Source organism: Coloeus monedula, assembly GCF_965178545.1.
Source record: "Coloeus monedula genome assembly, chromosome: 3".
NCBI classification, from domain to species: domain Eukaryota; kingdom Metazoa; phylum Chordata; class Aves; order Passeriformes; family Corvidae; genus Coloeus; species Coloeus monedula.
In genome coordinates, this window is record NC_138783.1 from 881,946 (window position 1) to 943,593 (window position 61,648).

Here is a 61,648-nt window from a genome sequence, read left to right on the forward strand (position 1 = left end):
GAGGATCCCACCTGGGGTGGGATCATTGCCTTGACCAGCTCCAGGAGAGCTGCTCCAGGTCTCTGCCTTGGCAGGACACTCATATTTTGCACGAACAGCGTGTGTGCAGCGAGTTATTTCCTCTTTTTTATGATTAGGCCCCCACTTCTTGCCTGGAGATCAAAGCCAAGGGCTCTTCCTCTCTGGCAGGCAGCGGCGCCGCCTGCGTAGGACGGGGCGAGCTGTGTGTCACCGGGCTGGGACCCTCGTAAACAGCACGGCAGAGCAGCGCGGTGGCGTCACTGCCCTATTTACTGTCCACATCCTGCTTTTGAACCAGGGCGGAAATTTGTATGGAAGGGGGCCATGGATGGCTCACATGTTATCCTTCTGTCAGGGCTGGGGAGTTTCTGAAGTGGAGTGGGGTTTTTTTGTCTCTGTGATACAGTCGTTTGCTGTCCTGTTGTACCTTCTCCTCTGGGTGCCTTAAACATTAGCAGAGCCTCTGCAGTCCTCACCGGTTCGTTGGGTTGCAGGGCCCGATTTTTTCTGGCAGGAGAGCCTCCCTTGGGGGACTTTAGGGCTAATGCAAGTCAGGACTTAATAGCAGGAATAGGAGGGGAGGACAGAGGTGGTGGCTGTGAAACAGGTGCCTGGCAAGACAGACTGTCACAGCTCACAGAGAGCTACAGGCAGAGGCAAAGGACAACATCTTGGCTCCAGTGAAGGCTGGGACAAAATTCCTGTTGAGTTTGGCAAGGCTGGGATGTCACAGAGAGGTGACAGAGCTGTGCTGGCGTCAGGGGCAGAGCTGAGAGTGGAGTGCCCAGCTCGGGCTGCCTCTGGCACCCCCAAGTACAGCACCCCCCTCCCCACACTGCCACAAGCCTTTCAGCAAAATCCCTTTTCTTTCGAAGGAAATTGTACCCGAGGGCCATTTGCATGTACCGATGGCATGAATTATTTGGAACAAGCGGGAGCTCAGGGTGTGGCCAGGAGCCACACAGGCTCAGGAGAAGCAGCCTGTCCCGAAGGAGCACCCCTGGCCATGTTTCTGGAATCATGGCTGCCTGCCTCCCTTCTCCCACAGGGGCTGGGAGGAGTGCAGAGATCATCTCCTCTGTGCCCCTTGCAGAGTTTGATCCTGGCTGGTCATCCCTGCTGATATCCAGCTGGGTCTTCAAGGCCTCGAGTGATGGAGAGGCCTCCTGGCTCGGTGCAAAAGGAGGTGGTGCTGGGAAGCCTTAAGCTCTGGTTTTATTTTAACTCAATCTGATGACACCAGGTTCCCACGTGATAGCTTGGAAGCATCAACAGCCTCCCTACAGAGAACACCAGCATCACTCAAGGCCTGCAAGCATCAGCCACCAGCCCTGCAGTTACCAGGAAGGACAAACATTTTATTCCAGAGTGCACCTTTCCCCAGGAGCGTGGGGAGGGAATGGCTCGGGCTGAGATGCCCAGCTCATTTGGGCAGGATCTCGGTGGATGTGTTCCACAGGCAGAACTGCTCTGCCCCCACCCCAGTCTGTCCATTGACTCCAAGAAGCACGTTCCCAAGGCTGTGCCAAAGGGGAAGAAAAACAAGGAAACGCACGTGTCAGGCCGTGCCACGGGCTGTGCCCCACGGGTGCATTAAGGAAGTACTTAAGGAAGCTCCTTGCTGGCCCAGGCAGATGGGTCAGAGCAAGTGATTCTGTGCTGATTGCACTTCTCTGGGCAGTCATTTTTTGGCCCATCTTGGAGCCAGCGTGGCAGGCTCCATGCTCCTCTGAGCTTCCTGTGCCACCAGGAGCTGACGCTTCCACTCGCAAGCTCAGATGGGTTGTTTGTCCCTCAGCAACACTGCTGAAGATGCCTTCATCTCCAGTTTGTCCCCAGCTGCTGGCCAGACCCCCTGCCAGGGGTCACCCTGCCCTCTGGACAGCCAGCACGACTTCACAGACCAGCCAAAATCACCCCTGCTGAGTTAAACACTCGTCACAGCACTGCTTTTAAGAAAGATCCCCTGGGAGAGCTCAGTTAGGGGAGGGATGGCAGTTCTTCAGGAACACCGGAGAAATGTCCAAGTGAGCTGCCCCAGCCCTGGGGCCAGCAGCAGAAGGACCTGGAGCTGCTGGAGAGTCCAGAGGAGGCCACAGAGCTGCTCCAGGGCTGGAGCCCCTCTGCTCTGGAGCCAGGCTGGGAGAGCTGGGGGTGCTCACCTGGAGAGGAGAAGGCTCCAGGCCAGAGCTCAGAGCCCCTTGCAGGGCCTAGAAAGGCTCCAAGTGACCCAAATGCCTTGGTACAAATGACATGTAGAGCCCAGCTTCAACCTGTGCCGGGATTACAAATCTGCAGAGCACTTGCACACAGCCTCTGATGAGGCAAGGGCAGAGGTTGGTCAGAGGGTGGTTCCGCAGCTCCGACAGCGAGGAGCCAGCCCTGCTTGTCGGTGTGTCCTTCAGAAACCTGGCTCTTTTGAAGTAACTGTGCTTTGTTGACTCTGCTTTTCACACCTCAGAGGAGCTGGCGCTGAAACTTCAGAGCTGGCACAACAGAGGAAGAAAGAGAACGAAGCAAGTCCACTTTAAAGGACCTTAAAATATTTTACCAAGGAGATCAGGAGCAACCTGGTCTAGTGGAAGGTGTCCCTGCCCATAGCAGGGGAGTGGAACAAGATGGTCTTTACGCCCCTTCCAACCCAAACCCATCTGTGATTCTAATAGCTTCTCCTTATGTCCAGTCTGAACCTCTCTTGTTTCAACTTCAGCCCTCATAGCTCCCTCAGAGTATAAAACATGTGTGTGAGACCAGATCCAGATCCCAAAGCATCTTAATACAGAGGAAAGAAATCCTCAGCTAGAGAATTCTTACCTCTCACACCCATTCGTACCCTTAAGCCAACCTGCAGTACCAACACACACTGTGCCCTGAGGGTGAAAAGTGTAATTTTACAGTTATCAGGCACATTAGCCCAGGCCAGGAAATCTTCCAGAAATCTCAAAGCAGAAAACTTAAGGAAGAAAAAACAAAAGATGAAAAGAGACCTAAAACAACAAAAAGATGAGTAATGTATTTAAGATTTGCACACTCCTTCCATAAACCAGACCAAAATGTCAAGCCAGGAATGTCACAGCACAAGAATAACTACAGTGAAATGAAGAAAAAGAGACAACAAGAGTGTGAGAGAAGGTGCCTGGGACACAGGAGGAAGAGGATGTGGATCATTTTGTTACCAGCAAAACAAAGCCAGTGCCAGCTGAGTAATGCCATTGTGAGCCCTAGAGAAACACTCCTGCACGGGGCCACCGTGAGTTTATTTTAACACTTATCACACGTGTTCAATTTCCTTCCCTGACCTTTGCCAGGTAAAAAACTGTTGTGTTCAAGTGAGGATCTGCATCCGCTTGGAGTTCTCACGGAGTGAGTGACTTTGCCCAGGGCAAGGGACACTCCTGATGGACGTGGCCACCCTGGGGTGGCATCACTGCTGCACTCCCCAGCCAGAGGTTCTTCCTTGGGGCTCTGTGCCTGCTGGAGCAAGAGCACAGTTGCTCCTGGGGTCATGCAACCCTGCTCAACCAAACCCCAGATATTTGCTGATAATTGAATCTTTTTCAGCTTGCTCAGCTCCTTCTGGCACCTGTTTTCAGAGATGCTGATGCTGACTGAGCAGGGGGATGAAGGGGAGTGGGACCATCTCTCCTCCTAAGGAACAAGTGAGAGGACAAGAGGAAACGGCCTCAAGTTGTGCCAGGGGAGGTTTAGGTAGGATATTAGGGAAAGTTCCTTCATGGAAAGGGCTCTCCGGGTGAGGCCCCCTCCCTGGAGGGATTTAAAGCCGTGTGGATGTGGTACTTGGGGACATGGGTTAGCGGTGGCCTTGGCAGCGCTGGAGGCAGATTGGACTGGACGCTCTTGGAGGGCTCTCCCCCCGCTGCGGTGGCGGCATTCCTCGCCCGCTCCATGGATGCTTTCCGCGGCGCTGTCAGGCACAGCCGTGTCCGTGTCCCGCCGCCGCTGGAGGCGCGCAGGGTCCGCCCGGGCGCTCTGCCCGCGCAGGCCGAGCAGCGACGCAGCTCCCGGGCCCTTCCAGCGGGCCGCGCCGGGGCTGCCGGGCGAGCGCGGTGTCCCGCTGTCACCTGCCGCCTCGGACAGGGAACTGCATGAGGAGGGACCCTTCCTTCGGAAACGTGCTGCCCGTGCCGCACACGGGGCCGGTGCGTTTGCAGACACTCGAGCTGCCGCTGCTGTTGGGCCGCTCCCAAGCTCTGCGGAGCCGCTGACCCTCTCATGACTGGAGCAGGTCTGTTTCGGAATTGCTGCTTCTTGCTGCCAGTTATCAGCTGTTACAGGTTGGTTTTCCCCAAGTCTAAGAAGCAGCATTCTATTCTATTCTATTCTATTCTATTCTATTCTATTCTATTCTATTCTATTTTTATCGAGTCCAACCGATGATGGAAGGAAGGGTGGAGAGGTGATGGGTAAGGATCAGGGGAAGGCCGACAGGACAGGTATTCAGGTGGGACCCAGGTACACACCCAACCAGGACGAAGAGGCAGATGAGAAGCCCCACCATGGCCAGTCCCTGTTCCCGTGGGGGCTTCAACACACCAGATTTCTGCTGGGAATACAATCCAGCGGGGAGGAGCGGCTCCGGGAGGTCCCTGGAGCGTGCGGAAGAGACGTGTTTGACAAAAGCACAGAATTAATTAGGTTGGAGAACAGCTCTGAGGCCATCGAGTCCAAGCTGTGGCCGATGCCCACGCTGTCCCCCCGCCCTGGGCACCGGCTGCCATGCCGGCCGCTCCCGCTGCCCGCGCCCGTTCCCCGTCCGCGCGCGTTCCCGCCGCCCCGTGTCCCCGCGCGGCCGCCGTCGGCGGCGGGGCCGTTGCCATGGCGGCGGCGCGCGCGCGGCGCTGGGGCGCGCGGGAAGCTCGGGCCCGGCCCGGCCATGGCGGACGAGCTGTACCTGGAGAACATCGACGAGTTCGTCACCGACCAGAACCGCGTCGTGAGTCCCGCGGCGCCCGTTCCCTTCTCTGCCCCTTCCTTCTCCTCCTTCCCCCCTTCCTTCTCTGTCCCCTCTTCCTCCTCCTTCCACCCCTTCCTCCTTTCCCACCCTTTTCCTTCCGCTGCCCCCTTTCCTTTCCTCCTCTTTCCTTCTCTTCTCTATTCTTCCCCTTTCTTTCTCTCTCGTTCCCTTTCCTTCTCCCCTCCTTCCTCCTTCATCTCCCATTTCCTCTTCCTCCTCTCCCCCTGTTCCTCCTCCTCTCTTCCCCCCTTCCTTAACTGTTTTGAAGGCAGTTCGGAAAGCTGATGGTTTTTTCTGCGTGGGTCTGTTCCTTTCAAATTTTATTTTAAAAAATTTATTTGGAAAGAAAATTAAATTAAATTAAAATAAAATAGGTTTTACCTAGCAAATGGTGCAGCAAAGGTGGTGCATCTTGTCTGACAAAGTGGTTGTGTGAACATGAGCTGTCTGTGGCTTTGTAGCTTGTTCCAAGAAAAATCTAGAAAAACAACAATTTAATTGTTGTGTTTTACACAGCCTGGGGCTTGGTTTAAAAGGGCAGAGCAGGAGGAGAAACAGGTGTCAGAGATGTACCTGGTCAAGATGATACAGCAAGGCAGGGCAGGGCTGTGATTCCAGCCCTAAGATCCTAATGTTTGGCACACTGGTGCAGCTGGAGATCCCCGTGTCCCCGGGACGGGGGGGGCAGAAGTTGCCCAGCACACCTTTTGGGACAGGTCTCAGGAATTCAGTGTACTCACTGACTCCCAGGTGTCCGTGTGCTCTCACTTTTGCCACGGGATTCTTGGAAGGGAGGAGGCTATCTAAAGAATTCAATTGACCAATGAGGCAGAGATGGGAGATTGATCGAATTGAGAGGCCAAGGTTTTGTTACTGAAGTGGTTTGTTGGGTTTTTCCTTGTTCCAGGTGACGTACAAATGGCTGAGCTACACGCTGGGAGTCCACGTCAACCAGGCCAAACAGTAGGTGTCACTGCATCCCCCAGAGTGCAGTCAATTCCTGTTAATTCCTTGTTAATTCCTGTTTCCATCATCGTGGTGAGCATATTGAAATGATTCCTCTGGAAGTACTTAAAAACCCTGCCTGTCTTCTCAGGCACAGTCAGTTGTGTTACTCCGTGTGCCTGACTGTCTGCCAGGCTTGCTGGGCAATGTGTGAAGGATGAGAAGTCAGCTGCAATTCCCCAAATTTGGCACTAATCTGTAGCCTAGTCTTATATTTTGAAGGATAGAAATGACTGTAACCTCGTCATAGATCAGTGGTGTGAGTGGGAGCTGGAAGCTTGAGGCTCAGCCCAGTCCTAGTCACGCTCTTCCCTCCTGTTCCTGATGGCCCCACGTGTGGATGTGGCTGGGATGGTACATATACACCTGATGATGTACCAGAAAGTCTCCAGTTCCTCTCAGGGGTTTCAGAAATGCCTTTCTGGAGGGGAGACCTTGGAACAAGCTGCCCAGAGGCTGTGGGACCCACTATCAAATGTATTTGCCCTTTGGTTTCTGTAATGGTTGGACTGGGTTCTCCACAGTGGCAGGGGAGGAAGGCTCTCAGGGAGATTAAATGAATCCTGGGGAAAATAACTGTGCTTGTGTGGCAAGTTTCCATGTCAGGCTGGCTTTGCTCTTTGTTTGACGTGGGCTCCATGGGAGGGTGGCCGCAGCTCTTTCCTTCGGTGGTTAACACTGGTTCCTTTTGTGCAGAATGCTCTATGATTATGTGGAGAGGAAACGGAAGGAGAACTCAGGAGCTCAGCTTCACGTCACCTACTTAGTAGCAGGAAACCTCCTCCAGAATGGACACGTTGTGAGTGTTTCACTTCTCAGAGTGAACCCTTTGTTGTGGTGCCTCTTCCGCCTTGCGTTGTGATCTTGGGGTCAAAAGCTGGCCTGGCTTTTTCCAGCAGGAGCCACAGTGTGCCAGGGCTTCTGGACAGGTACAAGATAAGGTTCAGTGCCTGTCCCAGCGTGCACACAATGGGCAGGAAAGATCAATTTGGGAACACAGGACAGAATAGTGCACCTAGTTTCTTAACTAATTAACTTAGACCCTGTTACCCCTCATCTCAATCCTCTCGCTGCTGTTGGGCAGCAAAGATTACAAAACCTCGTGGAAGGGCCCTTCTGAGATCAACCTATCCACGTCCCAGGATCTGCTGTGGCGTGGAAGTGTCTGACAAGTGTTTGGAGGGAGCCTGGAACTCGTGTAGCATGGAGTAATAACAAATAGAACAGCAAATGTACAGTTGAAGTGGTCTTGTTATTAAACAGGCTTTCTAATCCTGGTAAACAAAAGAAATATGAATTTATGAACAGTATTTTATATTTAAAGTGCTTCTGATTATTAAGCAGAGGAATTGCTGCTTAATGCATTTTGCTTGTCAGATTTTCAGGGATGTCAGCTAAAACTTCAGGCAGATACCCCAGAGGTTTTTAAAAGAAGATGAGAAAATTCAGTGTCTGTTCCCCTTTGCCCACAGTCAAATTTAAGAGCCAAACACTAAATGCCTTTGACATCCCACTAAGTGTTTTCAAATACACAGATATCTCTTACAATATGATCCAGTCTTCTTGTAGGAATAGTAAATCTCAGGGTGTCCTGGCTTTTAGTTGTAGATTGGAAAAGAACCCAACAGGGTTCTTTTTTTTTGTTCTCCTAAATAATAAATGGGTTCACATGCGTGGAATATTGTCTTTCAGTCTCCAAATCTGTCTGAAATGGAAGGTAATTATTTACTGCATTAGTTCTGTATGATGGAATATATGTATTTAAAGTGGCACAAGTAGTGTCACATTTACAGCCCAAGTTTAACAGGTTTTTCCCTGATTTCTTTGGAAATAACAAGTCTCTTGGCTCATTAGGACTGGCCAGGGGATTGTCAACCTGTACTATTATATTTGATGTATTTGAAACAACCAGGTGACTTCTGACGTAGGAACCCATAATTATTTTTTAACTCTTGTCTTAGCAGCTTGTGTATTTTTAATGTAAGATTACAGTATCACTGCTTGGCTTGGGTTGGGAAGGACTTCAAAGCTCATCTCCTTCCAATCCCCTGGCACGGGCAGGGAACCTTCCACTAGATCTACCAAGGGAAACTCTAGGAAGGTGACTTTTTGTGCCCTGTTATTTTGAGTTGGATGCTGGAACGTGAGTGCCTGCTCAGAAGGGATCGCTGCGGGTGCAGGGGTGTGGAGCCACGCCAGGGCTAGGGGTGACCCACGGGAGGCTTCAGGTCCCTGGGCTGGGTGGCCCGGGAGGTTTGGGTGGGAAGGGCTGGGAGAGCTGCAGGTCAGCCCTGGCTTGCTGGGAGCCCTGCACTGCTGCCTGCTGGCAGTAGGTGTAGCCGGAATGCTGTGGATCCAGCTGCACACTCCTGAAGGGAGAGGGGATGGAAATCCCTCTGCGGTACTCCTCCTTAAGCACTGCTCCGCTTTCCTTGCTGCTTTCTACAGTGAGGGGCCGAGCCTGCCAGTCTTTATTTACCCTCTCACTTGCCTATGTTTTCTTGCCACTTAATTCTTTTGCTGCCTAATCAAAGCAACTTTCTAATCCTGGTAAACAAAAGAAATATGAATTTATGAACAGTATTTTATATTTAAAGTGCTTCTGATTATTAAGCAGAGGAATTGCTGCTTAATGCATTTTGCTTGTCAGATTTTCAGGGATGTCAGCTAAAACTTCAGGCAGATACCCCAGAGGTTTTTAAAAGAAGATGAGAAAATTCAGTGTCTGTTCCCCTTTGCCCACAGTCAAATTTAAGAGCCAAACACTAAATGCCTTTGACATCCCACTAAGTGTTTTCAAATACACAGATATCTCTTACAATATGATCCAGTCTTCTTGTAGGAATAGTAAATCTCAGGGTGTCCTGGCTTTTAGTTGTAGATTGGAAAAGAACCCAACAGGGTTCTTTTTTTTAGTTCTCCTAAATAATAAATGGGTTCACATGCGTGGAATATTGTCTTTCAGTCTCCAAATCTGTCTGAAATGGAAGGTAATTATTTACTGCATTAGTTCTGTATAATGGGATGCATTTAATTAAAGCTGCACAGGCAGTGTCATGTTTATAGCCCAAATTTAACGAGATTTTCTCTGGTTTCAGACAGGCCTGTGGTATCTGTTGAACACAGAATTAGTGGTGGGGTTTTTAGTCTGTGTTTGGATCCTCCCAGTATTAACCACAGCCTGTTAAATGTCCTGGAGCAGGTAGAGAAGACTGGCCAGAGAGCACTTTTCCAGAAACACCCACTCCTGGCTTTTAAATTAATGCTTAATTTTTCATGGTGTTTTGCTTCCCTGGTGCCATGTCTGGGCTACAGATTGCTGTGCTCAAGTGCCCTGGCAGTCCAAGTGTGCAGGGTGCTGTGGGCTCCTGGGGCAGGTCTCCAGCAGCTGCCCGTCCCCTTTGCTTCTGCTGCACAGTTGTTAAGGCTTTGTTTCATCTGCATCTCGCCTCCCAGAGTCAGGAGTGGAGGACAGGGGCTTTCTTTAGGGGTATCTGTGCAACTGGAAAGCGGGATGGCAGAGCTTTAAAAGCTAGTGGCTGATGAGTGTTTAAAGGCATTGGCAGTGTTCTGTGCTATAATAATCATTAGACTTTCTTACTCAATAACTGAAAATAGCAGTCTTGCATACAACCTTGGATTCTAAGATTGCCGTGTGTTTATTTTTTCCAGTGCCACAAGGTTGCAGTAGTGAGGGAGGACAAACTCGAAGGTAAGCAGACCAGGAAAATCGTGTGGCTTTAACCTTTTTCTTTGAAAGAACTGCAAAATGAGCAACGCTCAGAACTTGCCTTTTGCAGTAAATGCCCAGCCAGGCTCTTGGGGTCAGGTGTGTACTTTTTGTACCAGCTGTTTCTCAGAATTTGGAGTATCTGAGCCAACAGCTTCAACCTTCAGGCTTGTGATTTGAGTCTGGTTTTTTTTTTTTTAAATTCTGAACGTTTTGTCAGTGATTCCTTTCCACCTCCCTGCCACTGACAGCAGGAAGACAACTATACCCCGGTAGTGTCTCAGAACAATTGTGAGCCTTCAGGCCCCCAGGAATGCTGAAACTGGTAATTCTGGTTGTTGGTTCACTGCAATTGCAGCCTTTGCCCTGAGTTCTGGGGGTGCTAAAACATTCTCATGGGACATTTACGTCACTTTTGTGAGTAAAAGGTGAAAAAAACCCCCATTGTAACATTGCTCCTTCACTGTCCATTGTCTCACCATCTTTCCAGCTCTAGTCCTGCTGATGAAATCTTACCCACAGCAATTGAAACACAACTTCAGGCTCTTCATCACTTTCAAATAACATCTTTGGCATTTAAGAACACACTGTGGCATTTGTGACCTTAAGGATCTGTGCTAATGACCTCACTTTGTTTGAAAGACTTTCGTTGTTTTCCTCTTGGAAATCTGAAGTGGATTTCTAGCTCAGGCTGTTTTCCTCGGGGCAGGAGATTGTCAGGCAGTGCAACTACTCTGTGTCGTGTTTGTTGAGTTATGTGTGCTGCGTAACACTCTGTTTTGCTGTGGAGGAAAGGCTTGCTTATGGTTTTTGTATTGGAAGGCAGGCCAAAGGTATGACTTATATTTGGAAGAGGCTGAGATTTGTGATGGGAGTAGGGCTGCATAGTCTAGGCCTGGCCCCAAAAAATGATTGCTGTGTGTATTTTTACGGTGCCTAGAAGCTCAGCCTCAGACCAGGACTCTGTGGAAAGAACAATATAAGCAATGAACAAAGAATTCCTGAAAACCAGCCCTTGTCTCAAGGGGGTTGCAGTCTAAGTAGCATAAAAGAGATACAGTTTTGATTCCAGCAGACTGGTGGGGGTGACACTGTGGTGCTGGACATGGTGCCAGTGACAGAGAGCAGTTCCAGTAGGGCAGAGCAGTGACCAGCTGCTTTCTGCCTTAGCTCTAGGTACTCACACAGATATTCTGGATCCCAAACACTGGGTATTTTGAAGGTAAACACAGAGAGATCACTCATAATTCAGTTGTGCAAGAACCAGGAGTGTGTAGTGGAAAACGTGACAGGCTTGTGGAGTCTGCTACCTTGAATTCTTCATTAGTGAGCGTTGGGGGAAGGTGCGGTTGGACCATCTCACATTCAAGTTTTGCTGTCGAGTAGTCTGTCAGTCTCTGCATCCTGAAGGGTGTGCTAACAGAGGGCTTTTTTTCCTTCTTTTTTCCCAGCAATGAAGTCTAAGCTGTCCACAATTGCCAGTGTGCACGTGTACAGCATTCAGAAGGCCCTGCTCAAGGACAGCTCCCCCCTCTACAACACTGACTATGACATCGTCAAAACAAACCTGCAGCACTGCAGCAAGTGAGTCCTGTCTCCCTTTTCCTCTGAAGCACTTCCAGACTTGTGTTGCACTTCAGTGCTTACTGGACAGGCCTGGATTTTTAGAAAGCTAGGAAAAGATATCCTCAAAGTGCTGCCAGAGCAGTGCCCAAAGAGCACATTGTGTGATGGTTTTGTAAACTGAGCTCACAGTTGGTTCACTTGGTCCTTACTCCAGCAGGGAGACTGTTCCAGTACCTTGCTTGTCTGATGGCTGGAAACATTTCTCTCTTTTCCAGGCCACACTTAATCATGACCATTTTAATCCAGTTCGCAGCCACACAGGAAGAGAAAATCGAAACAGGCTGATAAAACCATGAGTGATGTGTTCAGCAAAGCATTAACAGGAGTTTGCTTTCTGTTTTGTGAAACTGTGTTTTCATCTTCTGGGCTCATCCACCTCTCTGAAGATGTCTTGCAGGAGCTCCTTCTCCAGGAGCTCGGCTTTGATCCTTGTGGGTTCATTCCTGCTCAGAATACTCTGTGATCTCTGAGACTTAGGAGAAGCACACAAAACAGCCCAGGCAGCACAAGTGTCCTTTGTGGTGGAACTGGAGCAGAACTGGGAGGGGCTGCAGTCTTCGGGAGTCACTGTCTCCCTCGTGAGCAGCGCCTGGCAGCTGGAGGTTTTCATTTGTGTGCTGTTCCCACCATGACAGCTTCGGCTTGAAGTCACGGGGATGCACAGTGCCATGACCAATCTGGTTTAAAGGGGGATGCCTGAAGCTTGTGTCATAAGAGGAGTGTAGAATTTGAAAGGAAAAACGTAGTTGTATCCAAAGTGTTGACAAGAGAGTGGCAGAGAAAATAGAAGCTGTGTGTTTGGGGCACAAGTGTCACTGTCCTGGAAGGTGCTGGAAAACCCTGCCTCAGTGGAGCCACGTGCCCTGCATGTGGCTGCAGTTGCCTTCTTCCTCTCTGTCTGCTCTTGGGCACCCCAGCACGGTGATACTTGTGCCTTAGGGATACTTGTATCCTTTGGGATTTAAACATCCAGAAGGTCATCTAGATAATCCTGGTTCTGAAACAGCTCTCTGAAGCCTGTGTGTAAATTCAGCTTTGAAGCAGGATTTCCCAAGCAAACCAAGAAAAATTGCAGCTTCTTCGTTTGTGACCTGGCTGAAGTAAATACAAATTGATCACATTCCCTCTCTCTTGTCAGCTGCATGGATTTGCCTTTGACACTTGGGGAAAGATTCCTGTAGGACCTGCAAAAGCCAGAAGTTTAATTATGTGATGTTTGTAGCAAACAGAGCCTCCCTGTCAGTCCAGATATTTCACAGCTCTGGGACAAGGATCTTTGTTCTCTTGGGTGTTTCTACGGGACCTGCTTTGCTGTGAGGACAGGGGGGATGCTAGGATGTACTAATTGATAGCAGTTATCAGGGTGTAATGCCTGTTGCCATTGCCAGCTTTCCAAACAGAAGCAGCTCCTTGTTTGCAGAGCGTAGGCCAAGTATTGCCTGTTTTTCAGTGATTATTTAGTGAATTTTGGGTCAAGCCCATAAAGCTATAGTCACACAGCAGCATCAAGGCAAGCTGACTTGGAATGTGGGAAGTTTAGCTGAGCTCTGCTGCATGGTCAGTGTAACTATTGACAATATTATTTGTGACTTGGAGGGTTGGTGGTGTTTGGAGTAGGAGCACAAGCTGCCCTGAGAGCTGCACTAACCATGTTAAAAACAGATTGAAAGTATAAAGGAGAGTGGGATTATTTTTCTTCAATGTCTGTTTTCCTTCCTTTAAAGGTTTGAATGTCAAGAGGTTGCTGCTGCAGCCTGGGAATGCTGTGGAGATGGTGTTGTTTTGCTAGTACAGATCCTGATGGGAGTAGAAGTGGACTGTGCACGTGAGCAGCTAATGCTGAGGCATAGAAATGAACTGGCAGAAGGAGGCTGCTTTATTTCTTAGGCAAATAAAAATATGCTGTGTAATTCAGTGGGCTGGGAGGCGTGAGTCTGGGCTCTTTTGTGGCATTTCTGTGGGAAATCTGGAAAGCGTCGCCTGTGATTTGCACAGTGGGGAGCAGAGTTCAGCTATTTTTGGGAACTGCTATTCCTGACTGTCAGTGAATTGTGCTGTTACTGCAAGCACGTCATTTAGTTCTTATATCTCCATATCCCCAAACAATCACGTTTCAGACCATTATAAGCTGAGCTGCCTTCAGTCTCAGCGATTACATGGAAGTTACTTTGTATAGTTAAATCAGAGTGTTACGGATATCTTCTGAGCCATTTCAGTTGTTCAGTTTCAGCTGGGATTTATTTACCTGGCCAAGTGTGGCTACTTGTTGCAGCAGCTGTGGGCTTTGTCAGCATCGGAAAGCTGTAAATGTTTTAGACCCTCACACACCCGTACAACTTCTGCCACAGGCTTTGGAGAGCATAACCCGTTAGGACTAAAATGCAGCCTGCTCCCTGTCCAGCCTGGGTGTGGAGAAGGCCCTTTTCCCCCCAGGAAAGCTGCACAGCTCGTTTAACATGCAAATGCCGTGGCTCTTGCTGACAGGTTCAGCTGATCTTTTCATCAGAGGTCTCTTGCTCTGTGCCAGCCTTTCTTTCTTGTCCCATGCACAGATTAAATTGCTCCTTTTTCCATAACAGGAGAACGCAGGCCCGGAGCAGCAGCGGCGCTGCAGGAGGGGGGAAGGCGAGGTGAACACGGCCGAGTTGAAAGGCTAATGGGATTTTTCACTCCGTCACACAGGTTCAGTGCCATCCGCTGTGCCGCCGCCGTGCCCAGGACGCCGCCCGACGCTCCCCGAGCGCCGGCGTCCGCACAGAGTCCCCAGAGGCAAAGGGACCCCGATGCTGCCAGCGCGGTCAACGGCCACGGGCCCCCGGCTGCCAAGCCGCCCCCGCAGCAGCACAAAGGGATCATGGGGATGTTTGCGGCCAAAGCAGCGGCCAGACCCCAGGACGCACATAAGGAGGCCAAAACAGAGGCCAAGGAGGCCCCAGGTGTAAGTTACCTCAGACCCCCTGGGTTCATGGCGTTAGCGATCCGCTCTCACAGCACCTCGGTGACCTCAGCCAGCCCTGCGCTGCTCCTCGTGCTAAACCCGCGTCCCGCTGGGAATGCTCAGTGATGCCTTGAAAGTGTTTGACTGTGTGCAGTCACTGGGGCAGAAACGCCTCATGCCACGCTCCTGATCTCTCCACAAACGTGTATTTGCCATAACTTTGACATTCCCCAGTCAGCCGGATCTCCGGCGAGCGCAAACCAGCATAGCTGCCTCATGGAGACAATTGTTGCGTTGTCCCCAGCTATGCCAGTATACACACCAGCTGAGGATCTTGCTCTCTCCATTGTGCTTAAAAGGATTTGTTTTGAGCAATAAGTGAAACTTGAGAAGCCCAGGTCTTAAAAGTATCAAGGTGTTTAAACTCAGTTTGTTAGGGAAGTTTCAGAGCTTGACCTGTGCAAGACTAAATTGTTTATCTTCTGGACTGCTGTTTTTCCAGGATAGGATTATGTTTTCATTTTAATTAGTATAATTGTTTTTAAAGCAATGTGCCCAGAAAAACGGGTGTTAAAATGGTAACAGTCCCTGTGGATGGTTTGGCCTTTTTATAACAGCTGAGTACATTTCAGTTCCTTTTTCTGATTTTTATAGGGAGTTTAGAACTGGTGAAGTGTGCACATTTTGGGAACTTTAGTGTCTGTTTGCCTTTTATTTGCATGAAAATAAGTTGGATTAGGAGGCTGCACTTCCTTAGGTGGTGTGGGCGTGGGTGTGTGGGGGTGTGTGGGGGGGTGTGTGATTTCTCACTTTGGTGGCTGCATTGGTGCAATAGAGCAGTGATATTTCTCTGCTAACAGCCTATGTACCAGAGGAGCTGGATAAAGCCTTCCTGGTTTGGCCAATCCCTGTTCTTTCCTCTGTCGGCCGCTGTGAATTGAGGCACTGATGGTTTGCAAAAGGAACAGTTCTCTCCTGGGAGCTGACCCAAGTCCCAAGCACTTATTTCTGTGACAGTCAGGCATCAGATGGGAGTGTGCCCCAAGCCAGATCTGAAGGCCTGGCCAAAGAGTCCTTAGTAACTTACTCTGGCCGCTTTGATGCACGTAGTGTCTAGTGAGTATCTTCAGATTCTCCAAAACAGCTGCTAAAATCTAGGGCAGTGGGAACAAATGATATCTATTATTTTGCTTGTCCAGAAGCAGTGCTGTGCATCTTGGGGACTGGGAACAATTCCTGTGGTTATTCCTCTCTTTGCTTCCAGGTGTCTGCAGCAAGCAGCAAACCACCAACAAAGAACAACATCATGAACAACTTCTTTGGAAAAGCTGCTATGAGTAAGTGCTTTTCTGTTTTCAGAGGCCATCATGGTCAGGAAACAGCCTGTTGTAGTTGAAAAAAAAACCAAACCAGAAAGCCCTCAAACCTGAGGGTTATTTGAAGTCTCTCTTTTTTTTTTTAAACTATATTTTATTTAAGCTGGGTAGGAATTAAAAAATATTCAGTGGAATCAAGTGTTTTGTAGTGGAGCCATGATGGGAGGCATACAGAAAGGAGCAGAACTCTTCCTCCCTGTCCCCACACTACCGAACTCACTGGATTTGTTTTATATCCCTTCTTTCCTAATAGTTTTCCATACTGTTTTTCTGCTCTTTTGCACTCGAAGGGGTTAATGTTTTTGCACACAGCTCTTAAGGCAAAAATTAAGAGTTTTCAGTGGAATTTTTCAGACAAAAAGCTTGCTGGAGGGAGATCAATTAAAATGACATATTTGAACAGACTAACTCAGGAAGGATTTTTAGTGCAGAAGAAATCTGATTTAAAGTGAGTTCTCCTGGCTGGAAGATCAGCTATTGGTGATGTTTGCCAAAACCTGTTCTGCAGGGCAAGTTAATGGTGCTTGCTTTTCATCACACAGCACTGGGGAGCCCATCATTACCTTTAGGGTTAATTTCTTTCCTGAAAACTGAAGGACTAATAAATGGAGAATAAAAGTGAGGGGTGGCCTTTCTGTTTGAGCAGAGGTTTGGACTAGGTGGCCTCTTCAAGTCCCTTCTGAATTATCCAAGTCTAAAGAAAATATGCTGAAGCTTTTAAGTAGATATTGGAAAAGGACTGTGGGAACTTCTTCAAAGATTTCCTCATAACAGTGAGTACAAGAGGCTTCAAAGAGGAATTTTGGGAGAGAGTAAACAGCAAAGTTCACTTTCTAACAGACATCTCTCAGAGTTTGCAGGGGACAGTTCCAGCACAGAACACACAAGGCACAGCCCTGCTGGGACTCTTTGCGTCCCTGTTTTGGTGAGACTGAGGGAGCTGAGGACACTCTCAGCCTAAGGACAGTCACTACAATTAACTGCAGTAAATTCTGAAGGTCTGAGAAGAGCCCTAGACCAAAGTTCATGTGCTGAAAACCCAAACTGGCATGGTAAAGGTGACCCAGTGGTGATGGGGAAGGCTTTGTGGATGCATTTCCATCATTCCCAAAGGGGTTCTCTTCTCTGCCGCGTCCTGTCAGGGAGCACATCAAGGAAACTTGTGAGGTGGCTGCGGAGAAGGAGCAAACTGAGCAGAACTGGAAATGATTATGTGTATGGAAGAGAGGGTGGGATTCCAGGAGTAAGATTTATTCCCTACATGCACGTCTCTCCTGGCTTCAAAGGTTCCACCATTGCCAGAAAGTCCTGAGTTAGCAGCAGTGGGGTCCTTGGGCTTTCTGCTGTTGATTATAAATAGGAGAGCTGTCGTTCCAGTGGTGTTTGTGCTTGCCCAAGGAAGCAGCCAGCCTGGTTTTCCAGCACTCCCAGAAAGGCATTGGCACAACGTCGTGGCCCTCCCAGCAGCCTCTGACCCCACTGATGATCTCCTGCCACTGCCTCCCAGTCCTCTTCCACAAAGTTTAACTGCTGCAGTACACGTGGCTTGACATCAGGAACAGCAGAACCATGGAAAATCACCTAGAAATTTAAGCATACCCTTCTTTTTCCCATGTCTGATACAGCTTGGCCAGTCTAGATCCCTAATGCAGTCCAGATCCCTAAATCCACAATGGGTAGTGTTGTCTGTATTCTTGGTGCACAGAGCTGGCCAGCTGCTTTGTAAGTTGTCATTCAAACCGAATGCCTGGTGTTTGTTCTTTTTGAATGGTGTATTTGCAGATAAACTCAAAGTCAGCTCGGTGCCTGAGCAGCCAAAGGAGGAGAAAGAAGTGGTGAAGCCTTCAGTTGCTGTAGCAGAACCAGAGTCATCTCCTAATACTGTAGCAGAGAAACCTGGGAAGAAAATAGAGTCTGCTAGAATTCAACAAAAGGACAAGAAGAGGTGGGTCGTGCCTTTCAGGGTCCCTGTGAACCTGCTTGTGGACGGCCTGCATGGAGCTGGCTGGTCATTCAATGCTGGCTCACCTCCTGTTTCCATCTACTCAATTGTGTTAAACCTGACTAAAATTATCTCAGGAGTTTTTCCTGGTGTTTCTTTTCCATTTACTGCTGTAGGTGCCTCAGGGCCATTGGTGCCATTGCATATGGGAAGGGACACGGCTCAGGTTGTCTTCAGTGGGAAGGGATGGCTTTCCATGAGACAACCTCCCACTGTGAGCAGCCGTAGGAGAGACCCTGCAGGCAGCGTGGGGGGGGGGGCTGGCAGGAGCACCTGTCCTGCAGGGAAGGTGGGATATTCCCAGGCCTGTATGTACACAGCTTGCAGCACAAAGTTGTGCTTGTTGATCTCCATAGCTCATGTACGGCTGCTTTCAATGCCACTGGTTTACTTTGGGCTGAGGCTGCAAGTTAATTTTAAATTCAGCCCTTTGTGTTTAATCCAACCCAAACTGACAGAGACAAAGAATCACTACAGTCTGATGGCTCTCTGGTGGCCTATGAGTAATTAATTGGTGGTCTCAATCCATTTCTAACTGAATAGGTAAGCACACCACCCAGCCCACCATCACAGTTAGACTAACTGCTCGTCTTATTGATAGTCTTGTCCAAGAAGCCAAGGGCCTGGAGGTGTTGGCAGCATGGAGTTGGGAAGGCCACTTGGGCTGTCCCAGCTCTTTGAGGATACGTGGGCCTTTAGCCTCCAGGCTTGTTCGTCTGACACGTCTCGCCAACATTAAAAAGAAAGAAGCTATTTTATTTTTCCAGTAGTCTTTAAAAATGGCTCCAGGATTCTGAGACACTACCTCATAGTCAGTCAGTGGCAAGCAGTCTGTCAAAAGAGCTTCTGAGTGATGCTTTTGGGGACACTGGGAGCCTGAGCTAAAGAGACAAGATCAGAAATAGGCTCTTGCCAGGCTGCTGTGGCCAGGCGAGGTGAGGTACTGGGCTGAACTGCAGAGGGGCTAAAGAAATCCTCCTTGTTTTGGAGAGCTGGATGTGGGTAAGGATGAGAGGCCTGGAAATGCTTGTGTGCCTATGCCTGGTTGTGCAGTGAGTGTACAGTTCGGAGCACGGGATGCTCATGTTTTCAAGACGCATTTGATTTCCTTGCATCAGGAATGTGCTCATCCAAACACACATGATGCTTTCATGCACACATGAGAGATAATGGGTGTTCATTCCTTTTTTTCCCTTTTACTTTTTGTGGCAGTAAAACGAAGAGAACAGATAGGTCGGATGACGAGGAAGAAGGAGATCCTGAAAATGTGAAGAAAAAGAGGAAGCGAATCAAACAACTTCAGTCTGACAGCAGTGATGAAGAAGGTAAAAAGATCTGTAAACAATCAGGCATTTAGGTCAGGGGTCTGATTTCCAAAACATTACTCTCCAAATCTGTTGGTCAATGATTGAGGGAATAGTTTAAAGGACTAAAGACCATGGAAATGGCTGTAGCTTGAGCTCTCTGTTTATGTTTGTGCTGCAAGCACTTGGGCATAGAGTTGAGATGTCTCAGCGATTCAGTCTTCGTTTTAGCTTAGCTCAGACCTGGCTGTCTCCTCACCAAGTGTGCTGCCAGTGCCACTGACGTGTGGGAAGGATGTTCCCAAGTCTCTTGTGAAAGATAGTGCGCTTTCCAGAACCATAGGGCTGGTCAGAACCAGTTCATGTGGGGAGGAAACACTCACCAGTGACCTCCCTCTCCTCACGGGGTCAGTTTTAGTATCTTTATTCTGTCTGTTTATAGAAAGGGTTTGGAAGACAGTGTTGGAAGCGAGACTTCCAAAAAGAAGAGAGAGAGTAGGGAAGCTGGAGGCGAAGCGGTTGAGCCATATCCGCTGCGACTCTGCGTCTCCTCGGTGGCTGTGACAGGAGTGGGGTGCCCAGAACATTGCAAGATTTGGGCTTATAATGAGGAACAGCAGGGCTGGATTCCAAAGAATTTGGATAATTGAGGTGACAAATGCCGTTCAATATAGATAACTGGAAAATAAGTTGGAATTGAGCTTGGGAGTATTTTCTAAATGGAACAGTCATCCAACACGCTGCTCAGGAAAAGAACGTGGGGATCATTACGGACAAGTAATTGAAACCACCGGTTTGGTGTAGAGCTCCAGTAAAAGAAGGTGAAAGAGCAAATGGGGTGTACTGGTGAGGAGGTGGAGTTCCTCAGGAGAGCTGATTTCTCATTTAGTGTGGCTGGCACGTGGGCAACAACCAGGACATCAGGAAAATCTGCAGTGCCGGGGGAGAGGTGGCCGCTGTTGGTATCTTTGCAGTATTAGGCCTGTTTTCATAGTTTCCCTTCTGCCCACATAATTTCAAGCGATCTTTGTCATCACGTATGTATCACTTCTTAGACTTCCTCAGGATGATAAATCTCTCAGGAAGCTGTTCTTCGTGATCAGCCTTAATTCTGTCACATTCCTGTGTGAAGCTCCTTCTTTGGCTATAATACATATCTATATAGAGATGCTCACATTCTTTGGTATTTATTTCTTCAAATGTTTGTCTTTCCATTTCCTCATCACTCCCCTACTGACAAGCTGAGGTGTTTAGCTCTGGGGAGGGAATTTTGAAATCAGCCCGTCCTTGCTGGGCTGGAATCTCTCAGCTTATCCACATCCTGGGAGTGAGGTCTGGCAGGAGTTTGGAATATTTGGAATATTAGAACTCTCTGGTCTCCTATGGGATACCTGCATGACCTTAGCATGTGTTGACCAGTTAGTGCTTTTGAATGGGATGCCTTCTGGTTTCATTTATTCCATTGTATTTTCTCTAGTGACCAGGGATAGAACCTGAGGAAACAGCTGGACCTGTGTCAGTACAGGTTTAGGTTGGATATTAGGGAAAAGTTCTTCCCCCAGAGGATGGTCAGGCACTGGAGAGGATTTTTGTCACTGCCATTGCTGCTCTGTCATCAGAACCCTCTTTGTTCTTTATTTCTTTGTGTTGTGCATTAGAATTTTAAATTTATGCAAATTACAGCGTATGTATAGAAATTTGGATATCACTCAGTTTCCCCTTTCAAAAGGGAAAATGAGAATTGAGAGAACTCATCCCTTTGGTCCTGCTACTTGCCCTCCTAAATCCAACCAGATGGAAGAAGATAGATTTGAATTGTTTGGAATATTTCTAATGAGTCCAAACTGGTAATATTATATTCCGTATTCAAGTAGAAGACTGAGAGTTGGATGAAACAAATAATTAAAAAAAAATATATATATATACAGCAGCTGGACTTCAAGAGCATTTATCCTTGGAAAGGTGCAAACAGGTTTCTCCAGAGAGCAGGGGCAACTTGAATCAACAGCATCAGTGAGCAAAATGGGGCCTGGAGTGACAGGCACACTTAGCAAGGTTTTGTGGGTGCAAAACTCATGCATGGCTGATGTGAAGCACTGTATGGACACTTCTGTGTCAGGCAGGTCTTCTGCCTAGTTCTGTATTAATCTGCTCTTGATGTACTAAAAGTAGCCCAAATAAGCTCTCCTTACACCAGCATCAGCACATTGTACCACGCTGAAAATACAGAGAGGGCATAAGGCACAATCCTCTCCATTTAAATGATTTTTCATTAAGAAGTTATATTGGTATGAGGGTTCCTTAGTCACTGCGGGTTGTTTTGCTTCCAGTGCCAGAATAAACTCCACAAATGCGCCCACAGAGGACAGGAGGTTTGGCAGCTTCAGCTGTACCAACACAGGCAGCGTTTTGCAGTGTTGACAAGTGTTTTACAGCCACTTTGGAGGGTGATTTCAGTGGCATTGTGACCTACAAACTCCGTGGGTTTTGGAGAGCCACAGCAGAAGCACTAAAGCTTCTCACAGTTTTTCCAGGCAGGGTCAGAGCAAACCAAACAAAGCCAGGATTTACATCTTTGGTCCATCCAGTTGCCCAGCTTGTATCCATTTCATGCAGCTGTTGCTGTTGAGCAAACTGGGCAGCAGCTAGTGGTTGACTCAGGAGTTATCACATGTCAGAGGGCTGTGTTGGCTAGAAGAGGACAATAAAGTAATAAAGAGCTTGATAGTAGTCCTAAACACTCTGATGTGGGGAGAAGGTGCCTTCTGCCTGCCAAGAGCGGGGGAAATTGTTTGAAGGACGTTTAAAATGCCCAAATTTCCCCCAAGGAATCTAGTGGAGCTGGCACGCTGACAATGCCTTCAGCAGCCTCTGCTTGAGCATGGCAGAGGCTTTTCACCAGGCTGGTTTTCAATCCTCCTAGCCTGTCCTCTCCTAAAGACATTTCAAAAGGCTGAGGCCAGGCTGGGCAGCGGTGATGCAGGTTTGGTGCCGGGCAGGCCAGTGTGTGTAGGCCTCCACTGCTGCCAGGCTGGGATAAATACGGGGAGTTCTGCCCCCCCTCAGCCCCTCGCCACCCAGCGCTTCCACCTCGGAGCAGAGCCTTCGTTCGGCCCTGTCCTCGCAGCACTGCCAGCCCAGCCCTCTGGAGCAGGGTGAAACCCGAGTCACGTTACCCCGCTCTGTTTGCATTCCCGTGCCTCGCTTACTGCAGTAGTTGGGAGGCCGAGTCCTTGCTGAGGAATGTAATTTATTATTGGGCCTTGGCAGCCGAGCACCGTTTCAACTCGAGCCCTTCGTAACCTCCGAAGGTCAGCTGGCCGCGTGCCTGGCAGAGCCGTAGCTGCTCACACTGACCTAATCCCTCGGGACAGCTCCAGATCCCGGTGCTCGGGCGGGATGAGTGAGGGCGGTGCTGCAGCCAGCAGGGCTGCGAGCAGGAGCCAGGCAGGCACTCACCGTCTGCTCCAGCCACATCCTGGTTGGGATGAAGCAATAGGTCACAGGAGGAGTTTGTTCCCCCACTTGCCAGCTCTCCCCCGCATCTGAGGGCTTGCGTGGCAGCGTTTCTCCCTTGGATCTCATGGAGCTCTGTCACCCTGCCAGCCCCACGAGAGGGTGACCCTGCCTTGCTTTTTGGTCTGAAGCCCTGCTTGTCTCACTTTGACGTTGCTGGTGGAGGCTCCAGAGCTTGCTTTGCTCCATAAAAATGTGTGAAGGTGTCCTGGACTGGTTCGATCAGTCTTGGCATTGAATGGAGCCCGGTATCCCTGTCCTTGAACCCAGAGGAGAGCAAGGAGATGAAACAATGAGAGAATCAGCTTCGTTTTTCGCAGTGGTTTGGTTTGTTGGGGGTTTTTGTTTGTTTGTTTGTTTGTTTTCAAATAAAAGCTTGATATGTCCCTTAACAATCTTTTAGGATGTGTGGCAGTATACTGCACTTGATTCTTGGGTTAAGCTAATAGCATGGATTGTTTGGGATGTGTAGCACCACCAGTGAGGCAGCAACTGTTTCACCACACCCCGCCTCTTTTAATTTCTAAACAAATGATAGTTGTTCTCTTTAACAAGTAAGTGAAATGTATAGCTGAAACATGCCAGTTCCTGTGCCTGTTTTTAAAGTTTCCCTTGGTGGAACTGATTTTTTTGGCTTACCAAAAGTCCCCAGCGCACTTCTCCCATTCTATCCCACTCTCCTTCCTTTGGGAACTGCAGCGTGTAGCATTAGACCCACGTACTATCAAGGTGTTCCTCTTCTTAGCAGATGTCCCGCCATCTCCCGCACCCGAGGAAGAGAGAGCTCCATCTCCACCACCTGCACCTGCTCTGAAAACTGAACTGGAGCCTGCATCCACGGAGGTGAGAGCAGATTAGAGTGATAACTGCCAGAAATTAACTCCTGGTTTCTCACAATGCTGCAATGTCCTGCAGGGCTCAGCTGGAGGGAGGAAGAGGAAGCGGAAGCGTGTGCTGAAATCCAAGATGTTTATTGATGAAGAGGAAGGCTGCATGGGTAAGACTGGCTGTGCCCTACACTCACTGGAGCTCACTTTATGGACCATTTTAACAGGCCAGCCTCTCCCAGGCTTAGAAAGAGGTTCAAAAAATCACTTTGTCATCCCACTTGGAACTCCTGCTCCCAGATTGAGGTAACTGCCCCTCTGGTGAAGGCCTGGGTAGGGAGTCAGAGCTGTACCTGAAGCCTTCCCCTTTTTTGATTATTCACATTTATTTTACTTCAGTTCTTTTCCCTTTCCTCCTACCAGCATGAGTACCACCTTCATTTACTCGCCTCTGCAAAGCTGCAAGCTTTTAATGATGGTACAGAAGGAGGTTTAGGGTTTGGGATAAATTCTGGCTGAGATAACTTCATTGTTTTTTTTTTTTCCTTTGAGGATAAATCCTGAGCTGTGCAGAAGAACTTGATTATATGTTAAAGAAACTTTCGGTATCCCAGATAAACAGGGAATAAGTTGGGGCTTAAATACTTCATAGGGTTTCTGTTTCTGATAAGGGTGACTTTGCTTTCTGAAGGGAAGAGAGTCCCTATGGAAGCCCTGAGAGCCAGAGGCTTTGAATTCCAGCCTGACTGGACTCTGCTTCCTCCTGTGACCTGGAGAAAGCTGTGTAACACCACTGTATTTGTTTCCTCCATGTCCTGACATTGAAGTTGAGCTGCAAACGTTCAGAGTATGTTCATTTGGGTTTTGTTGGATTCTGGGAGTATGTTTAGAGCCTTTAAATAGTGAAGAGCGTGGAATGTGTTCTTTGTAAAGCTGTTGTCAGCTCGATTGTATGGGATGCTTTCATTCCCCAGCTGGAGGGGCTGAGGGGATGTCAGTGGAGCCCAGCCAGTGCTGGGGGGGGTGTGTGGTGCTGTTCTGCAGGTCTGTTGTGGTGCTGAGCATGGAGAGACTCGGGCACTCCTGGCCCAGCTGCGGAGCTGCCTGGCCTGGACTCAGCCTGTGTCTGTTGGCACCTGTCTGCAGAGCTGCATCTTCTGCTTCCCATTAACTTGGTGTGTCTCCTTTAAAGAAACACAAAGCTGTAGCACTCAGCAGCTGGCTGCACTGGGGACTGAGATCCCGAGTACTGGATTCGTGTCCGAGAATTGGACTTGCACAAAGTTATCGACACCTTTGGCCCATTCCGTTAAGGGGTGTTGTGCTCTCCCATCCCAGGTAGAACCACTGAAACACTTGGAAGGAAAAGGGAACAAAGTAGCATTAGATGGGGAGTTGAGTTGTACAAACTCTGCGTCCAGAGCACAGGAATGACTCTTGCGGGTTCAGTGTCCAGCAAATAGTGCTCTTCTCCCTCTGTTCAGCCTCTCTAGCAAGACCAGGGCTGGGAATATTGCCTTGCTTTCTCTGCTTTTCACCCCCACAGGGTTTCATAGTCCCTTGGAAAATCCAGACTCGTGGTTTTACAGTTCATATCCGTTTTATGAAAAGGGATTGCAAGCCCCTGCTGTCCCTTTGGGAGACAGATCCTGTGGGATGGAGAGAGGGATGGAGCTGGGATACTGAGGAACTGGGTAGGGAGGAGATGCTGCTTTCTCTGCTAAAAACCCTCCAGCCTGTTGTGCAGAACTTGCTGTCTGGTTATTGTCCAGTTCCTCTCCTCCCTTCCATTCCCCACCTTTTCCATGCACAGGCCTAATAATTCAAAGGCTAAATAACTTACAAACCTCCCAGGCTAATGTACATTTTAGTTATTCTTTGAAATATAGGGGTTTTTTCCCCTGTCTGTGCTGTCTTTTTTTTGTTTCAAACAAAGGCTAGGTTTTAAGAGATGTTAAATCCTAACATTAGAATGAGGCTGTACTTTATCTTTCTCCACAATTTTAAGTGATGGTTTTCACAATAGCTGCAATAGCAAGGAATTGGTGTCAAAAAGCAGAAGTAATTTAGGGATTAGCCCTGGGGGAAATTGAGCAATTAAAGTGTTTGTGGAGTGAAGCACAAGATACATTCCTAGGCATCAACAGGCATCCATGGATTGAGTGCCTGCTCTTAGTCTCTAGTAAAGGGGAATTACTGAGGTTTAAGCTTGTGTGATTCTACCTTGCACTTCCTAAAGCTTGAAAGGACATGCATGGGCTTGGAGGTGGGAATATCGACGGGCATTGGAGGAAAATCTGTGTTACAGCATTTCAGAGCTCCCATCGTTTGAGCCACTGGGATTTAGGGAGTCTGGCTGTGAGCAGGGCATCGGTAACTGTGTCTGTGTACCCAGAGCTGGTGCAAATACAGAATTGTAAAGTTCAGCTGAGATTGCAGCCAAAGGCAGTTGATCTAAGCTGTGTTACTGCAATTGGAGGGGGTTAACTGCACGCTTCAGGAGTTCCCAGCCATTCCTGACAGGGCTGACAACAGCATAAGGTTTTTAAGCTCACCCAGTGGTCTGTGGAAGCTGCTCCCTGAAAAGCCTGTTGCCTCTGAAGGGAGATTGCTGGGTTTGCAGTCCCTGTTTGAGGTTCTGCTAGTGCTGCCCAGGAGGATTTCATAGCATTCCTCTTCCCGGTCTCTGGTTACGTAGGAAACCTTATTTAATTTGATGCATTAATACAAGTGAAAGCCAGTTTCCCAGAAGAAGGGAAGTTAAGACATCTGTTTAAAAGAATACAGTTGCTAAAGAAAAATGGCTTACTAGAAGAATCCCAGAGCACTGCTGGGAAAGCTGATATAACAACATTTACTGGGATCTGACGGTGGCTTTCATCAGCAGAGCTGACTCCAGTTTAATTTCCGTGAGCGTTGTTTTATATCCCTGGGCTTTCCATTGCCGGACGCTGACAGCAGTGAGCTGGCAATCCCCTTCAGGCACAGTCCCTGATTGCAGACACGGCTTTGGGTTGGTTCTTTATAAAGGATTTCTTTATGTTTGCCCTTTTTGGCCACCTCTGTGGAAAGAAGCTGCCCCAAAGGTTTTGTGCTCCTTGAGATGGGCGACGTCGGCTTGGCTCTTCCCTGGCTGTCCCGTGTGCTGGTGAGAGCAGCATGGGGCTGTCTCTAGGTTGTCTTGCCTGGATTTCTGGACAGTCTGATTGCTTTGGCCCCTGTAGGAATCGGACCAAGTCAGAATGATGGGGTGTAGCCATAAAGTAGATGTTCCACTGTCTAATGCTAAACTACCGATTCTGATCTTCAGATTCATCACTTGCTGATGGCTGCTTGTCAGCCTCTGCCATATGAATTAGAATCTCAGGATCACTGAGGTTGGAACAGCTCTCTAAGGTCATTGGCTCTAGCTGTTCCCCCAGCACTGCCAAGGCCACCACTAACCCCTGTCCCCAAGTGCCACATCCACACAGCTTTAAATCCCTCCAGGGATGGGGACTCCACCACTGCTGCGGGCAGCTGTGCCAGGGCTGGACAGCCCTTCTGGGGAAGGAATTCTCCCTGATAGCCAACCTGAACCTCCCCTGGCACAACTTGAGGCCATTTCCTACTGCTTAACCTTGAGCAATGGACTTAATTCCTGTGTCTGACATATGCTCCTTGAACCTAAAATGTTCCTTTCCAGGAGTGCACTGGGAAGGCTGCGGTGGGGAGATCTTTGGTATAAAGATGGCTTAACCATCATCATCCTCTGTTCCCTTCCCTCTCCTTTCCACCAGTGACTGAGAAGGTTTACGAGAGCGAATCCTGCACGGACAGCGAGGATGAATTCCCCAAGCCCAAGGCACCAGCTCCACACAAACAGCCTGCGCTGCCCACAAAGAGAGAACCAAAGGAAGAAAGGAAGAGCCTGAAGAAAGGGGCAGCTCCTGCCAACAGAGCCAACAAACAGGTCTCCATCATGGGCTTTTTCCAGAAGAAATGAACTGGGTCTTTCTCCTGGTCCTCTTGGCAGCTTGGGAGTGTTGCTCCCTTTTTTTTGTGTGGCTCTCTGCAAGCTGCTGTTGCTTGTGGAGGCCACCATGCCACCCCTGGTTACACAAGGTGTCCTGCTTACTGTGTAAGGAAGCCCTCTGGACTAGATTTTGTATCAGAGAGAAGTTCTTATTTGTTACTGCCATAATTTCAGTCATCTTCACTAAGCAGTGTGGGAACTGCCAGCTAGAAGCAACATCTAGAGGAACTCCTGAAAGGCTGTTAAATCTGTTCACATGAAATTGTAGTTTTTTAATCACCTCTTTGGTGCTAAGTTAGGAGAGGAGCTGTGGCGTTTCCTTCTGCTCTTTGTACACCCTCAGCTCTCCAGGTTGATCCAAACGTTCGCGTTGGGTAGAAGCCGTAACGTAGCAGGTCTTCAGGCACAGACACAAATACTGAACATCTGCTGCAGCTTTAACTGAATGAAATGTACTTCATTTTCCCCCTAAGACCGGTAAATAGTTTTTGCTCTGCCTTTCATAATCTTTTTTTGGACAAAGCAGTGCATATAAAATTCTCTTTTCTTCCTTGAACGTATCCTCTGTAACTTGCTCAGATGCCTAATTATAGTCTGGGACACTGTTGGTGTTCTGTCTTCACAAAAACATCCTTGAGGCTTCCCACCCAATTGACTCCAGAGGAATTGGGGGAAGGCTTTGCTGTTCTTGGGAAAGCACTGGATCTTTGACCTTGGAGGCCAATGAGTCAGAGGGAAGGGTGATGAGAGGGCACTGCTGATAGCACCAGGCAGGTACCAGGGGAACAGTCGTGTGCTGCATTGCAGGGTTGGTAGGTTTGGGGTTGCCTGAAGGGTTTTTTTACAGGTGTAAACCAGACAAGAGAAGAGGTTCTCCTTGGACATATCGTCATCTGCCTGCTGAAGGAAGTGTGTCACAGTACAAGGTCCTGGGGAACCTGTTAGGGGAGAGGAATAAAGCACAGCAGTCCTGTTAACCAGAAAGGAGCTCTTGGTCTGGGCCTCCTGCTCGGCTGGTGCTGAGGCTGATAGAGAGATGTAAAAGATTTTCCAGAGGGGCTGATGCCGAGCGCTTCTGCGGCTTGGGCTGGGGAGTGCTCCCACACAGGGGCTGGTGTCACCAGTGGATGGCTGAGAGGAGCTGCTGCACACCAGCAGCATCACTGGATGTGTGCCTGTGCTGTGGCCTGGGAAGAGAATGAACAACCTTGTTCTGGTTAAATGAAGAAAATTTAACTGTTGAGAGAAAAACCCACCCTGCTGTAGTGGTTCTGTTGTTCTTGGTAGAGTTGAGGGGGTATTTTTAAAGGTAACGATAAGTAACAAATCCCATCAAACACAGATTTTTTTTTTTCGTTTGCCCTTATTCATTAAATAATGTGTCAAATCCCAGTTTCCAAGGGTTGTTGTGATATTTGACTGCATGGAAGTCAAAGACATTTCCCTGGTGAAGTGGGTAAAGATTTCTTCCATCAAAACTAGTGCTGGAAGCTTTCAACTGAGTGTTTTAGGGCATCTGAAACCTCAAAATACCAGGATTTGTATTGAATTTGGACCCCTGGAGTGTCATTCCTGTGGCAGAGGGACAGGACGGGGTGTCCTGGTACTCGTGCTCCTCACCTCTGCCGTGGTCTCGCTGGAGCTCCCGGCTCCACCCCGACTCCTGTAACCAGATCGACGTCATACGGCACTTCCTCAGGAAAATGACTTAATGTCTGCAGGAGCAGGACCCGGGAGAACTTCAGGCTTCCAAAAATCATGATCTCATACTCCCCACTCCCGCACTCCATGGGCTGCCAGCCCCAGGGGGGCTTCAGATCCCTGGATGCCCCTTGGCCGAGGCTGGAGTGTCCCCAGGCGATGCCTGGGAGCAAGGAATTGGGGCTGGATAGAGGGAGAAGGCTCCCTTGTGGGTGGGGGTCGCTCGTTTGGCACCCAGAGGCTGGAGGGTGGCAAAATGTCTGGGAGCCAGGCTGTAGCTCTTGGAATGTGGAGCACATCTCCCACCTCGGGACACACTGGTGGGGCTCAGGGTCCAAAGCCTGCTCCTGGAGATGCAGAAGTCTTTGTACCTGTTCATGTGTCATTTTTAGCTGGAGATCCAAATCCCGGGGGGATCTCCTTTCCTCCTCCCCCTGTATCTCCCTTCCCACCACATTTACACCCTTGCAAGAGCCTCAGAAGAGGCAGTGGGAGAAGATACTGGTTATTTAATGAAGTGCAGTTCATGGTATTTCTCTCCTCCCTGACAGCCTCATTTCAGGCAGAGGAGTCTTCATCCTTGTTTTCCAGGTGCACTGAGGAGTTGCACTGTCAGACGCTCCGGGCTAAAACTGTTGCTGCACGGGGCTCTGGTTGGACAAGGTGCTTCTGAACCAGCAGGCCCTGGGGAGGGGCTGGAAGTGCTGCTCCGAGGTATGCAAAAGCCCCATCTCTTGTTCGGGAGACAGCGGAGCTGATTTATGACCCTCCTTCCCTCGGGGCAGGGCCTGCTCGGAAAAAGCCCTCCCGCTCTTCCCGCTCGGGCATCGGGCAGTTGGGAGACAGCAACGAGGGACCCGGGCAAGCGCTGCCGGTGCTGACGGAGGAGAGCTGGGCTGGGCAGGAGGGTGTCCCGGCAGCCTGCTGGGAATTGTTTTGCTCTCCCAACAGGCGGTGCCAGCTCTGCCGCAGACACCGGAGCGGAGAACAGCAGGGCCTTATAAGGAAGCGGAACGCGGCTCGGCCATTCCGAGGGACAGCGGGGCCCGCCGGGGCCCTGCCTCAGCGCCGGGCACCGCGGAACCACGGAGTCCGGTACGGGGGGAAAGGCCTCCAAGGCCTTCGAGTCCACGCTGGGCCCCATCCCCACCTTGTCCCCAGCCCAGAGCACTGAGTGCCACCTCCAGGCCTTCCTTGGACACCTCCAGGGATGTGGACTCCAAACCTCCCTGGGCAGCCCCTGACAATATCCAGTCACCCTTTCCATGGGGAAATTCCTGCTGCTGCCCAACCTGAGCCTCCCCTGGCCCAGCCTGAGGCCTTGTCCTGTCCCTGTTCCCTGGGAGCAGAGCCCGACCCCCCCCCCCCTCCCCGGCTGCCCCCTCCTGTCAGGGAGTTGTGCAGAGCCACAAGGTCCCCCCTGAGCCTCCTTTGCTCCAGGCTGAGCCCCTTTCCCAGCTCCCTCAGCCGCTCCTGGGGCTCCAGCCCCTTCCCAGCTCCCAGGTGGAGCCAAGGGATGAGCATGAAGGCACAGCCACTGCCAGCCCGGGGAGCATTACCGGGACCTCGGCCTGGGCAGGGAGGAGAAGGGAGCGAAGCTGCAAAACTGAAGGTGAAAAAGCATCCGTGAGATTTTGGAGATGGCTTTTCCACATCCTTCCCCTCAGAGTGGGTACTCCATCCCACTCCTGCGGTGGGATCCATGTGCAGTAGCCAAGCATCCCATCCCATACACTCATGAGGGCACCAGGGCCGTGATGCTGGGGATGATAAGCCATCCTGCCTGAGTGCTGAGCATCCCCCTCAGGAGCTGAGCATCTGACCTTGGGGCCAGGCATCCCCCTGGGTGTGGACCTCCTTGCCTTGGGCTAATCATCCCACCTTGATGCTGAGCATCCTCTCTTGGGACTGAGCATCCCCTGGCACCGAGCCCTGCAATCCCTCATCTCCTTGTGGCCACATCCCCGGCTCGTGGTGTCCCTTGCTGTCCCTGCCCCCAGGAGCATCCCCAGAGCCGCAGCTCCCGAGCCGCCCGGCACGTCCCAGCGTTGTTTACTCCTCCCGTCCCGCCGCGTCGCTTCACCCCAGCGCTTCCTGGGCTGGTGTCTGAAAATAGATATTTTTAACCTTTTAAAAATAGAAAGTCTCGCAGAACAGCGGCTCCTGTTTTTCCATTCCCTGCTCATTTCATTTCAGGGAGACGGAACCCAAGCCGGGCCGCGCCGGGGATGGCGGGAAGGCGGCCCCGTAAACAGGCTCCTGCAAAAGGGGCACTGGGGAGAGCACACGTGTGCCTTGAGAGCGAAAAGAAAGGGAAGAAAGACAAGGAAAGAAAAAAAGCAACTAGAAAGGCCTGCCACTTTTCGCACGGAGCCTTATTTGGTATTTTCATGAAAAGTTATATCTTCACGCTGTAAAAAATGCCACTTATTACTCATGCTTTACTAGGTAAGTGTATTTTGCTTGGCAACAAGTGCTCTGGGGTTTTTTTCTCACTTCACTACTCCCGTACAAACTATTTCGAAGGTTTCATTAGTTTCTCCATCAGAGCTGGCGCTGCTGCCGCTGTCTGAGGGCCGGGCTGTTAAACTGAGACACAGCCGCTGTTTGTTCGGGACGTTTTCGGCCCGACCCGTGGGGCTGTAAAACCCCAGTGCGGGTGTCCTGCGGCGGGGCCCACAGGGGCCCTTTCAGCCCCGTTCCTGCCCGCCGCTGCGGCTGCCGCGGGGACACGGCTGTCACCGGTGTCACCCTGGCCCTGGCACTGCCTGTGCGTGGGCACTGCTTGTCCCACGGTCACTCCGTGGTGTGTGGGCGTCACTGTGGACATCTCCCTGTCCCGTGTCACAGAGCAGGGGTGCCACCCTATCCCCTGGTTGTTACAGGTGTGTGGATGTCACCCCATCCCCATGAAGTGCATCGATGTCACCCTTTCTTCATGACCACTATGGAAAGGTGGATGTCACCCTCTCGCTGTTGTCACTGCAGACACACGGGGATGTCACTCTGTCCCTATACACGTGGATGTCACCAATCCCCATGGCACTGCCTCTGCGTGGACCTCAGCCATCCTGTGGTCCATGCCACGAGTGAGTGTCACCATCACTATGCAGAGCCACCACCTCATCCTTCCTCGGGGTCACAGCACACCCAGGGACATCACCCTGTCCCCACAGTCACAACATGCCCGTGGGTGTCACCGTGTCCCAAGGTCCCTGCAGACACACGGAATCCGCCCTTCACCACCCCTCGTACCCCGGCGTGGGGACGGTGAGCGATGGCACAGCCCTGCCGCCCGCCCGTGCCCGTCCTGCCGGCCACCACCGCCCCAGGGCCGCCTGGCCGCGCTTCCCAGCCGCTCTAAAAGCCAGCTTTGTGTTTTACAGCCAGGCCCTCGCTTGGCACACGATTTTAATTAGAGTCTGGTTACACGGCTCGGCAGATGTGGAATGTATTTCTTAGCCCAGGTGGAATAAATCTATTGCCATAAAAACCAACCCCCCTGTTATTAAATTCTCCCTTCTAAATAGCCCAGTATTGAGATGCACGGCCCCCCCGGCCCCCCCGCCCACTCCCCCTCAATGCAAACCCTTTTCTAAGTGCTTAATGAGCTTTAATTTTATTATATTCCCTGGCTGTATGGAACCGGCTTCTGGTCCTGGCGCAGGTTCCCGGCTACCGGCCCCTCTGCGAGGGGGTGCAGGGGACTGGTCAGCCCCATGGCCGGGGGGTTTTGGGGGTGGCCACCAGGGTGTCACCCTGCCTGCAACAAAAGGGGGTGCTCGAGCCCGGGGGCGCGGCAGAGCTCAGCTCAGGGACCACGAGGGAGCATCGCGTCTTTCCCCAGGGACGGGGAGTGCCTGGGGACTGCTCCCCGCAGCTGGGAGCCCCGTGGCTCCTGGGGGAGTACAGGGACCGGCTGTGAGGGCCCAGTCACCCCAGGGCCATCCGTGCCCGTCGCGGGTCCCTTGAGGCGCACGGGATGTCCCCGGGGATCCGCAGAGAGTCTGGCTCAGTGCCACGGCCCGAGGTGACAGGGATTGTCCCGCTGGACTGTCACCGTAGTTCCAGCGGCGACACAGCGGCCCCGCCCTCGCTGGGAACGGGGCTAAACGGGGGCTCACAGCCGCCGGGGACGCTGGAGCTGGGGCACTGCACCCCCTTCCCCAGGGAATTGCATCCCCTCCCCGCCGTGCTGTGGGTGCCCAGGCGCTGTTTGCAGCCTTTGGGGAGTTGTTTCCGTGGCCGTGGGGGTTGCACCCAGGGTGTGGATGTACATCACGACCACGGTACCACACGCTCCTGTCGTGCTAAATTTGGGGTCTTGAAAGCTTTTGACCTGTTTGTTCAAGATACTCCGCCTGCCTCTCCTCCCCCTTGTCCTCCTCCCCTGCGGCTGCTCCAGGGACCAGGTTAGTCCCTGGCTGTAGAGCCAGGGGATGTGACAGCCTCCTCCAGGCCCCACCCCATCTCTTGCCAGGAACTGGATGAAGGGGGGGCACCCCACGGAAGGGGCATCTCCTCACCCACACTCCCCTCCATCAGTCTGAGCAGTGCCATGGCCAGTGGTTGGCAACTTCAAAACTCACTACAGAGAAAAAAAACCACCCAGGGAGCAGCATCTGCTTCCCAAGATCCCATCTCTCCCAGCAGGGACCACAGGCTGGAAAGGGGAACAGACTCTGCCCTGCTGGCATCAAAGTGAGGACTGGAGCCTAGGTCAAAGCCCTGGAGAGCTTTGTGACCCATCACAACGCTCAGCTGAGCCTCTCAAAAAGCTCCAGGATGTCTAAAAACTGAAACAGACAGGAGAGAGGGAAAAAGAGGAGGACATGGGAGAGGAGCGTGCACAAAGTCCATCCCACAGGGTCACCGGGATGTCATTTCCCACAAGTCCTCCACGGACATCCCCCACTGCTCATCCCTAACCAAGATGTTTGAAGAACAAAATCCCAGGGATTTTTGCTTGTAAGAGATTCCTCCTCCCTCCCCATACCTTGGGGAAAGGGAATAAAACTGCAGGCCCTGCGAGGAGCGGAGCCTGAGCCCTCCCCACCAATTCCCAGCTGGGAGATTTGGCTGTGGGCTCCCCCAGGACTCTTCCCCCAGCTGGCCTCTCCTCTGGCCCGCTGGGTGGGAATTCACAGCCTCTTCTGTGCCAAGGAGCTGCGGATGACGTTATCCCTCCTCCCCAGACCAGGTGTGGGGAGCACGGCTGCTCCCTGGGGGTGCAGAACTCCAGCGGAACGAGGGACCATCCCCACCATGAGCAGGGACCCCCAGGCTTGGGGAGAGCACCACCCAAAGTTTGTCTCAGAGCCCCGTGCAGGGATCAGGCTGCTCCGCTGCTGGAATGTCCAAAGGAAAGAGCAGGGAGCCAGAGCTGAGCTATGGCTGCCAGTCCCAGCTCTCACCATTCTCCACACCCAGCCCATCATCTCTTTGTCCTAGGAGACACCAAGTCCCCTGGGGCCAGCCAGCAGCCAAGCCAACCCAGACATCCCCATCCCAACCTGCACATGTGCTGCCTGGGCAAGGAAGTGAGGGAAAACTCAACTTTTGGGTCATGGGAAAATGATCTCACAGAGGTAATGACCAGATGGTTAAATTGCCAATTCAAAGGCAAAACCTTCCTCAGGATCCTTTTGGGTGAACTGGGGCTAACCCTGGCCTTGCCAACCTGAAGGACAAAACTCTTCAGACACCAATGTGTCCCAGACTGCACTGGAGCTGCTCAGACCTGCAGGGCAAGAGGTTTCCAAAGGCACCAAATGCCTTTTTGGGGATCATGGTCAGCTTGGGCCAGCATTTGGTGAGTCTGATCCAGAAATCCAACAGCAGTCCTGTGAGCTCTTGCTTATTAGCAGGTCCACACTGTCTGGAGAGTTTGTCCTGGGAATTTCTATCACAGGCTGGGGGTGGCTTAGATGAAGGGCCAAGTTATAATCATCCCTAATCCACCTTTTTGTTCCTTTTGGTGATTCACATTCATCTCCAAAGGCCAATAATCCATCCTGGGAAGGCAGCAAAGTAATGTGCAGTTTTCCCTGGAAGCCTCTTGGCCCGGGTGGTGACGGCTGACAGCCACAGCATGGACCGATGTGGCCGTGGGCATGTATGGAAAGCCTCCACCCTCGTGGAACTGGGTCTTCCTGACCTTCAGGGAAGGTCATGGAGGGAAGGACAGTGTGCAGCTCTCCTCCGTGTCACGTCCAGGCCATTCCAGATTCCCTCACTGCACTTGGGAGGAGCAGGAGCCCACACCGGTGTCTGCGCAGCTTCTCGGGACGTGCTAAAAGCAGCTTGGAAGGGGATCAAAATTTCCATTCATTTTTCAGTGCCGATCTTCCTGCCACAGAACAGGAGCCGGAAGCCTAACGGGGTTTGGAGGAGCCTCCGTGGGTCCCTCTGCAGCCCCCTGCCAAATCCTGCAAACTTCTGCCTGGGGCAGCCCCCTGTGAGCAAAACTCCTCTTTCCCAGGTTTTCCTGTGAAAACTGCAGCCTGCAGCACTCGGCACCAAGCTAAAAACAGATGTAGAGACAGGCAGGGTAAAAAACCAAATTTTAAACCCCTAAATTTGGCCTGTCTGAATGGACACTGCCATTGCTGGGGGGACACTTGCCCACATTTCCCAGCTAGAAAGTTTTCTTGGAGACTGGCCTGTCCATCCCTCTTTGGACCTGTGGGTTTAATACCTCACAGCTTCCCTTGTCTGGAGGCTGGAGGATGGATTGCTGAGGTTATCCTCGGGTTTAGCCCTGAGTGGGGCTCTGTCCCACGGGTGTGGGTGTGTGCCGCAGGGCACAGCCAGGGGCTGGAGAAGCTGTCGGTCCTCCCCCACTCCAACTCAGCCCCTAAAGCTGGAAGAGGAGTGGGTCCAGGGTGCAACACAAGTGGCCAAGCTCTTTTTCCCTGCTCCTTGCCAAGGCCACCACCCCCTTCCACTTGGGCACATGAGCCTCAGAGGAGCTGGGTGAGAGATGTTTGCTCTGCAGTCCCTCTCCCTGTGTCTAATGGGTCCACCAGGGTTATTTGCATTGTCTGTGCAGCTGGGAGGCAAAAAGAGATGTCTGGGCCAAGCAATCCCTCTTACTTCATTTTCAACTGTTTGCAAAGCCCCTGATCAGACGACCCAGATGGTGCTAAATGGCCATGAAGAACCATCAGACAGTGGGTTATTGTCGTGCTCGTTGAGTTAGATAATTGTGATGGGCCTGAACTAATTAATTTCTACCCAAAAAAGTAGCACTGAATCATGGTCTTTTGGCAACACTGGTGAGAAGGACTTGTAAGCAGTTTCCTTTGGATTTATCCAGCCTGTGCAAACAGGGATCTCTGCTGGAACTGCACACTTCCGTGGCCGAAAAACAGGGGAGCAAGAAAAGCCAGCCAGAGGGGCAGTCAGCGGCAGCAAAAGCAACTCTCCCTCATCCCACAGGGCAGGGCAGCCATGGGACAATCCACCAGCTCCTCTGTGCCATGGGTCTGTCCTACCTCCTCCCTGGAACCCCCACTTTTGGGGATGGGCAAAGGCCAGGCATCCTGCTGGACAAAAAGGGCCTCTGGAGCTGCACTTGTGCCACGCCAGTCACATTTCCTCCATCCCTCCTTTGGCTCCAGCCGCGATCTCCAAGGATTTCCCTGCTTTTCTCATCACCCCTTTCTCAGCACCCGTCTTCCAGGAAGCCAGGGGCTTTTTCCAGTGTCCGGATAGTCGTGACTTGCTGGCAAAGCTGTTCTCTGCAGGGATTTCTTCGTTTCCTGATTCTGGGGGTGTCAATCTTTGACAAAGCTGGAGACAGGGAAATGCGATCCTATTTCCCCAGCAGAGCTTGGACAACCCACCAGATTAGGTACATCCTGAGCTGCTCCTGCATCCAAAAAGGTGAAGGAACAGGAGAAAAGAGTGATTACAGACACATTTCTGTGTGAGAAGAGACAGGAAATATTAGGACTGTTTAGTCTGGAGAGGAGACAGGTCTGTGGTGGCACGAGAACAGCCTGTGAGCCCTGCAGCACTGACAATCCTCTGTTTTCTCCATTTCTCATCCCAAAAAAAGAAAAGGATGTGCAGAGGAGAGTGGATGCGGGAGAGACGTTCGCCCAGCGCAGTATGTGGGTCTCTGTGGAGAGATTTTAAGGGAAATCCTATCCATTAGGGGAGAAATCCCTCCCTTTGACTGGGGGAAGGTGATATGAGAACATGCATCCCAATTCATCAGGAGATGCCTAAAAATTCAAACCATCTCTAGAGCTGTGTGCTTCACACAGGACATCTGGAGCAGCACCAAACCCAACCAAACCTTCTTTTGTGTGACTGCATGTCCCTGTGGCAGAGCCCTGGTGATGCTATGACACCCCAGGCTGAGCAGTGCTCGTCACCAGCTCTCCCAGCTGTTCCTGTGGGGAGCAAGACTCCAGGAAACACAACCAAGAGGTGTTGGCTCCCCCCCAGGGAAGGGGGCTTCGTACAGATTAGGGTGGAAGTGGATATTTTGCATGACTGAAAACCCGATGCAATGGAAAACAGCAGGGGCCAAGGAAGTGAGTGTAGCTGGCAATTATATAGACATATAGTTTGGAGAAGTGTTTTGACTAACCTGATGATAGAGCATGAAATAGCATGGCTCTGACGTAAAAAAGCCCTAAGACCCCGGAGGTAGAGCCAAGAGTTTTGATGGTGACTTGCCATCCATCCAAGAGCACATAGCCACGGGGTAATTCTGGTTGGATGGGACCCCAGGAGGTCCCTGGTCCAACCTCTGTCTCCAAGCAGGGATAACTTCGAAGTTACATCAGGTTGTTCAGGGCTGTGTCCAGGAGAAGGCTGGGTTTCTCCGAGGATGGGATGTCCCTCCCTCTCTTGGTCCCAGTTCCAGCATTTCCGAAGGGGAAAACGTTTTTGGTGTATCTTCCAGCTGGACCAGGTCCATCCAGTCCCTGCCTGCCTGGCACTAGGGACCCAAACTGGACCCGGTGCCCAAATGCTCTCTGCAGAGACCAAGGGTGTCTCAGCACAGGCTGGACCAGCCATGGGAGATGTGGTGCACGTACTGCACTCCAAACAGACCACAGCAGGAGGACAGAGGGCTGCAGGAGGGCTGGCAGGAGATGCAGGTCCCAGAGAAGAAGCAGCAGGAGGTCTGGGTCCTGCAGAAGTGGCAGGACCTGCAGAAGCAGCAGCAATCAGATCACAACCTCTCCCCAGGACTGAGAAGGGACTGTGGTGAGGCAGCAAGCGCCCCAGGCAGGGATGCTGCCTTGCACACTGCTGTGTGTCCTGTCCCCCTTGGAGCCAAGTCCTTCCCTGTGGGTGAGGTGTTGCTGTGGTCCAAGAGCATGGATGACCCTGCCAGCACCCCAAGCAGCCCACAGGGAGCGTAGTGGAGGAGCAGTTGCCCCGCAGGGCCCAGGATCAGCCGTGTTTAACCCCCGTGCAGAGGAAGGCATGGTGCCAAATCCCCTCCGTGCCACCTCAGCCCTCGCGTGCGAGCCCTTCTCCGTGCAGGGCTGATGTCTCTCTGTCTTCCTGGCTGGGCTGCTGTCTGAGCCCGTGCCAGCCTCTCAGACAGGACATTTGATGTCCCAAAGCCCTCGGTGTCACACAAGCTGGATTTGGGTGTTTGCCGTGAGTTATTTTCCTCTCAGGGGACAGCTTCAAGGCCCTTCACGCTCCTCCAGCTTGGTGGGGCCACCAGCAGATGCTGACTTTCTGCTCATGGGTCTCGTCCACGTCCGGAAAGGTCCAGGCTGGTGGAAACGCCTCCTGATGCCCTGTGGCTGTTCAGGAGGAGCCTGTCCAGAGCAGGGGGCATCAGCCAGGTTGTGCAGAGAGGTCTTGGAGAGCTCCACCTTTTCCTCAAACCATCCATCATTGAGCTTACCACGGAATCACAGAACCACTGAGGCTGGAAAGGACCTTTAAGATGCACGAGACCAAATGTACACCCAGCACTGCCAAGGCCACCACTGACTCATGTCCCCAAGTGCCACATCCACATGGCTTTTAAATCCCTCCAGGAATGGGGACTCCACCACTGCCCTGGGCAGCTGTGCCACCCTTTTAGGAGAAGACATTTTCCCTAATATCCAACCTGAACCTCCTCTGGCGCAGCTTGAGGCCATTTCCTTTGTCCTGTCCCTTGTTCCCTGGGAGCAGAGCCCAACTCCTGCCTGGCTGCCCCGTCCTGTCAGGGAGTTGGAGAGAGCGAAAAGGTCTTTTCCAACCCAAACAATTCCACGCTTCCGTGACCATCTCTGCAGCCCCAAGCTGAGGCTGCTCCTTGCTCATGGATGTGCAAACACGGCCAGTGCTGTAGGAGTTGGAAGGTCCCCTGGCACCATGTCAGCTCTGCCCCCGAATCAACCCCGTGTTCACAGCTCGGGGTCTGCGCGGGGCGATGCCTGCGGAGGGGACGGACGCAGGGAGGAGGAGCAGGGCGAGCAGGGCCATGCCACCGACCGCGAAGTGTTGGCTTCTGCCGCGGGGCTGCTGATCCAATTAAAAGGGTTAATCCCACAGGTGCCCCGTGGAGAGAGGGGCCTCTCGGAGGTGCACGAGGGCAGGCTCCTGGGAAGGCTGGGCAGCACTGGGAGTCACTGACACCGCTGCAGGGATTGCTCGCTGCCCACAGCCCCGGCCAGCCCACAGCCTGTCCCTCGGCCCCGTCACAGCCACGTGTCCCCAGCAGTGCTGCGACAGAGCTCGGCCACCAGCCCGCGTGGCCCTTGTGCGTGTCCCCAGCACTCTGACAGGATGGGCCTTTACAGTCCTGGGGGAAATGGAAGTCTCTGACACCGGTAAGCCAAGGGGAGGCTGGTGTCTTCTCCCTCCCATCCCTCTGCTCTGGAGATAGGCCAGCAGAGCTGGGGGTGTCAGGGGAGAATGGAAGAGCCACATCACACAAATGGCATTTTTGGAGACTTCCCCATCTCCCTTCTTGGTGGGAGCAGTCAGCACCAAACCCTGTTTGCTGGGACCACCTTCAGTGCAAGGACAACAGCAACAGGGGCAGAGCAAACCCTGTCCCCCCCAGAGCAGCTGCACCAGGACAATGCCATCCGCGTTTCCCAGGAAGGGACCAGGCAGCACCAGCATCTCCTGGGGGGAAACTCCTTAGGATGAGATTTTTCCATCTCCATCTTGTGCTTCCATGAACCTCTCTCCAAAGAAACTCCATCCTGCACATCACTGTTAATGTCGAGGGCTCAGCCAGGAGTCCAGGGCAATGCAGCACCGGGGTGAGGCAGCTCTGTGGTCACTTCAGACGTGTGGTGTTCTCTGTAAGTACAATGTACCTCACTCTGGGCAGGGATTGCTCAGGGAGGGATGTCAGGGACCACGTCCATAGAATCACAGAGTCACTGAATTGTTCTGGTTGGGAAAACCCTCTGATACCATCCAGTTCTACTGTTTCCCCAGCCCTGCCAAGGCCGCCACTAACCCACGTCCCCAAGTGCCACATCCACACAGCTTTAAATCCCTCCAGGGATGGGGACTCCACCACTGCTGCGGGCAGCTGTACCAGGGCTGGACAGCCCTTTTGGGGAAGGAATTTCCCCTAACATACAACCTGAAGCTCCTCTGGTGCAACTTGAGGGCGTTTCCTCTTGTCCTGTTGCTTGTTCCCTGGGAGAAGAGACTGCCCCCATGCAGGTTCCTCTATTGCTGCTCACCAAAGTGTTTCTCCTGGCCACGGAGCATCCAGCAGCATCCACCACCCTCCTGGACATGGCTGAGGAGTTCTGTGCGTAAGGCACGCAGCTGAGTTGCACTCGAGAGGTCTGTCTGTGTCTGGGCTTAGTGTCTATGGTCCCAGGACAGCCTGTGTGGGCCCAGCACCCTGTAGATACCTGCAGGAAACCTCACCTGGACCAGGCAGTGCAGAATCCGTGCTGGTTCTCTCCCAGCCTTCCCTATGAATCCACCAGAGCAGCTTCATTCCAAACCTGCCACTTCTGGTAAATGAGCACAAATTGGCCCTCGGCTCAGCTCCAATTAGATCACACAAGGGCCAGCTAATTAGGCTGACAAGAGAGGGGTCAGGCTCTGCCCAAGGCCTGGCAGCATCCTCCCTGCCTGTGCGCAGCTACCGCCATGCAGGCGGGCGTGGGGCAAGGAGGTGGCTTCACCCTCTCCCTTCACCTCACACCACGGGGAGCACCCTGATGCTCAAGGCCTCACTGGGATTTTTTCCTGGATAACCTTAGCCCTGTTATGTGGCCCTGGTGAGCAGTGCCAGCTCAGGGCCCCAGCCCCAAGCTCTGTTTTCAGCCCAGAGCTGTGAGCAGACCACGAGCAAATGGGAAGGGGTGATCCCCTACGGATGAGCAAAGCATCCGTGGGATCTCTCTGTGTGCCTCCATCCTGCATCCCAACCCTGAGGATGCTGCCTGAGTGCAAGGGAACCAGACCCCACCAGGGCCCCCGAGCCTTAACACAGACCCTACAGGGAAAAGAGAACCAGCACAGGAAGCTGAATCAAGAAGATGTTTTAATCAGATTTGTCAGACAGAGTTGGATCTCCAAATAAATAGATTTATCAAAACAGATAATAACAAGAATCCTAGGATAAATACATGTACCAAAACAACCTGAAAATCCCCCAAAGTTATTTCCAGACAGGGGGAAGGTGATGCTGCTGCATGCCCTCCTCCCCATGCTGCAGAAATGATCCTGTTTGCCCTTTGGGAGATGCCTCTCCTGTGAATACAGCCCCATAGATATTATATAGGATAGATATAAATATATAGCACAATAAATGCTTAGTAGTGACCTTAGTGCAGTGTTCGGGGTCTCAGACCCTGCCAGCAGGTGGGTCTTCCCAGAACCTACATTTCCAAGTGACCTGCAAAGAAGGGAAAAGTATTGTCCCAGCTGGAAGAGAGGAGATTTTTCAAAAAACACCCTTTGGAGGGCATTCAGCCAAAAAAACCCCTTTGCAGATCCCAGGGGCTCCAAGGAAAGAAAGAGGGATGGTTTTTCTTTCTTTGCAGGTCACCTTTCCACCAGCAGCTGGTAAGGAGCACGGTCGTGTTCTGCTTTGCTGCGCGCTCCTGGTGCTCCTCAGGAACGCCGGGGTGTCCGGGCTGGATCCCACCTCCTCGTGCCGCACCAGGTCTCGCCCCTCCTCCATCTCTCCCTCCTCCCTCTGCTCAGCCGACATCTTTGGGATAGCGGGAGGTGACAGCCAACCTCCTGCACTCTCCCGCTGGAGAGAGGCACCTACACGGCTGCGGCTTCGACACCAATGGATTGGGATCGTTCTCTGGAGTTCCTGGAGTTTCCACTAGTGTAACCTGTATTGCAGTGCCAGTCTATTTAATAATGCAGCTCTGGAGTTCATATATATGTGTATGTGTGTCTGTGTGTAGATAAATCATTAGCTACAGAAAGGTTCTTTGCTTTACAAGTTCTTTGTTTCCTTCTCTGGGCTTTCTGTCATCCTCAGCTCCGACGTCTGGGCTCGGAAGATGTTCCAGTGACCTGGATGAGCAACGACAGACTCACATTAGGAGCAGCCTTGGAGCAGGAAAGCACAATTGCCCCATGTGTAGCACCCTCGGCACTGCAGGATCCGCAAGGAGCTCACTGTGGGAGAGCTCTGCGCACTACAGCGGCCGTGGTGAGAGCAGCCTGTAAGTGATCCAAGCCCCAGACTTTGTCATCTTGCAGTTAAAATGGTGCTTGGAGGGGCCCTCTTGCCCTTGCACTGCAATTAATGGGACAATCAACGGCCCTTACAATACTTTTTTGGAAAACACTTGTGCAGTGTGAAAAGAAAAGGGGCTCAGACTCCCCCTCTCCACCTCCCCAAGGGGTGCTTTGACGTGGTGTTAGGTCCATGTCCTCCCTGGCATGTCTCAGCTTTGGGCTGACTTTCTGCCTCTCGGGGGAAGAAGCATTTTGCTTGTCTTTTGTCTCAACCTCACAAAGCCACAATTTCAGTTTCATGGGCAGTGGACAGGTATGGCTCTCTCCTCTCTTCTGTCAGCCCCACTTGTTTGGGTTGGGTTGCTCAAAACCCCCCCATTTATATTCATCTTTCTGCTGCTGCCTCAGCCTTGGGTCTGCATTCAGCACCCATGGTAGGGGAAAATCCTGCTACAGAAAAAGAAGGAATCCCTCTGAATCCCTCAAGGAGCTGCAGAGTCCCAGCAAATCAAATGTGGAACTGCAAACCCCCCCAAAATCAGGACAAAGTGTCCCAATCCCTCTCCATGCTCCCACAAAGAATCCCCCAATGTGCAGGAGGTGGCTGGAGGTGTTTTCCCTCCAGGTGTTCTCTTCCCCCAGTACAGTCCCAGCAAGGATTATGCAGCCCCCATGTCACCACTCCGGGGGTGGAGGGAATATTTTCTAGCTGAATTAATCTCCTGCTGTGAAGAAATCACCGGTCAGAGCTTTCCTAGAACTTGCAGCCACGGCAGTGGTTATTTCACAACAGGGTTATTTGTCAGGGGAAACTGAGGCAAGAAGAAGGAGGCACATTCCAGAGACTCCACCAGGGTGTGAAGCCCAGCCTGGGAGCAGGGACTGGAAAATCCCCCAGGGTTTGGTCAAAAGCTGCTGTCTCAAAGGGACTAGGGGTGAACACCAACCCCCAGCGTCCCTGGGGCACCGGGAGCGCTGTGCGCGCTGGGCAGCAGCGCTGTTCCGACTGACCCCATAACCCATGGGTGCTGGACACTGCGGGCACGGCTCTGATCCGAACCCATCCCATTAAACCCCAGCGCAGCCAGGCGAGGAGGCAGCCAGCAGGAAACAGCGTGGCAGCTTCGCTCCATGCAGGCACTCCCAGCATGTGCACCAGCATTCCTGCTCTTTGTCATGTTTACGCACATCCCGGAACGTCCAGAATGATTTTTTTAAATATTTCAACAGTTTATTTTTTTGCTAATCCCTCACATCATTTTTTTTTTTTCCTCCCCCCATGCTCCCAGTACCACCAGATGGATTAGATATAAAAATCAAACAGTTTTACGGGCTCTGGAGAGACAAAACCTCTGGATTTCACAAGAGTGTATCCACTTTTAGAAAGCTGGCTGCCCTTTCCAATACCATAAAGTGAAAATGTGGCTGTTAACCAGGAGTGTTGCGTATGGATGTGAAGACAGGTCAGCCCCAACCCAGCTACACTTGCACAAGCATTTTCCCCATGATTCAGCTCCCCATGCCATGCTTGGATTTTGCAGCCTGTTTGGAATGGCCAGAGCAGAGCAGGAAATCAGGAGGTTGGTTGGGGCAGGGAGCGCTGGAGGAGTCAGGAAATGGGATTTTTCTCTCCGTACCTTCATTCGTCCTAGTGATCAGCCTGAAGTTTTGTGCTTCTTGCTTGAATTCTTGTTTGCTGATCTTCTTGGTCTGGATCAGATGGAATATTCCTGCAGAAGGGACACGGCATCAGATTCTGCAGCATCCGATTCAAGGCTCACACAGGTTTGGATTCTCTGTTCCCTCCTGACACTGCCTGCCCTGGATGCCCCAGGGTCCTGGTTTGGTGCAGGACCTGCTGCCAAAGCCTGGTGGGAACTGGGAATGAATCCAGGGTGGGCCAAGGCCAGGAAACATCTCATTTAAGTATCAGATTAGATATTAGGAGAAATTCTTCCCTGTGAGGGTGGGGAGGCCCTGGCACAGATTGCCCAGAGAAGCTGTGGCTGCTCCACCCCTGGAAGTGTCCAAGGCCAGGTTGAAGCAGCCTGGTCTAGTGGGAGGTGTCCCATCCCACAGCAGGGATGTGGAATGGGATGGGCTCAAAGCTCCCTTCCAACCCAAACCTTTCTAAGATTCTATGGTTCTATGAAAAGAGTCACTGCTTGTTAAATCAGGATGTTTGACCATGCAGCAGTGAAAGCAATAGGATTGTGTTGCTCCAGAAAGCATCTTGCCCTGGAGGAGTTCAAGTCTCCCCTAAAACCATCAAAAAAATACAGGTGAGAGCAAGGGGATGCTGGGATCCTTGTCCCCTCTGCTCACTCTCAACCACCCATGTTCCCCGACTGCAGAGACCCCTCCATGCTCAGATGATTTCCTGTCCTGGAAGCAGCCAGGGACCAAAGTTTTCTATCTCTTTGTCACCAGTGCTGAAATTCCTCCAGACAGGAAAAAACACAAGTGACCTCAGCAGAGATTGGTATTTCTGCCCCTGCCAGCATTGTCCTCTTAGTGGAGGTGCCTGACTCAGATGTTTGACCCAGGCAAACCAGAATCTGCATTTAGCAATGAAAGTGACCTTCTTGTGGGATTAGGAGTTATGATATTCTTTTTCTCCTGCAAGGCATGACAAACCAGGCAGGGATGCCTGGAATATCCTTCCCCACCTCTCCCGCAGGCTCCCGGAGTACTCAGCCTCTTGCTGCCAGCAAATGTGAGAGGAAACATGGTCCCCCTTATTTGGTTAAGAGACTTTCCCTGATTCCCAGCAGCAATTACACACAAAAAGAGTATGTAATGAAGGGGAAGCGCCTCACAATCCATATAAATGAGACATTATCCACTGGGGAAAATTAGTACAGGAAGTCAAAGACATAGAGAGAAATAGATGGATATTTGGACTATTAATTAGTCCTTTCAGTGGGTTGGGTTAAGAAGTCCTACCAGTAACAAAAGAAGATACTGGATGGAGATAATAAAACTGTTATTGACGCAAGAAAGGCACAAGTGTTCAATAAATCCTCCTGGTCTATACTTAGAAAGGAGCAGGAGGGTGTGCTTACAGTCCCCGGGGCTGATGAAGCACTTTCCAGCACATTAGTAACCAAGAGGATATTTTAAACAAGAGCTACAAGAGATAAACATCTTTTAATCAACCGACCTAGATAATGCTCCCCCAAGAGCTCTCAGAGAGCCGGCTGAGACCTTTGCCCCCCGGGATGGTCGTTCCTGACGCATGCCAGGAGCTGGGGAGCAGAGCAGGAACGCAGGCCATGCTCCAGCAGGAATCAGGAGAGCACAAGATAAGAACAGTCCAGCAGCGGAGAGGCAGGATGGATGGAGCTGGCACAGGGCAGTGCCATTCCTGGCAAACACATCCCATCCAACAGGCAGCAGCGTTCCCGGCAGCATTTGGGGGGAGATGGAGCGAGCTGCTGGGGCTGTCGGGCACGCACCACCGTTCTTGGTGCTTCGAAGGGGGTTTGTAAGAAAGATGGGGATGGACTTCTTAACAGGGCCTATAGCGAGAGGACAACAGGTCAAAAACATCAGAAAGCCACTTTTCAAAACTCCTGGTGATGTTCAGATCCCTAAAAAGATGGGGAAGCCTGCTCTGCAACTCTTCTGGAGGCCAGTCGTGTGTCACCAGCCAGCTGGGTAAAACTTTCGTCTGGGAATTGGTGCTGGTTTCTCCTCCCAACTCCTGCTTCATGGAGGAAACCATCCTGGCCCAGAAATAGATGAGGCCACGTAGGTATCATGAGCCCATACAAAGGCAGATGGACGAGGTCCCGGCGTGACTTGCAGCCTCTCTACTCCACACACTCTGCTCTGTTGGTAGAGTGATGGACCATGGAGAGGTGGAATCCATATGTGAGTGAGCTCATGCTCTTTCCCAATAATAACACTTCAGTCTGCCAAGCAAAAGAGCTGTGTTGGCCTCAGGGACAAGGGCCTCCCCTGTCCCTGGCTGGCAGGGCTTGGGAGCTCCATGCAGACGTGAAGCTTTTGGCCTCGGAAGGTGCCGAGAAGGTTTGGGTGCTGCCCCGTGCCAAGGAGCAAGGGGAGGAAGCGGCGGGGCCCAGACAGCGTGGGTTCAGAGCTGTCCTCAGCTACAAGGTGCCATTGTGAGGGAGGCCCCGCTGAGGCGCGGGAGCACGGGCAGGAGGGCACCGGGGAGCATGGAGGATGGCAGGGGCAGGATGGAAACATGGTGGCAGCCAGGGCTCCGTCTCCGGAGTTAATCTCTCGGGCTGCTGTCCATGTGTGCCCAGTCTCAGCAGCTGGCTGAGGTCTCCCTAGGGAGTGATGTGGAACACAGACATACCAGGAGACCAGAACACCTGGCTACACATGCCCAGCAGATGCAGGCCGAGGGTCATTGGATCCGTAGCAAACATACAACCAACCTTAAGTGCTCAAGTTTTTTGGTGTAGAGTATGTCGGATGGAAACTCAGGACTGGGGCACTGGGATGCTTCCATGGGCTGCAGAGAAACAGCACAAATATGTACAGGACCAGGTGTCCCTGGACTCCTCTGGTCTATAAGAGCAAAGCTGAAGGCGTGGGGAGAAAGCAAGAGATTGGTGCCGTTTGACAGCGTATTTGCTGTGCTTCGACGTCCGGAGGACACAACAACAGGAGCATCCAAATCCACCCATCCAAAAAGTGCGCTGGGGACAATTCATCCCCCTCGTGTGCACCTTTGCAGCAGCTTTCAAGCTGTAGGTGGACTGGGGTATAAAAAAAGAGCAAAAGCAAAACCATGGAGTGACCAGAAGAATTTTTTTTGTTTGTTTTCCATGTGCATTTGGCACGAGAGCAGGGAGGTTTGGAGGAGCAGCCCCAAGGCCCTTGTCTTGCTTGCCCGTGTGCTGTGCCTCCAGATGGTGTTGCAGCTCATGGTGAGGTATAGTGGGGCCAAAAGTGGTTTCCAGCCCCCAGTCTGCATGGAATGCAGGAAAAGAGTATGAAATGGGGGAGGCAGAAGAGACAGCCTGCTGTCAGCAGGTTTTGATTCGTCATGCGAGGGGTGGAGCACCTCTAGAAAAGCCAGAAAAATCGAACAAAGCTTGGAAAGCATCAGGTTTCCACACACATCTCCTGCTCTGCTGGCTGCTTTCATAATGGTGCTTACCTTTAATCAACTTCCAGTTGTAGATTTCCACCTCTTCTGCCAGCTCCTTCTCGATCGCCATGGTCCTGAGGATCTCCTTGGAGGGCTCGGAGCGTGGAGGCACAAACGTGTACACCAGGACACGGCTGGGGCTCCTGCTACACCGGGGGGTGGTGATTTCATCCGTGGGTTTGACTCTGGTTTCTGAGCAAACACAAGGACAGAGCTCATTAAAAAGGGGCAGGAAGGACCATCTCAGCACCCAGGTCATGGAAAAGGTATCTTGGCTTTGGTGCCACGTGGCACAGTCGTGTCTGTCCCATGATCCAGTCCCCAGCATCAGCACCAGCAGCAAAGGAGAGGTTAATAAGGGACCTGTGGACCTCCTCATTCTCACGATTCTCATTCCCCCTGACTCTGGCAGCCTCTGTGCCAGTGGAATGGGGAAGGGGATTTTGTCCATCTGGATCCCTCATACTCTCTGCAGTGACCTTGATGCCACCATCACCACAAAGCACAGGCTGGATTCCCCACTTCCCACCTCGCTCCCACTGGAGGAGGAACATCAGGGGAGCCAAGGGATGAGTCCACAGCAAGGGAGCCTGGGCTGCCTGGGCAGCACACCCGGCTCAGCCCCACAGGTGGGCTCAGCACCAGTGCCAGCACCCTCGCCACACGGGGTGTCACCACAAGGACATCCACACTGGGTCCTACGTGACTTTTTCAGCATTCTTGGTAAAGAAGAGCTGCTAATTTTTCCCTCTTTTTTTAAATGTATCTGGAGTAATTGAGAATCCCCCATGGTTTTGGAAGGAGATTTATTGCCTTTGGTTGTGGTCCTTGGAATGCAGAGGAGCCCAGCTCTGCTGAATTTAGCCTTGTTCTCCCAGTCAGTTTGGATGCTGAAACTTTTTACACTACTCGAAAGAAAGTTTGGCTATAAATAGATGCCTGGGGTTTATTTTAGTAAGACAGTTATTTTAGGCCTGATTCTGCTCTCCCCCAGGCTTTATGAGGTGGTCCTGAGCTCTTCTTCTCTGAGAGGGGATAGAAGTCCCAATTTAAAGGGAAGCAAAGCTTGTCAGCAACCAGAGGACAGGCTCTCAGTTCTGCAGTTCAGCGTGAGGCAGAGGGGGATGAGCGCAGCCCAGCACCCTCATTCCTCCCACTGTGGGGTCAGGGAGCAGGGAAACCTCTGTCCCAGAGCCTTAAATTTCACCTGCTCCAGGGCATTCACAGAAGCGTGGAGTTGTTAAAGCCGGAAAAGCCCTTTAAGATCATGGAGCCCATGATTAGAGCCCTACCTTCACAGCAGGAAAGGAACCCCCGGAATTCAACAGGAATTTAACAACTCAGGAGCTCCCTGCTGGAGCCGCTCGACTGCCCACAGCATCAGGGAGGAGGAGCAGGGACACAGAGGTCATGGTCACCTGCTCTGCCCACAGCAGTGTTCCCCACATCCAAACAACACATCGCAGCCATTCCCGGGATCAGGGTCCCTTCAGCAAAATCCCTCAGTGTTCCTCTCTAAGTTACGGGGTACAAAGGAGGAAGATAAGGACAGTCACAGAAAGCACCTGGAAAAAGAAGCTGGGCAAAGCCTCCATGCAGGGAAGGAAAGGGCAGGGATGTAACTTGGCTGAGCAATGTGTGTGTGTGTGATCGCTATCTGTGAGAACTGGAAAGCAAGAACAAAATCATTTTGGCTGCATCAGGGTGTTTAATTGGAAATAAAATGAAGCCTGAACAACAGACAAGAGATCCAAGCAGGGAAAGTTGTCAGCTTTAAACCAGAGAGACCCACTAGAGTGGGAATGCAAGACTGGAAGGGCTCTGCTCAGTCATCACATCCCATTCCCACCAGGCACCACATCATAAATCCTGCTCATAAACACATCAAAAACCTTATTAAAACAAGCTGAGCTTCTGCCCTTCACTCCCCCAGGGAGGCCATCCCAGAACCTCTCTGCTCAGGGGCTGGAAAACCTTGAAAATCTCAGCTCAAATGACTTTGCAGTCATTCCAAAACACGGCAGTGCCCTTTGCTTGCTCTCCTGGGTGAGACCCCTCCACAGAAACCCCTTGAAGATGCTGATCAGAGGGGATCACACACAATCCGCTGCACCTGCAGCCAGGCTCAAAGACACTCAGGTACCTTTAGTCTCCCCAGGGAAGCTGTGGGAGGTCCATCAGCTGAGCATCTCTTGATAAATGTCAGTTCAGAGAGGTATAATCCACAAAACATTCTCCAGTGGAACCAGGAGATGTCATCCCTGCCACATCTTTGCCAGGTCTGTGGTTTGAGGCAAACAGCTTTCCAAAGACCAAGGAGCTGAGACCCAAAACACACTGAACAGGAAAGGAAAAGTGGTCTTCTCCACCATGGAATCACAGAACCATTCAGTTTGGAAAAGACCTTTGAGATCATCAAGCCCAACTGTACCCCCAGCACTGCCAAGGCAACACTGATCCATGTCCCCAAGTGCCACATCCACATGGCTTTTAAATCCCTCTGGGGATGGGGACTCACCACTGCCCTGGGCAGCTGTGCCAGGGCTGGACAGACCCTTTGGGGGAAGAAATTTTCTGTAACATCCAATCCAAGCCTGCCCTGGCCCAGCCTGAGGCCGTTCCCTCTCCTCCTGTCCCTGTTCCCTGGGAGCAGAGCCCGACCCCCCCGGCTGCCCCCTCCTGTCAGGGAGTTGTGCAGAGCCACAAGGTCCCCCCTGAGCCTCCTTTGCTCCAGGCTGAGCCCCTTTCCCAGCTCCCTCAGCAGCTCCTGGGGCTCCAGCCCCTTTCCATGTCCCAGCCCAGTTCTACCTGGACCACCCCAAAATCTGTGTGTTCAACCTCCACTTCCAGAGATGAGGAGTTCCGGCTCCAACAAACCGTGAGTACCACAGGCAACCCCTCTCCTGGGAAGTGTCCTCCCTTCTCCCTTCACACCTACAGCTCAGCTGCCACAATGTAAACCTCTGATTTTTGTCCCACCTAGAGGTTTGGAGAACAGACTGTGTCCTCTCCCCTGAAAGCACCTCCCATCTGTCTGAGCACTCTCAGCGTGTCCCGCCTGGAGCGTCTTTCTCCAGACTTCATCCTCCCAACAGATGGAAACTTTTGGGGGTCAGTGCAGCTTCCTTACCTCAGAGGAGTCCTACTGCCCTCCCAGAAAAGCCAACCCTTCCACCAGTCCTTGGCCTGCTGAACTTGTCTGGTGTGAATTCTGGCCACCAGTGATGTGAATCCCTACACATCTGTCAGCCTGAGGCTTTAAACCAAGGTTAAGGAAGGAACTGGAAGGCAGCAGCAGGAGCAGGCAGGATCCCACCTACCTGGACATATTTTACAGCATTTCCCGTCTACTTTCTCTGGGTATTCACACGGATACTCCTTGGGGCATGTGATCTTCTGGCAGTCCTGGACGCCATCCCTGCACGTGCAGAGGATGCAGGGCAGGAGGCCGTAGAGCCGGAAGACGGGGTGCCACACTTCCCCATGGGAGTAGGTCTTCCCATTGTAAACACAAGCTGGAGGAGAGAGAGAAAAGAGCTGCTTGCGGAAATAAATCCTTCTTCTCTTTGTAAACCCAAGGCTTGGTGGAGTCACTGCATTTCAGCACCTCAGACATGGGTGGTCCTGCTGTGTCGAGGAACGAGGTCCCCTGGCAGTGGTCACCGGGATATCACAGCCACCACACCCAGAAGGTGCCATGGGACAGAGGGAGCAGGCGCCAGGAGATGGGTCTGCTGGGTTTGACCACCCTGGTGGGGACAAGGGCAAGTGTGGGCAGGACCTCACCTGCCTCCCAACCTCTGGAAGCCCAGGGTCCCTCCGAGGCTGTCACAGGAATGAAGCACAGTGAAGAGTGCCACCTGCTGACTCCTCCATGGAAATTTTTGGAGGTCCCAAAATTTCCTCCAGGGCTTCATCTCCAAGGACTAGAAAGAGCCCTTCTGGAGGCACAGTGGTGGGAGAGCCACCAAGAGGAGAAAGGACCCCCTTTGGATCAAGGGGCTTGCCTCCTCATCTCACTGTCTTACTCTCTCCTCCAGGAGCAACACCTGGGACAGCGCTGCATCAGACCCAGCACTTGCACACAGTTACAAGGAGGAATATCCTGCCCTTCCGTGGCACTGTCCTGGAAGGTCCATGTGGAGTCTTCCAGCTGAGCTCCTTCCTTCCCAAGTCCCAGATCTCCAGAACATTCCAAGGACCACTCTTCTTCCAACCCATTTTGGAAAGTCAGTCAGGAGGCTGTGGGCACGAGGACTGAGATACCTGGGTGAGGCTGGCTGTGGAAGAGTGGGGAGCAGGACTTGCTGGTGGAAACCTGCTGCTGAATGAGATTCCCTGAAGAATTCCAAGTCCTGGAGAAGCCACTTTAAGCCACATACAGACTGCCTGGCCTCTCTGTCCCTTACCTTTCTTGTGCTTCTCTTTCAAGACGATCTTCACGGTGGTGCCACCTGTTCCCTTGGGTTTGAAGCTCCTGGGAATTAACTCCAGGGAAGAACTGAGAACAGTGGACACGGTGGCTCCAGGTGGCTTCCTCCCCATCACCTCTCCCAAGCACTGGTCTTGTGAGTGTCTCTGTGAGCAGCCAGAGAGAAGAGGGGGTTCAGATTCAGGCAGTTGAGTTGTTCTCACTCCAAAGCATGCTGGAAAAAGCCATGCTGTGTCCTGCACACCTTCCATCAGGAGTGGAAGGGGCAGAGACCACAGGGATAAGCAATGACCCACAAGTCATATAAATCACAGAAATGCTTAGGTTGGAGAGTTCCTCTGAGATCATGGAGCCCAACCATTCCCTCAGCACTGCCAAGGCCGCCACTAACCCGTGTCCCCAAGTGCCACATCCACACAACTTTAAATCCCTTTGGGGATGGGGACTCACCACTGCTCTGGGCAGCTGTGCCAGGGCTGGACAGCCCTTTGGGGGAAGAAGTTTCCCTAATATCCAACCTGAGCCTCCCCTGGCCCAGCCTGAGGCCGTTCCCTCTCCTCCTGTTCCTGTTCCCTGGCAGCAGAGCCTGATCCCCCCCCCCACCGGCTGCCCCCTCCTGTCAGGGAGTTGTGCAGAGCCACAAGGTCCCCCCTGAGCCTCCTTTGCTCCAGGCTGAGCCCCTTTCCCAGCTCCCTCAGCAGCTCCTGGGGCTCCAGCCCCTTCCCCATCTTGCTGCTGCCACCACCCAAGGGGTGCTGAGCAACTGGTGTCAGTGTCCCACATTGGTGTCCTCCTCATGTGGGGCACCCTCACTGGGGCAGCACCTTTCTCTCCCTAAGCTCAGCCCAATGCCCTCAGAGACGCATGTGAGGTCCTACATCCCTAATGCACACAGGGAAATGGGCTGGTCTTTCCTAGACGGGAAGACGAGGACTGGCATCTGTGTGGCTCAAACAGGATCAGAAAGGTGAGGATGGGCCATATCCTGCTCCCTCACCTGGCAGGGACCAGGAGAGTTGGAATGGCGCCGCCAGCCAGCAGGACTGGAATCCCAGGAACATCCCAGGAACATCCCAGGCTTCCAAGAGCAGAGTGTTGGGACAAGGCACGCAGCACAAAGGGTCCCGTTGTGTCTATTTTGGAGATTTTATAGGTGGTGGAGCAGTATGGAAAAGGGCTGAGCCAGGAGCTAAGTGACCTAATCCCACAGACCTGGCATGGGCTGCCCAGCTCCGAAATGTCGCCGTGAAGGAACCCTTGGCAGCCAAGGAAGCACTCTTTCCTTGCTGGGGCTGCTGATACAAACAGCCTGGGGAAGGCAGTGGTGGCCAGCTCCAGCACTGCCCTCTTGCGTGGGAGGCAGGACACCTTCAAGCCCAAGGGGAGCGGAGACACCTTCTCCTGGAGGAGAAACCCTCCCAAGAGAGATTTGGGCATCTGACTCTATGGACAAAGGTCAGGCCTGGCTGTTGGTCACCTCTGGGTCTGCTCTGACAACGTCCTTCAGCTGTTTGAGCTGGCAGACATTGGCCAACAAGGAGGAGAAGTGTCCCAGATTTCCAGTTCCTGCTGGTCTTTTGCACTTCAAAGATGTTATAGAACCATAGAATCGGAATCATTTAGGTTGGAAAAGTTCTCTAAGGTCATTGAGTCCAACCCTTTCCCTGCCACTGCCAGGTCCCTCACCAAACCATGTCCCTAAGATGCTGCAGAGGGAGAGTAGAAGAGTCTTTCCCTGGTGGCCTGAGGTGTCACCTAGGCTGATATCCCTCAGCGAGATTAAATTCCATGGCACGATTCACCTGCAAATCAGGTGTCCATGGTCCTGCTGTGCAAGGATCTGAGTGTCCTCCTAGAGCTGCTGGGGTAGAGGACAATGTGCTAGGGCATCCTGTGAGCTGTTCAGGGAGCTGTGCTAGAAGCAAGAAGCGGAGCTTTAAAACACAAATGTCACGTACAACACCTCTGTTTAACTGCAGGGATTCCTCTTCTGTGGACTTCTCAAAGGAGCCATCTGCAAGGGAAAAACATTGTCCTGGGAGATGCTGTGGGGCTGAATGGAGGTTTGCTCTCTGTTGCTGAAAGCAGCTCTCCTTCAGGTGCTGGCCTACCTGGGAGTCTGGAGAGACAGGAGCTTTGCACATGCAATTCCCATTACCCAAGGAAAACCCAAGCCCCCAGCTTTTGTTTCCCAGTGCAACCAAGAGATAACAAGTGGCCTGATTTACAGCTCAGGCTTCCAAAATCCTGCTAAAGTGGCTTGAAATGGCTCCTGCTGTCAGGTGGCAACCAGCTGGAGTCTCCCAGCCCTCAGTCCCAGCCTCGTTACCTTTGCAGACCTGGCAGCAGGAATCCGGCACGGTTAAGGGAGAGGAACACAGCAGCTCGGGGCAGGTCACCAAGCCGCAGTAAATCTGGCCTTCCTAGGAGGGCAGGAGGGAAAAAAACATTGTCAGCGTTATAAAGAGCTGAATGTCCCCCATGATGGGCTGCCAGTGCTTCAAACTGCAGATTTACCATAAATCATTGGGAAGGAATTGTTCCCTGGGAGGGTGGGGAGGCCCTGGCACAGGGTGCCCAGAGAAGCTGTGGCTGCCCCTGGATCCCTGGCAGTGTCCAAGGCCAGGCTGGACAGGGTGTGGAGCAACCTGGGACAGTGGAAGGTGTCCCTGCCCAGGCGGGACTGGATGAGCTTGAAGGTCCCTTCCAACACAAACCATTCCAGGATTTTATGATTCCACGATCAAAAGCCCTCTGATGGTCCATCTTCAAATACCACCAATCATCCAGCAACTAATGAAAGCTGAAGATCTGCCCCTGCTGCACTGTCCATCCTGCAGGGCACAGCAGGGTCATGTCCTCTCCTGGCATGGCTGTTCCATGAACAGTACACAAGCTCCTGAGTGGAATGGTCTTCCTCAAAAAGGGGCAGGCAGTGCTTTCCTCTCAGGCATCATGAGTGCTGCCAGACCTGAAACAGCCCCCACACACCTTCAAATTCTGCAGAACAACCCCCGGTTCAAAGGGGCAGAAGACAATTTTCTCTGACATCTGCCAGGAAAAGGACCTGGAGGAGACAGGTGGAAATGGGAAGCAGGATTCTGAACCCAGACTCAGGTCCACACCAGAGCTCTGCCCTCCCTCTCTCCTGGTTTATTCAATAACGCCAGAGCCAAGCACACAGACATGCAGGGACAGACCTGAGTGGGCAGTTTGGAAAATATCACTGCTGTAGTGATGTAGTGATTCAAGCTGAAAACCACAGGTCAAGGCCAGCCTTGACCTTAGTGCATCCCAGCCCCACCTCAGTCAGTGGATTTGCACCAGTTTGTTGCAGGAATCAGATTTTGCTACTTTGCCAAAGGATAAAAAAGGATGTTCAGCAGCCAGACCTCGACAGCAAGGTTGTCTTCTGCATGCAGCAATTTTCTCTGGGGTATCCACAAGCCCCAGTCAACCAAAACCAAGAGGTCAGCCAAGGATATCCTTAGAAAACCAAACCACTGCTGCTTCTTCTTCCATCAGGAAGCCAAACCACTGTGTAAGGAACATGAAGAGGGTGAGGGAAATTTGGTGGGTGACAGGATGTGGCGGAGGTCACTGCATACCAAATCCTGCTCTCCACCTCGGAGAGTCCAGACCTGCCTCTTCCTTCCTTCCTTCTCCTGACCAGCAGCTCGCAGCAATGACCTGCCCCAGGCAGGAAAGAGCCAGTGCCATAAAAGGCAGGATTTATCCCAGAGGCTCCGGTCTTGGGGCAGTTTTCAGAGAGGGTTAGACCAGCTGTTCACGCAGCTGTTCTAGCAGCTGACCACATCAGACACAGCCTGGGGAGATCCCCCCATTGAAGGCTCCTCAGCCATCCCTTTATTTCCCCCTTTGTATCCAAGGCATTAACTGACAAATAAACAGAGCCTGAGGGACAGCCGAGAGGGACATGGGAGCTCCACGGGCTCCTGGGGACAGCAGCAGAGGAGCACACGCAGTCAGATTCAAGGGCTCCTTCCCAGTGTTTCCCACCATCCAGCTGGGGTCCCTAAGAGAGGAGCCAGCCTCAAAAGCCGAGTAATTTCTACACGTCAGTTTTTCCTCTTGCTACACAGCTCTGAGGTGTGCGCACGCCCCAGAGGCTCAGACCAGCTATTCCAGTGCCACAGATACTTCCCTGTCCAGCATCAACTGATACAAGCCCTGTGTGTGTGCTCTTGGCATGACAGAGGGAGGTGCTTTGGGCTCTTCTGCCCCTCTTTTATTTCCTGGCCAAGCTTGGTCCCACCCTTTGCTGCCACAGCCCCGGAGCACTGGGGTGCTCCATGAGGACAGGGCTGTCCCACTGCCTACCCCAAGTTGCCCCCGCCCAGACCTGGCCCATGTGACCTCCAGTAAATCTTCTGCACCGATAACCCAATCCCAGTGATAAACCAGCCCCACACAGGCTGGTACCACCAGGTCTTGCTGGGGTTTTTGAGCTGGTGGGGCAGTGCTGGGTGCAGGAGAGAGCCCCAGCCCCCAGCTCCCATGGTAGCTTACGGAGCAGCTGCACTGCACACACTGGTTGGGCTGGCGGCTGGGGAAGAGCTCGCTGGTGCTGAACATCTCGCCCTGCTGGTACGTCGTCCCGTTGTACTGGCAGGACCTGACGGGCGCACGGAGGCCAGATGGAGAGTGTGGCTCTGGAAAAGAGGATGAGAAAGGAGCGGGATGAGAGCCAGCCCTTGCCTGGCCCCATGCAGCACTGATGCCCCACCAGCCCGTCCCTAAAGGCCCAGCAGCCCTTTACACACTGTGGTCACTGTGAAGTGGCCAGGGCACTGCATGGTTGGTCAGCAACTAAGTGTCCAAAAGCTCCTGGAGAATGGGGCTGCCCTGGCTGCGCTGAGCTCAACACAGGGGGAAATCCTGAAAGTCAGACCTCACGAGATTTTTAACAAAATTCTTGGGTTTTTCCGTCCCCTGGTTGTAATGATCATCAGATTCAGATGGAGTCAGGTAAAAAGGGCTTCTCTCATGGGTAATTAACGAAAAATCCAAATTAATGAGGTTTTTTCTATTTTTTCTTCCTGATTTCTCAAATCGCTGATGGTTTCTGACTAGCTTTGCCAGCACTCAGGTAGGGAAAGTTTTGGGACTAAATCTTGAGATAATCTGTGGGGGTGAGAATGAACATATTGAGGTAAAATGAGGCAATCAGTAGTGGCAAGGTAGGAAAACTTTTGGAGACAAAACTTGAGAGAGTCTCCAGTTCAGAGAAGGAAGTTGTTAAAAAAACGTAATTTTTTTTTGTCCAAGACACTTTGCTGGCAAATGATCAGAATAAAGTGCCAGCTTCTGTTTTGCCCCTGACGTGTGAACTGACATTTTGTCCCTACAAAGCTCTTGGGATGGGGGGGAGAAAGGTGTCTGGCAGAGAGCCCTTTTCCATCAAAATGACATTTTTGGAGGAGAAAAGCAGCCAGAGCTCCGTGACCAGGGCCAGACCCAGCATCGCTGCGTTGCCACAAGTGGCAGCAGTGGAGGTACCACCCTGGAGGACCACAGCCACCTTGTCACCCCATCCCTGAGGAATGTCCACCTACCAGGACACCGGGGGCAGCACTGCTGGGGGTCCGTGACAGGGCTGGCACACGGCAGAGCTGGGCACTGGATCCGGTAGCACCTGATGTTGGTGTTCTGGGGAGAGACAGAGGTGGTTTGTTTAGTCCACAGGGAACATTCATTTGATGGTCCACCCCTGCGAGGGGAGGAACACAACATTATTGCAACAAATTGTGCTGGTTGTAACTCGCCAGGGATGTCTCCAGCCCTGGTTCAAACCCAGCCAGCTCATGGTCTCTCACCAGCACAGGCCACCCGCCATCTGACAGCAGCCCTGAGCCGCCTCCACCCACAACCCACCGGCGCTACAGAGGCAGAATCATGGAATCACTGGGTGATCTAGGTATGAAGGAACCTTAAAGATCTTGTTCCGGTCTTGGGCAGGGGCACCTTCCACTATCCCAGGTTGCTCCAACCTGGCCTCGAACACACCCAGGGGTGGGGCAGCCACAGCTTCTCTGGGCGTCCTGTGCCAGGGCCTCGCCACCTTCACAGGTAACAAATTCTTGTGGACATTTAATCTAAATCTCCCCTCTTCTTTTGCTCAAAACCATTCCCTTGTCCCATCGTTATCCATCTGTGTAAAAAATAACTTCCATCTTTTTCACCAGCTCCCTTTCAGTACCAAAAGGTCTCCTCAAGGTAAACGGCAGCACCCTCACAAGGTCAACCCAACACCCCCCAGGGGGACAGCCTTTGCCAAAGGCAAGAGATGAATCCAATGCCACTATGGGACTGGAAAGGGCTTCTCTGGTCAAATGAGACACCGGGACCGATTTGCTTCAAAGCTGCTGAGCGAAGCCCCAGCGCAGCAGCAGCAGCAGCAGCAGCAGCAGCAGCAGCAGCAGCAGCAGCAGTGTCCACGCCTGCCCGCGGCGCCGTGGGGACGTGCCTCGGAGCAGCTGCAGCGGATGCAGTACATCAGCCCCTGGGGCTCCAGGTACGGGTGCCAGCTCTCCCCCGGGCTGTACTTCTTGCCATTGAAGTCGCAGAACATGTCCGGCCCTGAAAGTCAACCAGGAGAAGCTACATGAGAAAAGGGGTTGGTTCTTGGGACAACTCTCTGTGATGAGAGCAAGGGCAGCCTTCACGTTGTTCCCCACGAGTAGCTGGTGGCCAGGATCACCACCAAACCCCTCAGGACTTGGGCCAAAAACCCCAATTTAGTCACCCTTAATGTTCACATCCACAGGCATCACCTGGTCCCGCAGGACTGAGCTCCAAACCCGGTTGGACCTGCAGGAACCTGGACCCTCTAACAGCCGTGGGGCTGCTCCCACTCTCCCGTGACGTGTGCCAAAGCCCTGACCAGGCAGAGGGTCACCCCAGGAGCCAAGTTCTTTCTAAGCACACACCTGTCTGTGTGTGATTTTCGTGGTTTACGTGCTCACAGCCCAGCTGAAAACCGAAGGTGATTTAAAAGGTTATGTCATCGAGGGAATTTGAGGTAGTTTGGGTGATTGCGTTGCTCGAAGGCAGTGGAGACATTTACGGCTCCTGAAGCATTTATGGGTCTTTAAAAACTTGCGGCACCCTGGGGATGCAGGAGAGGGGGAGGGCTGTTTTCCAAGGCATGATGCCCACCTCCTGCTACATGAACTTGGGTGAGCCAGCAGGTGCTGACCCTGCCAGGCTGCTGGGAGGGCTCCTTAAAGAACAGCAGAGGGTCCCCAAAATGATCTCAGTGGTGTTCACCACCCCAAAGGTGCTAAGAGCCATCCCACACTTTGCTCTGTCACCTGGGACGCAGCAGTGGCTGGGAGGGCCCAGCTGGTGTTGTCCCACCTCACCAAAGCCAGAGATGCCACCTGCTTGGTGGATTTCTCCAATCAACCAGACAAAATTCACCCAGATATGCTGGGGTGGGCTGCAGTCCCTCCTCTAGTTCATGACCATCCTCAGGAAGAACCCAGGTGATGCTCTACCACGGCCAGACCTCTGGCCAGCAGGAAAGGCAGCCCTATGGGTCTACGAAGATCTTTATGGGTCTCTTCCAACTCAAGCCCTGCCAGCAGACTTGAGCCTCTCTTTGATGGCTTTAAGCACTTGATTCTCTAAGTCATACCTTCACAAGTGGTGACCACCAGCTGTCCAGACCGCCTGGTCCAGGCCACCACTGAATCTGCAGAGGTGGAGGTTTGCAATAGTTTTGGAGTGGATGCTACCAGAGGAACAGGCAGAGGTATTTTCCTTCCCTTTCCCAGATCAGGACTCTACATTGTCCCCATAGCTCTTGACAAGTCAGCAACTCCCTATTCCTGGCCAGGCAGGTCATGAGCTTACAGCAAACCACACAAAACTGGTGAGCATGTGGCTTGGAAATGCAGAAACCCAGAAAAGAGAGGAAAAAAACTCCACAAAACTAAAAAACAGAAAAACAAAACAAAACAAAAACCAACATAGTTTTGCAAAAGGGTGAGAAAATGAGTTCATCTTTCCCTGCTTGCAGCATCCTCATGAATTATGCTGAGGGTGAAGAAATCAAGTTGCCTTGGTGTGACGCGGCCCCGCTCAGCTTGCAGGCTCCCATGCCAGTTGGCTGCTTCCTTCAAACATTTAATCACAAGTGGAGCCCTGGTTTGGGTCCAGCCCTCGAAAGCAGCCTGATTCATGTCTGCAAAGGGCCTGCTGGTAAAATTAAAGCTGACTGGCGGGGCTGGGCAGCAGGAGACACTTGTTGGCATCTTAGTAGTGCTACGCCGTGTTTTTGGCAAGAGGTGCCAGCATGTTTGGGCAAAAGCAAGATGGGGATGGATGGATGGATGGATGGATGGAAGGAAGGAAGGAAGGAAGGAAGGAAGGAAGGAAGGAAGGAAGGAAGGAAGGAAGGAAGGAAGGAAGGAAGGAAGGAAGGAAGGAAGGAAGGAAGGAAGGAGGAGGAGGAGGCTTAAAAGCTGGAGGCTCTGGACCACTTTTTCCCATGCCAGGCCAATAATTTTATTTTCAGAGTTCAAACTTTGGATATCTTCCTAATTCATTTGAAGTGAAAAGCCATTTGTAGCAGTGAATTGCTCTCATGCTGATCAGTCACCTTATTTATTGCACCTTCAGCAGCAGCACACTCAGAAAAGTCACATGGGTTTACTTGTCACTGGATCTAAAGCAGGTCAGAAAGTTGTGGGGTGGCATCTCGTTGGTGGCTGGTGTCTGAAGTTGTTGAGATACATCCTAAGGAGACATTCCCTTCTCATGGTGTGGGAGATGCAGCCCAGGATGGGTTTCTCCACACCATTCAGTTTGTCACTGAGGACTGGTGCCTCTAAACCACTGAGGGAAGATGCTGCTCAGAGCTTCTGCAACAGCCCCTTGTGAGGTTTCAATTTCCTGGTAGCTGGAAAGCTTCTTCTCACAATACCTATCCTAAATCTGTAATGTCCTTTCCAACCCAAGCCATGAGTGATTCTGTGATTCTGTCTCTGGGAGTGTTCTGAGCAATTCGATGGCTCAGCAAGAGGTTGTGGGGTCTTGCTCATCTCCCCTCACTCCTCTTCTCCTGTTGCATCCCGAGGCTGAGGGGGAAGGGTGGTCCTGCATCCCCAGATGGCACCCCTGGAGTTGTCTCTGGAGCAGGGCATGTCTGAGCTGGGCTCCCAGCCCCAGCAGTTTTTCTGGAGGTCACACACCTGCCAGCCAGCGCCGTGCCGGGCATGCGGGAGGGAGTCCATGCAAACCAGTTTGTAAGTTTTAAGAGCAGCCATAAATAAAGTGTAAGGAGCACTGTCTGGTACACAGAGTCCAGGCGCTTCTGTGACAGCCCTGTATTTATGAAGGGCTTAAAATGCAACTTAGCTGAGAAGG

General features: G+C 51.9%; 2 protein-coding genes and 1 long non-coding RNA gene across 5 annotated transcripts in view; 2 read left to right on the forward strand and 1 right to left on the reverse strand.

The window, feature by feature from the left end:
- Window positions 1–4,057: 4,057 nt before the first annotated feature.
- On the forward strand, window positions 4,058–27,942 carry POLD3 (DNA polymerase delta 3, accessory subunit). Of its 3 annotated transcripts, none has more exons than XM_082278723.1 (12): window positions 4,058–4,316; window positions 5,904–5,959; window positions 6,698–6,800; window positions 9,674–9,713; window positions 11,183–11,315; window positions 14,040–14,295; window positions 15,560–15,632; window positions 17,454–17,616; window positions 18,886–18,998; window positions 23,239–23,336; window positions 23,409–23,490; window positions 27,100–27,942. In XM_082278723.1, exons 3-12 carry the CDS (start codon window positions 6,699–6,701, stop codon window positions 27,303–27,305), a joined length of 1,266 nt encoding a protein of 421 aa, XP_082134849.1. In that variant the 5' UTR covers window positions 4,058–4,316; window positions 5,904–5,959; window position 6,698; the 3' UTR covers window positions 27,306–27,942. The 3 variants fall into 3 exon arrangements, with proteins under 3 accessions (XP_082134849.1, XP_082134847.1, XP_082134848.1); XM_082278721.1 differs by lacking the exon at window positions 4,058–4,316 and adding an exon at window positions 4,865–4,975; XM_082278722.1 differs by lacking the exon at window positions 4,058–4,316 and adding an exon at window positions 4,865–4,975 and having other exon boundaries at window positions 23,242–23,336.
- A 1,300-nt stretch (window positions 27,943–29,242) lies between these two features.
- Window positions 29,243–32,523, forward strand: LOC309571676. The gene is made up of 4 exons (XR_014226317.1): window positions 29,243–29,750; window positions 29,988–30,131; window positions 31,233–31,484; window positions 31,922–32,523. It is a non-coding gene; the product is annotated as an uncharacterized lncRNA (long non-coding RNA).
- Window positions 32,524–42,444: 9,921 nt separating this feature from the next.
- CHRDL2 (chordin like 2) overlaps window positions 42,445–61,648 on the reverse strand; it is a gene marked incomplete at both ends in the record, with an annotated part of 21,623 nt that continues 2,419 nt past the window's right edge. Inside the window, 10 exons of the mRNA XM_082278787.1 lie at window positions 42,445–42,524; window positions 44,330–44,422; window positions 47,833–48,015; window positions 51,144–51,338; window positions 52,233–52,401; window positions 54,214–54,269; window positions 54,585–54,678; window positions 56,786–56,928; window positions 57,832–57,925; window positions 58,743–58,855. Of these exons, the coding sequence (XP_082134913.1) occupies window positions 42,445–42,524; window positions 44,330–44,422; window positions 47,833–48,015; window positions 51,144–51,338; window positions 52,233–52,401; window positions 54,214–54,269; window positions 54,585–54,678; window positions 56,786–56,928; window positions 57,832–57,925; window positions 58,743–58,855 (1,220 nt within the window). The remainder of the gene's footprint in view (window positions 42,525–44,329; window positions 44,423–47,832; window positions 48,016–51,143; window positions 51,339–52,232; window positions 52,402–54,213; window positions 54,270–54,584; window positions 54,679–56,785; window positions 56,929–57,831; window positions 57,926–58,742; window positions 58,856–61,648) is intronic.

Coding starts and splice junctions, on each gene's coding strand:
- POLD3 (XM_082278721.1), top strand. CDS start 4,916: ATGGCGGACGAGCTGTACCTGGAGAACATCGACGAGTTCGTCACCGAC. Junction 4,976..5,903: donor TCACCGACCAGAACCGCGTC/GTGAGTCCCGCG, acceptor TCCTTGTTCCAG/GTGACGTACAAATGGCTGAG. Junction 9,714..11,182: donor GAGGGAGGACAAACTCGAAG/GTAAGCAGACCA, acceptor CTTTTTTCCCAG/CAATGAAGTCTAAGCTGTCC.